Below are 56787 nucleotides of genomic sequence, written 5' to 3'. Positions count from 1 at the left end.
AATGTATCTTTGTTTAGATTTAGTAATTAGATAATTAAAAAAGTACATGTGAAATCTGATTAGATTTTTCGTCATATAATTGGACAATTGGTTGTATCTAGTGAGGTACAAGAAGTTGTAAAATTTGCTCATTTGAATTAAATGAGCAAAACTAGACTAATATGTCTTGCATGGACCCGGTTCACATTAACTTTATGTGGACCGAAGCCCATCACTCCATTTGTGACATTTACCCTAGACGAAAGAAAGAGTGGGAGATTTATTCTCTTTATCCACTGTTCTTCTACCCTCTCTCTCCTCTTTAACAGATTATCTTTCACTGTTTCACACGCATGGTCGTTCTTCCCTCTCCCTCTAAAATTGCTTTAAATCAATTTCAGGGATACTTTCTCTCTCATCTCAAATAATTTTGGGGATTTTTTTTTTCTAACCTGTCAATTGATATATATATATTTGATTTCAATTATTGTTCAACTTCGTTTTGAAAGAATTCTATGTAATCGAAAGCAATTACAAAGGTAAACATCAAATGGAATACTTGAAATTTGTTATAATCAGTTTTGATTTGGCATAATCGGTTTTGTATCAGTACAATCAGGTTTACAACACAATTAGTTTGATATGATATAATCACTTTTTTATTTCTTATAATCACATTTAGTTTGATATAATCACTTTTATTGAGATATTGTCGTATATTAGGAGATTTGATAGAATATTTCCTCATATTTATCTTTTATATTTTAGTTAATTCATAATATCTTTGTAACTCTATATATTCCCAATTATTTTCAATGAGAAGGCAAGCAATTCTACTCTAATTATTTTCTACTTCTCTCTAATTTGTCATGGTATCAAGAGCAGGTTAAAATTTTTTTCCTTCAAAATCACAACCATGGCCGGTGGTGAGACACCACCTTCGTCCCCTTTACCTATAATTGTGGGTAATGCAAAAATTCATGAAAATCATCTATATCGTCAATTTGATGATACTTGTTGGATTATAGATACCGGAGCTACTCATCATGTTACCCGCAATATATCTTGGTTATTTGACACTCGTTATATTGAATGTCCCGTTGGATTGCCGAATGGTGAAAGTGTTTTTGCAACTTTGGAAGGATTGGTCAAATTATCCGATCAAATAACTATCTCTGGAGTCCTTTTTGTGCCACATCTTAATTGCAATTTACTTTCGGTTAGTATATTAGGAGATTTGATTTGATAGAATATTTCCTCATATTTATCTTTTATATTTTAGTTAATTCCTGATATCTTTGTAACTCTATATATTCCCAATTATTTTCAATGAGAAGGCAAGCAATTCTACTCTAATTATTTTCTACTTCTCTCTAATTTGTCAACTTTTCATTTTTTAAAATCACATTTTGTTTAATATAATCACTTCTTATTTCTTATAATCACATTTAGGTTGGTATAATCACTTTTTATTTCTTATAATCACATTTGGTATAATATATTCACTTTTCATTTAGTTTAATATGATTGTAACACTCTTCGTTTACTCCAATTTGATGAATTTTCAACTCTAGTTTGATGAAATTTTAACTCTAGTTCTGACTGCCATTGTTGATTTTGATGAATTTTCTCCTCTCGTCTTTACGTTGTTAAAGTGTAATGCAGAGTACATCAAAGGAGGAGAGAGAAAAAAAGAAAGAAGAAAGAGAAAAAGTCTGTTAAAGAGGAGAGAGAAAATCAAAAGGAAGAGAAAGAAAAAGTGTGTGATTTAAGCTTCTTAAGTCTGATAAATCACTTGACTTTACTCGGTTCACATTAATAATAATGTACACCGGGACTATTATAGGGCCTGTTCTCATTGACTGAACTCAGCTGAACTGAACTGAACTGAACTAAACTGAACTCAGCTGAACTGAATTGAACTGAACTCAGCTGAACTAAACTGAAATGAATATTTTATAAGAGAAGGAAATTAGGAGCTGAACTGAACTGAACTGAACTGAGCTGAACTGAACTGAACTGAACTGAACTGAACTGAACTGAATTTCAACGTAAGAGAACAGGCCCATAGTCTTTATAAAACTAGACTCCATAAGAGTTACTTGTATATGTTATTGATTACAAATTTCATTTTACTCCTTTCCATTTATACTAGTAAAAATAATCTTTATTTGGATTGGAAGTATGGAATTATTATTGTTGATAAGTAATATTGAAGCATAATCAATAAATAAATAATACTAAAGCAAACATTCGGGTTTGACAAGTGTCAATTCCTTGTGCTAATTTTTCCCCCAAAAATCCCCCTATTCTTTTTTTTTTCCTTTTTTTTATTCTTTTATTTTTTTATTTTTTTATTAATATCATCTACTACTTATTGTAAAATTTGCACAAAATATTCAACATATCTTATAATTGTAATAATTTTAATTCATTTATTTTCCTTATTTATATTAAAATATTTTCCATATCTCTTACTTTGTACTCCCTCCGTTTTTAAATACTTGCTCCACTTTCCTTTTCCGGTTGTTTTTAAATACTTGCTCCATTTCTTTTTCTGGAAAACTTTTACAATATTTAATTCATTTCTCACACTTAGGGCCTGTTCTCATAGACTAAACTCAGCTAAACTGAACTGAGCTGAAGTGAACTGAACTGAAATGAAAATTTTATAAAAGAAGGAAATTAGGAGCTGAACTGAACTGAACTGAGCTGAACTGAACTGAACTGAACTGAACTAAGCTGAACTGAACAGAACTTAACTGAACTGAATTTCAACGTAAGAGAACAGGCCCTTAGTGTACCCAACATAATACTCTCTCTCCTCCTATAAAAGATAATATAGTTATAAGTGGTCTTGTTAGATTCGTCTCATTGTATATTTTATTAATATCATGTTTTTATAATTTTTACGTTTATGGAAATAAAGATATAGATTTTTTAATACGCGTCTTGGAGACCGCGCATAGTCAAATGGGACAAAAATAGGGACAGAGGGAGTATTTTATTATTTTCTCCAATTTCTCCTAAAACTCTGCGCATTGAGAAATGGAGCAAGTATTTAAAAATGGAGGGAGTACATTTTAAAATTTAAATTAGGGGTGCCAATTGTGTCGTGTCGTGTTCCTGTTCGAAATTAAACGGTTTGGGAGACCTCAACACTAACCCGACTCATATAATGACTGTGACGTGTCTTGTCGACCCGTTTAATTAAACGTGTCGAAATTCTCGACACAAACCCGCTTTTTTCGTGTCTTGTTCATGTCATATTGTCGTGTTAAATGAAAAAATACTCGCATCATTCAATAAATCTATAAAAATTTTCATGATTTATTAGGATTGTTTTCTTAGTTGGGTAGAGTCGTGTTAATACTTAATAAATATATTATAGTTGTATTTGGTCCATGATTTGTTTATTAAAAATATTATTACTTTTCTAATTAAAAGTAATGAAAATACCGTGCACAGCACGGGCCTTCATCTAGTTTTGTCTATTAATGGCTAGTAGTTAGAATAGAGAGGAAATAGGAAGAAAAATAGTGTGTCCAAGTTTGCACATCAATCAATCAATTACATACTACTAAAAGCAAATGTAAGGGGACACTTGGCTATGTATTATCGAAAAAATTCCCGCCAAAATTTCTTTATAAAAAAAAATCATTATTATATCAAAATAAGATTACATTTAGATTATGACTTTTATTTTATATAAAATCTAAAGTAAACTTTCTAAAATATCAACTAGCATATTATAACTATTACATCAATTACATACTACTAAAAGCAAATGTAAGGGGACACTTGGCAATGTATTATCGAAAAAATTCCCGCCAAAATCTATTAACTATTACTAAAACAAAACATTGATGATGTCATCAATTTCTTAAAGTGCTTACGTGTCAAACTCTCATAAAAAAATTTCCCTCCAATTTTCACCTATGATGTCATCATTTTTTTAAAAAAAAAATTTTGTGCCTTTTTAGCTAGAAACTAGGACCAATTAGGTGTGAAATTTGAATTTGACATCAATATTGTTATATACTTCACACTACTTTTGGATATTCATAACACAACAATATTAAATAGACATAGATATTGGTAGCTAATTATACACATTTTTTTGAACAAATTAATACACATTTTTTTAATTTTTTTTTAATAGTAAATACACATTTATTTAGCTTCCACTCTTAACGTATAAGCTTAATGAATTATACATTTATACAACATTAATATATTTAATCTAACCATCATTTTAGTATATTTTTAATAACATTGTAAATATTACATTATGATGCAGAATTTTATAACTATTTTTTTTAAGTACTTGTTTTTTTTTTTTTTTTTTTTTTTTTTTTTTTTTATATATATACTACTATATATTTATATAACAAATTTTTTTAAAAAAATTAACGAGCCAAATCATGTTAGAAAGTTATCAATAATAAAAGATAAAAAATTTATACAAAAAAATTACTAATCAACACCGTGCAACGCACGGGTACTAATCTAGTTACTTTATAAAAAAATCATTATTACATCAAATTAAGATTACATTTAGATTATGACTTTTATTTTATATAAAATCTAAAGTAAACTTTCTAAAATATCAACTAGCATATTATAACTATTACAGATTTAAATATTTTCTCTTACATGTTTTTATTGTTTTAATACATTTCACGCATTTTAATACCTGTTCAACTAGTTCATTTTTTTTATATATATACTGTAATATTTTAATTATAATTATTTAACATTCGTGCATTGCACAGGATTCAACATAGTCTACTCTATTGGCACTCAAATATCACATAAATTTCCTTCTGACCAATTTGTTTAGTTGACATTAAAAAAAATGGAGGAAGCCACATAACATGAGAATTATAATTTACCACAAAATATGGATTCACCCACTCTTTTGGTTATTCACAATTTTTAAGATTACAAATTTAACATAACAGCCAACACTGGTGTAATAAATATTTAGGAATTTTATGTAGGAAGTAATTTTTAATAAAATGGATATTTCTAAACCAAACAAGATATAAGAGAGCGAAAAAGAGAGAGAAAATGGTTTTCATTGCAATTATTCTCATTTATTAAAATATTTACCTGCTCCCAAAGAAACTATTTTTATTTACAAAAATAATTTTCCTGCTGTAATCGTAAATATCCCTATTTAATTTCCATCGTTGACTCAATGCCTTAATACTTGATATATGTGACTTCTAATCATTGCTTTTTATTTAACTTAATAATTGCATAAAATAGTTAACAATCTTGTAGGAATGAAGAGAGTGTTAAATTAATCACAAAAGCTCAATAATATTCACTGTATTTCTCATTGGTCTTCTCGGCCACAATACATGTATATATAATGCTAGGGTAACAAATACCCTAAAGCTCCACAATATTCTATCATATCTTTTACATAAGATATGCTCCCTAAATATATCGCAATAATATCATAATAATATTCTAGAATATCTAGAATATCTCCAATACCCCCCCCCCCCTCAAGTTGGAGCATATAGATCACATATGCCCAACTTGCAGGATAAAAATTCAAACTTGACTTTTCCCAAAGCCTTTGTGAAAATGTCAACTAATTGAAGCGTTGTAGGCACATATGAAGGTTTGATGAGGCCGTCTATAGTAGCATCTCTCACAAAATGACAATTAGCTTCAATACGTTTCGTCTGTTCATGAAAAATTGGGTTATGCGCAATGTATAATGCTGATAATTGATTGTCACAATATAGGTGCATGCCACTCTCATGTCGTACACCTAAATCTCCCAAAAGCCACTTTAGCCAATGCAACTCACAAGTCACTGTGGACATCGATTTATATTCTGCTTCGGCGGAGCTTTTAGCGATGTGGGTTGCTTTTTGGTCTTCCATGACACATGAGATAGACCAAGGAACACAAACCAACCTGTCAAGGAACGTCGGGATATTAGACAACTTGCCCAATCTGAATCACACCATCCTTCCAAACTGTAGAGCACTATCAGATCGCAACAATATTCCCTAACCTGGACTCTTCTTTAGATATCTCACAACCCACAAGGTTGCATCCCAATGCTCAACCCTCGGACTCTGCATAAATTGGGATAAAATATGCACATAGTAGGCCAATTCCGACCTAGACGCCTAGTGACAGACAAATAGATCAAATATCCTATAAGACCTCTATACCTCTCCACATCATGGAAAAATTCACTATCCGTCAGAGCTAGTCTGTGGTTTTGCTCCATGGGTAAATATGCGGGTCTTGCTTCAAGCATCCCTGTTTCTGTAATAATATCTAAGGCATACTTTCTGTGACACATGAAAATTCACTGCTTGTTTCGGGCTATCTCTAGCCCCGAAAAATATTTTAGAATTCCCAAGTCTTTTTTTCTTGAAACAGTTCCCTAAATATGCTTTGAATGACAACATGGCGGTTTATTATTCCCTGCAACAATTAAATCATCAACATAGACTAGCACATTAAGTTGAATTTTCCATCTCGTCAGAGTAAAAAGGGAATAATCATTTTATGACTTTTTAAAGCCATAATTTTTCAAAGTCGTTGCCAATTTTGCAAACCAACAACGAGGAGCTTGCTTCAAGCCATACAATGACTTCTTCATCCTACACACTTTCCTAGAATTATTTTTGTCAAAACCAGGGTGAATTTTCATGTGTACCTCTTCCTCCAAGTCACCATGTAAGAAGACATTATAAACGTCCATTTGATGAATTTCCCAATTCTTCACTGCTAGGTTAGTTCGGATCGTCACCATTTTAGCCACCGGAGCAAATGTTTCATTGTAGTCTAGACCCTCGACCTGATGATGGCCGAATATGACTAATCTAGCCTTCAATCTCTAAAGATTTCCATGCTCATCGTAAGCTTGGGTTTCATAGTGGCTAAGTGATCAATAATTTGCTTAATTTGAGCCGAAGTCACACCCGAAAGAGCTGCTCCATCAGTTGCGGTGGCTGCTCTACCTTGCATGGGCTGAAAGAGGACTGCCCCCTGTTTCATTTGCATGTATAGGGGTAGCAGCAGCACCTCTTCCCCCCGTATGACCTACTCTTGCTTAGAGCCGGAATCACCACCACGACCTCGACCTCGACCTCGACCTCCACGACCACGATTCCCCACCAAGGTGGATAGCCATGAATTTGGAAGCACCTTGATTCGTCATGGCTAACACGATTGCAATGATTGCAAAACTTGTCGGCATCGTCACTCGAACGTTGCGGTTTAGAGGTAGTATCATGTTGTAGTTTAAAGGCCATAGGACTATCCCGAGCCGCGGAACTAGTCATGGTTTCGCCTCCCCGCAAGCATTCCACTTGAATGAGTTGTTGATATGCCTTGTCAACAGTCGGTAGGGGATCTTAAGCCAGGAGTTGTCCCCTAATTAAAGCATATGCATCCTCCAAACCAGTCAAATAATGGTGCACGAAGTCTTCCTGCCGCAATTGTTCCACCTGTGCCATGATGTTGCACTTACACGCCCCACACTTACAAACAGGGAAGGTAATATAGGTTTTTAATTCATCCCATATTTCTGAAAGTCGACCAAAATAAGTAGCTATAGAATCTGAATTGCCTTGTTTGCAATCTCCCAAGGACAATTTTAATTGACAAATCCGTGTACCACTAACTACACAAAATCGTCTTTTAAGATTGTTCCACAACAATTGAGCATCATCATATTCACCAATGGTAGCCCGCACCGAAGGATCCAAGGTGTTTGTGATCTAAGCTACCAACATTGAATGAATCGCCACCCAATCTTCTAGTTTGGCTTCATCAATTGGTTTCTTGATGTAGGAGATTATAGGTACTAAATGCAGAAATAACATGAATCATATTCACATAGCACCAAACCAAGGATCTCATGCATAACACATAAAGAAGTAAGAATTATACCTTTGAAGCGTGATTCCACGGTGATCGAGCAAGAACAATGGGGAGATAAAGAACCTCAAACGTGATTCCTCTACTTGGTCCACGGGCACAGATTAAGACCTCCACTAATGCTAGTTAGTCGCGAAAGAAACCTTCTATCGACCTTCTACGGAGATGAACGAACGATCAACTAGCCAAGAACCACCGCGCAACACCACGTGGGCCACTAGGGATGGCCGGCCGTGGGTGAGAGGGGAGAGCGAGGGGCGTGCGTGTGAGAGAGAGAGGGTGAGGGCTTTTGGATGTTGGTTGCTTAGATTCACAATTTACTGTATGTTAATTGTGACTTGATTAATCAACCCTAGGCAAGACTATTATTTATAGATCGTATCTCTAAATAATAGTCCAAGTCCAAATCCAAGCCCAATTCCTAATCCCACTCAAATTACACTTAGCCCAATCATACTTATGACTAATTAATTGCTCATGAGGCCCATTAATGGGCCTCTAACTTGCTTAACCCATTACCCTTGTGTGTGACCAATATAGGATCCATTCTAAAGGGCTTTGGACCATTTGACTAGCCCAAAGATCATCTCTCATAGTCTAGCAACAGAGGATGACGCCCCAATAGAATGAACTTATTATCTCCATAATAGTGATCCTTGATATATCTAGTAATTGCACTTATCGAAGACACAATTCCTTCAATCTCCCACTTGTTTGAGACAAGTGCGCAATATCCAAATTCCTTAAGTCATTTTGTGTCGATTTGATAATATGATTGCATCTTATGTAATCAATATTAATCTACAAATCATTTCTTGAAAGCTGAGTTAGAATTACAAAACAAATGGTTACTATGTAACACATTTGAGCACGGCCATGCATTTTCTAAATTCTCCCTCTTCAAGAGGCCAAAACAAGACACATTCCTAATTAAATAGGAAGACTCTATCCAATCTTGTGGCAACCAAAGCTCCCACTCAACTTCTGAAATAACCAGGAAACACCCTTTATAATCTCCAGTTACGGGCAGACGTTTGAATGTACCACAGTTATATCATCCATTGAATGAGATCAATGTTCCACTCATGTCAAAGGAATCCACTAATATATCCGGAAGTTCTATACTTGAACTTCAAAGTAGGTCTATAGTTCGATCATGCATCATTCATGCATATCCATGTGATTGACCGAGCATCACTACGCTCCTATAGCCCATGAAACTGCGCTATCCAATCAATCTTAACATGCTAGTCCAAATTGAAATCATTTATGTCCACTTTAATGATTCCGAACTAGGAACTTAAATAATGTATGAATTTTGTTCACCTGTGGGGTTTCATTCAAAAGGTCATTAACCTAGTGAGCCCATCAATTCATAATTATTTTGGACATTTTATTTAATATTGAAACCACAATTAAATAAGAGAAATGATAATTTCTGATTAAACATAATTCTGCAAATGAATGTATTACATATGTAATTTATTTTCTCAAAACAAATAACAACTTCTAATTACACCATTCGCTTCAATCCAGTTGCACTAGTATGCTTCTCATGCATAGGCATTGGAAGGGGTTTATTAAGCGGATCAGCGATGTTCTCATCCGTGTGAATTTTGCTCATCTTGACATCTCCTCTGTCAACGATCTTTCGAATGAGGTGAAACTTCCTCTCTACATGTTTGGATTTGAAGTGTGACCTAGCTTCCTTCGATTGAGCAATGGCTCCATTATTGTCACAGTATACCTCGATTCCCTTTTGAGCACTTGGTACGATATCCAGCTCAGTTAGGAACTTCTTTATCCAAACAGCTTCCTTAGCTGCTTCAACAGTAGCCAAATACTCTGATTCTGTCGTAGAGTCTGCGACAGTGCTTTGCTTCGAACTCTTCCAGCTCACTGCTCCTCCATTCAGACAGAAAATGTATCCAGATTGAGATCTGAAGTCATCCCTGTCTGTTTGGAAACTCGCATCCGTATAACCTTTGACAACCAACTCATCTTCGCCACCATATACTAGAAACATTCCTTTCGTCCTTCTCAAGTACTTAAGGATGTTCTTGGCAGCTGTCCGGTGTGCTTCACCTGGATTTGCTTGAAACCTGCTGCACATGCTTAGAGCATATGCAACATCCGGCCTTGTACAAATCATGGCATACATAATCGATCCTATTGCAGAAGCATAAGGAATGATAGCCATACGTCTCATCTCATCTGGCATAACCGGGCATTGAGATTTACTGAGCGTAATGCCATGGGACATGGGGAGAAAACCTCTCTTGGAGTTTGTCATCTCAAACCTGTCAAGAACCTTATCAATATAAGTCTCTTGACTTAGTCCAATCATCCTTCGAGACCTGTCTCTATGGATCTTGATTCCCAAAATGTACTCGGCTTCACCTAAGTCTTTCATGGAAAAACAACTCTTCAACCATTCCTTGACTGACTCAAGCATTGGTATGTCATTTCCCATGAGAAGTATGTCATCCACATACAAGACTAAGAAAACTACGCTGCTCCCACTAGACTTCTTGTATACACAAGGTTCCTCTTCGCTCTTGACAAAATCAAACCTTTTGATCGCTTCATCAAAACGAAGATTCCAACTCCTGGATGCCTGCTTCAATCCATAAATGGATTTCTCAAGCTTGCATACCTTTCTAGGATTTTCTGGATCTTCAAAACCCTCAGGTTGTGTCATGTACACTTCCTCCGTCAAGAACCCATTCAAGAAGGCGGTTTTGACATCCATCTGCCAAATTTCGTAATCGAAAAATGCGGCAATCGCTAGAAGAATCCGAATGGACTTAAGCATTGCTACTGGGGAAAAAGTTTCATCATAGTCAATACCATGAATTTGTCTGTACCCTTTTGCAACCAGTCTTGCTTTATGGATGTAGGCATTTCCATCCTTGTCTGTTTTAATCTTGTAGACCCATTTGCAACCAATGGGTTTTACCCCATTAGGCAAGTCTACTAGGGTCCACACTTTATTTTCAGACATCGACTCCATTTCGGATTTCATGGCCTCAAGCCATTTATCTGAGTTGGGGCTCACCAAAGCTTGCTTGTAGGTTGTGGGTTCCTCATTCTCCAATAAGAAGATTTCAGAATCCTCAGTTAACAGAACCTCGACAAACTGTTTGTTTCTGATTCTGGTAGACCTACGTGGGGTAGGAGCAACAGTAGAAATTTTCTCTCCAACTCCTTGAAGATTTTCGCATGAATTAGATTCAAGTGGGACGATAGGAATCTCGCCAGTGGAATTAGCTTGCTCCGACGCATGATTAATCGTTTCATGCGCATTCGCCTCTGACGTGGTGTTATCCACATCCATTTGTTGCTCGTCTCGAATTTCTTCGAGAACCACTTTACTCCCACTTGGCTTTCTAGATAGAAATTCCTTTTCTAGAAAGACACCATCGCGAGCAACAAACACTTTGTTATCTTCGCGATTGTAGAAGTAATACCCTTTTGTTTCTTTGGGATAGCCCACAAAGAAACACTTGTCTGATTTAGGGTGTAGTTTATCGCCTTGTAAACGTTTTACATAGGCTTCACATCCCCAAATCTTGAGAAAAGACAACTTTGGAGCTCTTCCATTCCACATCTCATATGGAGTCTTTTCTACAGCTTTGGATGGGCTTCTGTTTAGTATTCTTGCAGCTGCTCCTAATGCATATCCCCAAAAAGATATGTGAAGATCAGTAAAGCTCATCATGGACCTAACCATATCTAGTAGAGTCCTATTTCTCCTTTCTGACACTCCATTTAATTGAGGTGTCCCTGGAGGGGTTAATTGTGAAAGTATTCCACAATTAATCAGATGTTCATCAAATTCTTGGGTTAAATATTCGCCACCACGATCAGATCGTAATGCCTTAATTGTTTTCCCAGGCTGGTTTTGTACTTCATTTTGGAATTCTTTGAACTTTTCAAAGGCTCCCGACTTGTTCTTCATTAAGTAAATGTAACCATATCTACTTAAATCATCAGTAAAAGTAATGAAGTAACTAAACCCACCCCTAGCTTTTGAACTCATTGGTCCACACACATCTGTATGTATGAGTCCCAAAAGGTCACTAGCTCTTTCACCTATACCCGTAAAGGGTGACTTAGTCATTTTCCCAAGCAAGCATGACTCACAGTTTTCAAATGATTCATAATCAAAAGAAGATAGGAGTCCATCCTTATGTAATTTCTGAACGCGCTTTTGGTTAATATGTCCAAGCCTACAATGCCATAGGTAAGTTGGGTTTGAACCATCTGTTTTCTACTTTTTATGATCTATGTTGTAGACATGAGTTGCATATTCTAAAACATACAAGCCATTGATTAACTTAGCATTAGCATATAACATACTTTCTTTCGAAATAAAACAACGTTTGTCTCTTATTTCAAATGAAAAACCTTCAGTATCTAAAACTGGAACTGAAATAATGTTTTTAGTAATGCTAGGTACGAAATAACAGTTATTAAGTACTAAAATAAGTCCAGAAGGAAGTCTTAAATGATAACTCCCAATAGCAAGTGCAGCAACTTTTGCTCCATTTCCTACTCGAAGTGTTACTTCTCCTGGATCTAGCTTCCTACTTCCTTTCAAGCCCTGCACGTCCTTAACGATATGAGCACCACAACCGGTATCGAATACCCAAGTGGAAGATGAAGTAAGATTAATCTCTACAACAAAAACATCAAGTAACACCTTACCTTCTGTTTTCACTGGTGTGTAATGGGGACACCCTGGTGTATGGGCTTGCCATCCACCACAAAAGAAGCACTGGAAATCTCTCCTTATCAGGTACTCCTCAGCATGGTTAAGTAAGATGTTGATCAAATTTGCTGATGACCCCTCATCATTATGAGAAAGTCTTACAATGTCAAAACCAGCATGGAGCGAGAACAAGATAATGTCACGCGCAGAATCATCATCGATCGGTTTCCCAAGGATATCCATTTGATTGATCATATCAACCAATTCATTGACATGGTTCCTTACTGACTGACCAGGTAAGAGTTTCTTTGCCATTATCTTACCATGAATCCTGTAAGTCTCATACCTTAAACTGTCAGCCCAGGAATAGTAAATCTGAGGGATCGAGTTAACGATCTCTCTTACATTTGGATCGTTGACACCTCCACTACCCAATGCCCCCATGCCACCTCTACATATAGCACGAAGACATTGATACAAGTTGGTCACTTCATACCGTCTGAACCTATTATACCAACAGTTTGGAATAGATTCCAGTATTAGGTACTTGACCCTTTGTGCATCCAAAACTAATTTTGCATGCATTTCAGGATCCTGACCAGGAGCACACTTGTTCTCAATGGGTACATACAGACGAGCTTCAAGCTTGTGGCTTGTGAGAACATTTCTCAATTCGCCCTCCCATTGCCTGTAGTTTCTGAGATTTAGCCTTAAATTGAGTTTCATTGGTAAATCTGTGTTGTCATATAAGTTATTCATCTACAAACAAAAACAAAACGAGGCAAAATTCAATAATTATGTTTAACGAATTTAAAGTACCACAAACAATATTAGTAATTATTGGTAACTTTAAAGCACTTTATTCAATTTTAAATGATCCCTATTGAATAAAATGATTCCAAGATCCTTTATTTGTGCAATAATTAACCGGACTGAGGCCCTTCCATTAACCATTACATTTTCAAGGTGAGTAAACTCTTTACTGATTACAACTCTTGTAATTCTTGGTTGAATAATTAACCATCACATGTTTAATTATTACCCTTAGCTTCAAGGTTCTAAACTGATCTTTAGGTAACCTTGTTGAATATAACCAATTAAAAGTGTAGAACGTGATCTACCCCCACTTCCCCAAGATATATTATGACGCTCTGCTGAGGCCGACCCATCACAAACGATCAAGGTTTTCGTCGGGTTTTTAATTGAAAAAGCTGCATCAATATTACTGGGATCTAGATTTATTATGTTGTGATTATATAGTGAACTCTAGCGCATCATCAAGCAACATAAATAAACCTAAACATGCATAATCTATTAATGCAATAAAACATGACATAGTATGACCCCTTAATCCTAAGAAAACTAATAAAGCAAAATGCTCCCACTTGAACCTTCATGGATCTCATCCATCTTGCTCCATTGGGCCTTCACTTCATTGGCTTTTGGATTAACTGCAACCTGTAATTTTATTCTACTCTATCTACTACTTAAATAAAATAAAATAAATTACAAAAATACTTAACGGTACGCAGACCGTATTTAGATTACAAAAATACATCACAATGCGCAGATCGTATTTAGAATCTATGGGCCATACTAGTCTATATATAGCAATAAACAATATCATATATTATAAAGTGCCATATAATAAATCACTCATCATACTTTCCTAAACTATAACATCAAATGATCATAATAAAGGAAACATGGCTATAAATATCTCATATTTTAATTAATTAATTACTGTAATTAGATAATATCATATATTATGCATGACCAACCATAAAATATCATATATTTTAATTTAGGTATGAGATAGAATCAAATCTTATTTGAATTATGGAAGATAAATCATATTTATTTTCCATGATTATCCTAACTAATTTAGGAAATTCTATCCTAATTACTAACCAATCACATATTTTAAATCAATTATTATCCATAAATAATTATGAGATAATCACATTATTTAATCAATTATTATCCAAATAGAATCTTTTGCTCCATAATTATCCAAACTTAAAAAAAATAACAACTTTAATTTTGTTAATTATCTTTTCAAAATTTAAACTTATCCTTTTTTAAAATTTGAAATCTGATTTTATCTAAAATAAAATAAATTTTTTTTTTTTTTTTTGGAAAACTGCGTCAGGCACCGTGGTGTGGCCAGCCGAAGACAGCCACGGTGGCCGCACACCTTGCGGTGTGCGCTGCCCTTGCAGTGACGCAGGAACAGCAGCAGCAGCACACGCAACGGGGTGGTGCACTGCTGCGCTGCCCCTTTGCTGCCTGATCCTAGCCCCGCCCCTCCCTCCTGGACCACCAGCAGCAGCACCACCGTGGCAGCGCCACCCAGCCGCGGTGGTTGCTGCTGTAATTTCACCCTTTTCCTTTTTTTTTTTTTTTATTTTAATTAATTAAAACAAAACAGATTTTTGTGAAAATAAATTAAACTTTATGTGGTCCAATTAATTCCAAAACTAAATCATATTCAATTTTGAAATTAGGGTTCTTGATGAAATTAATCTCCAATTTAATTTAACACTTAAATTAAATAATTTGATCATGAAAAATTCATAATTTTAACATGTAATCAAATAGATTTAATTCCTTAAACATATTACCATCGAAATAAATCAAAAATTAAACACAAAATTTCACAAATTAGGGCTAAGATTCGAAATTTTTCGAAAATTAGGGTTTAGGGGTTCGAATTTTTCGATTAATTTGGGGCAATATTCGAATCAAATTATGGCTAATATGGAGCAAATTAAACACCTTTAATGATTCTATATTGTTAAATCACATTTAAAATAACAATTGACCCATAATTAAATATTCTCCCTCCTAATTGAATTAAAATTGTGGATTATCAAAGAATTATTACTCAATATATGTAAATGCAAGAGGCTAACTGATACCACTGTAGGAGATTATAGGTACTAAATGCGGAAATAACATGAATCATATTCACATAGCACCAAACCAAGGATCTCATGCATAACACATAAAGAAGTAAGAATTATACCTTTGAAGCGTGATTCCACGGTGATCGAGCAAGAACAATGGGGAGATAAAGAACCTCAAACGTGATTCCTCTACTTGGTCCACGGGCACAGATTAAGACCTCCACTAATGCTAGTTAGTCGCGAAAGAACCCTTCTATCGACCTTCTACGGAGATGAACGAACGATCAACTAGCCAAGAACCACCGCGCAACACCACGTGGGCCACTAGGGGTGGCCGGCCGTGGGTGAGAGGGGAGAGCGAGGGGCGTGCGTGTGAGAGAGAGAGGGTGAGGGCTTTTGGATGTTGGTTGCTTAGATTCACAATTTACTGTATGTTAATTGTGACTTGATTAATCAACCCTAGGCAAGACTATTATTTATAGATCGTATCTCTAAATAATAGTCCAAGTCCAAATCCAAGCCCAATTCCTAATCCCACTCAAACTATACTTAGCCTAATCATACTTATGACTAATTAATTGCTCATGAGGCCCATTAATGGGCCTCTAACTTGCTTAACCCATTACCCTTGTGTGTGACCAATATAGGATCCATTCTAAAGGGCTTTGGACCATTTGACTAGCCCAAATATCATCTCTCATAGTCTAGCAACAGAGGATGACGCCCCAATAGAATGAACTTATTATCTCCATAATAGTGATCCTTGATATATCTAGTAATTGCACTTATCGAAGACACAATTCCTTCACTTGATTGAACCATAAATAAAGCCATAATTCCTCTTAGCCTTCAACGAGGTACGAATAGCCCTCGCCAACTCATTATAATTTTCTCCCCGAAGTTGGATTGGAGTTATTATAGTTCCAAGACTGTCACTCGACCCTAGATGATAGGTTATATCGACCTTGATTTTAACTCCATCACCACCTGAGCCGCCAACACCGGAACCTCTAGTAGTCTAGTCATCTCTCACAGCTCAATGAAGGAAAATAGGAATTGATCTCACAGACGTGCGCAAATTATGTAAATTTGACGAACGGATAAAAAAAAATTTAAATCTCAATTAGACTCTTAACACCATGTTAAATTAATCACAAAGGCTCAATAATATTCACTGTATTTCTCATTGATCTTCTCGGCCATAATACATATATATATATAATGTTAGGGTGACAATACTTTAAAGCTCCACAATATTCTATCATATCTTTAGATAAGATATGCTCCCTAAATATATCGCAATAATATCCTAGAATATCTAGAATATCTCCAATAGAGTATCTTATAAGGTATTAACAAATGTATGATAAAACAATACTAGGAGATAAATACTCTGTTTAATAAAATAAAAATAAGGGCCTGTTCATATTTACTGAACTAAGATGAACTGAACTGAACTGATTGGAGCTGAACTGAACTGATTGGAGCTGAACTGAACTGAGCTGAAATGAATATTTTATGAGAGAGGGAAATTAAGAGCTGAACTGAACTGAACTGAGCTGATTGGAGCTAAACTGAAGTGAACTGAACTGAAATTAAGTAAATATGAATAGGCCCTAAGTCCATAAAAAGATGTGATGTACTATAAATAAATGTTTGCCTTAAAAAAGTGATACATTTTAAAGAACAGAGAGAGATCACAATTTGTGGTCAAATTTGCTAATTTTGGTTTTGGGAAAAAACAAAATAGCGCCTGTAATGGGATGGAGGGAGCACAAAGCCACAAAAGGAGTAGCAGTGTTGCTCTGGGGAAAAAAAAAAAAAAAAAAAAAAAAGAAAGGGAGTTGCAGTGTTCTTCACCACGCTGACACCAATGGTTTTTTTTTTAAAAAAAAAAAACATTACATTATTACTTTATACTTCCAAGAAGCCTTATAGTTCTGAAATTTTTTTTTTAAAAAAATAGATAACTTGGTGTATAATGCTTATACAGTTATACTAGTATAAGAAACTATTGAGCTACTTTTCATGAGCTTAATTTAGTACTTTGGTAATTTGTATGTAATTTTTTTTTCTTTTTTTTTGAGAAATTAGTAAAAAAAAAAACATAAGCACAAACGACAGAAAAAGTGACCTCAAAAAAAGAAAAAAAAAAAAAAACCACAGAAAATGCAGCAACAGGAAACCATATCAAGGATCTCAGCTGGAGAGGCTAGAAATTTATTTTGGTGACTTAAAAGCCATAATTTAGACTACAGATTGGATCAACAAATGCACGGAGAGCAATATCCACCTTCATCCGCAAAACCTAGGCTCGAAAATACCTCTCAACGCCGGAACAGACCTCTAACCATAAAAAAGATGAGGTTCCCAGATTTCCCACAAATAAAAATCAGGATAAAAATACAAGAAATCACCTGCTGTAACATATTTTCCTTGGATGAATTAGCATTCCAAGATGTTCCCATTCCTACTACTAACAACTAGCTATATATACATGGTGTGGGTCTCAGCTGTTGTATAGGTATGTACAACGTGCCTATGATCCTATCTCTCCTCATGATTTGGCCAAAACTCCACTTATGCATCTCTCCCCTCCATACTTCAAGTTTCATGGAGGTTCGGTTACTATCCCCAACACGGAGTCCATATACTGCTCATTGATTCCAAGATTTCACGAATGGCTTTCCAGAAGGATCATGTAATGATGAAGGTTGATTCCCCAAGCTCATCCACCCAATGCTGGGATTCTTCAAGGTAGTGGACGCTTCACCACCACTCAAGTAGTCAAATGGAGATACTGTTTGAGGCAAAGTATTGCTTGTCATGGGTATTACCCCAGCCAGATCTTGTCCATAATTCGTTGGTGGGATCATCTGTTCGGTAGAGCTCACAGGATTGTATGGACCCCGAGAACGCATATTGCACTGTGAGAGTACACTGTAGAGGCTCTGGTCGCTACTGCTAACACTTCCAAGATTTGGGGTAGGGAGGGTTGGAAAAACTGCAACATCCGACGTGGACCAGCCACCATGAGCTCTGTTTTCAGTAGGAAACCAGTTATGATTCAATAATTCTCCAGAACTCAATTGAGGAGGCTGAATAGGGTTTGAAAGACGGGGATTATTCCAGTCTCTCACATTCAGGGATGAAAAGTTTTCTGGCGCTGGAATAGAATACCTACTATTGTCGGAGTAAATGTTATCCTGAATGTTCTCATGCATATATAGCTCACTCTGTGCTTTCTGTCTATGATGATCCAATGCAAATGGTGGCGGCAAATGCATATGGCTCGGGAACTGAACAGCAGGCTCCATGACAATATTAGTTGGACGAAACTCAGAGGCAGGCTTTTTTTGTTCCTGATGAAAATTCTCACGCTTAATTAGAGAATGCAGCAGCTCATTTCTATCCCTATTTTGATAAGGATTGAAGAAAGGCATATGACTTGTATGCCTGTTCAAGAGGTCCTTTGTTGTGTCATCTTCAGGCATTGCAGACTCCAGATCAATCAAATGGGTTTGCTGTCCTGCAACTACTTCTGGATGCCCAAGACAGAGTCCACCAGAACCAGCATGCAAAGTAGGGAGTCCACCAGAACTAGCACGCAAAGTAGGGAGTCCACCAGAACTAGCATGTAAAGTAGTGAGTCCGCCAGAACTAGCATGCAAAGTAGTGAGTCCGCCAGAACTAGCATGCAAAGTAGTCGGATGAGCATGATAAGATTCAGGCAATCCAATTGAAGACCAAATGTTCTTGAGTGATGAGTCAGGAATTTCCCTAGCATTTGTACCAGTAGTAGGATTGTTATGAGTGCCAAGGTGTGATATGGTAAAAGGTGTTTCAGATGTCTGAGCAACACACTGGTCAGGCATGGAGCGTGTGTCATTTGTTTCAGCAATAACAGGATTTTTTTCTGCATTCAAATCCATAGGAGTATAATCCTCATTGTTGTTATAAGAAGGATCCTCCAGTGAAGATTTGTTCTCTACCGAAGACAGATCTAAACACTCCTTGACTTTTGAAGTAGGATTCAGCGAAGATTGATTCTTCCCGCAGGATGGATCAAGGTCCTCATTGACATTTAAAGGCCGCTGATGCAAAGGTTTACTCTCCATAGAGGCAGATGGATCAAACTGTTTATTGACATTTAGAGGAGGATTCTGCAATGATTGAGCCTCCATGGAAGCAGATGGACCACACTGTTCATTAACATTTAGCGGAGGATACTGCAATGATTTAGTCTCCGCAGAAGATGGGTCAATCTCTTCTTTAACATTTAGAGGGGGATGCTGCATTGATTGAGTCTCCACAGAAGAGGCTGGATCAATCTCTTCTTTAAAGTTTAGAGGAGGATTCTGCAATGATTGAGAGTCCATGGAAGAGGATGGTTCAAGCTCTTCATTGACATTTGAAGGAGGATTATGCAATGGAGACCCATTCTTTATAGAGCATGGATTAGAGGCCTCGTTGTTATCATCTGACATAGAATCCTGAGTCGCTGACTCATCACGTTGGTGGTCCTCTGAAGTCTCTTGAAAAGTTTCCCCATCCTCATCTTGAGCAGGATCCTCATCGTAAGGATTAACCAAATTCTCATCCTGATTTGATAAAACACAGGCCAGATATTAAAAGGATGTGAAAGCCAAAAACCACAAATATAACAATCGGGAGCAGACAGTGCAAATTGGACCAAAGTAAATCCCAAATAAAGATGCAAAATTATGGAAACGAACCTTAGATTGTACCCCTAGTTTCTCTTTCATTTCTAGCCATAAAGAATCCATAATTTTCCGCTTCGCTAGTTGTCTATTTCTCCAGCTTTGTAAAGCAGTTGGAAGATCTTTATTTGCCAGATTTAACCTAGATAACAAAGATTGTCAGAATTTGGTTGGATTTTACTATAAAGCAGCAGAATAGGACAGATAACACAGCAACATACCAGTACTCATGGATTCGCTTCTGCTCTTCTTCCACAAACATCTCATATGGTTTTACATTGGAACTATCAAGACCACCTAGCAAACGGTTAAGAGCCTTGGATTGAATACTTGCACCAGACTGCCTCATACTCTTAACAAGTTCATGCTGCTTCTTGCTAATCTGAAAGACAAACAATGACAGTTGTTCAATAATGAAATACATATCTTAAGAGCCTAGGTGAATATGATGCTGTGGTCATACAGCAGATGCAAAAAGGATTACACCTACAGCTGACTTGACCAACTGCAAGAAAAATAAGCATCAAGGAACAAATTCTATCCAAAGAGAAAAAGGAGATCTTGTTAAGATATGAGGCACGGCCCAACAATTCGATAGAGAGAAGAGAAATAAGCAAGATAAAGAAAAGGCCATTCTCTTGTAAATTCCCTCACAAAAATAAATAAATATTTGACGTTATCCCCTAGCCATTTGCTATACGAGTTTACATGTTATTAGCACATAGTCTATAGCCCACAAGATGTAGAGGATGTTAACCTTAGTAGAAGTTTCCTGATCATGTTATTCATCACATAAGCCTGTTATATAATGCCTTAGCATTTATCAATGCTCACAGTACAAAAAGTTTCACCATATAGGGCAGAAAATTAATACAAAAGAGACCTGTTCAACTGCAATGAAGTCACATTCTAAGGCAGCATATGAAATTTGCAGAAATGACAGAGGTTTACCTTCACATAAGACATATATTTGGCACCATCATTGGGGATCAAGTTGGGCTTTTGCGATTTTTCTGCTTTCTTAGGTTTTGACAACACATTAGGATGCACCATCATCTTCTCATGTTTGTCCTTCATAAGGTCCTGATTGCGCATCCTGTAATACAAGCAATCTAATTATAACTCTGCAACAACAAAAAGAGGTAAAGTGGTAAACTAATGATGAGGTCATTGCAACAATGCGACAGGTTCATGTGAATGGACATAGACAAGGCAAAGACAGTAAAGAAAGAAGAGTGGAGAATGTCAACCCACTTTCATCCAATGCCATTCATGCAAAACAAAAGACAACCAATCTCCCTGACAAAATCCAACAAGACCTGACTAAAACATACAAATAACTTTTACCACAACTTCACAAGATTAGAAATGCTTCAAACAGAAAAATTATTATTTACTTAAATGGTACTCCGTAGCTCAAAGTTAGTATGATGATATACGTGTTCAGCGGTCCTTCTTTTTTCTATTTTATATAGAAAAAATACAGTACACAGAGATGCCTTTAGGAACTTTAGACATTTCCAGTACTAATTTTCTGTCGGTTCAGGAGAAAAAGCATCAAATTACAGGAAAAATATCGTTGTTTGTCACTTCAAGATACTCCCACAAAGCTGGGCATTTACAGCTTATGTAACTAATGTTTAATTGAAGAGACAATTTTTTTCATCTCCATACCTATGAGATCCTTAATGCTCTTTACACTTTGATTTTTGACACTATTCACATATTACACTTTTGACCATAGTTTGTAATTTATACGCAAGGACAAATTTTGGTATTCATGTGGGATCTTCTAGATTTGTCCAAATGTGTACTTTAGGAATATTAACTTCTTATAATTTTTACAAATACAAAACTAAAAATATTAATGGTTAACGATTTGCATTGACAAGCGTGAAAAGGTAAAGTGTTACAGACATTTAGGAATGAAGGTAGTAATATATAAGCAAGACACGTTACCTTTCACAAGAAGTTTTTTTAAAAATAAAAACGTGGGATGGAAACAGATATCATTATCTTAAAATGACTATGGCTGAAGGTAAAATTTGCAACATAGAGGTGGAAAGAAAGTTTTAACAAGTTCAATAAACATTTATCAAGACCAAGACCAAGACCAATAAGAATACTGAGGAAGCAATAAGAAACAATAGTACGTAACAGCATTAACAATTCACATATTGTAACTGATTACACCAGCACCAGAACCACTTACAGCATGACACATTACATAAGCCTCACAGATTTCTCAAGATTTTCCATACCCAGAGCATTTTTCTAAGTCTATCCAACCATTTGCTAATAAATCCTTTTAACAAAGTTTCAAATAGTTTGTTCTCCTTCTAATGCTATGCCCTTCTGTACTGTGAATTTCAACTATGTAATAAGTGGATTCCTCTAGATAAACACAATGAATCAAGTTAGATTCTCATATTTCTATTAAATTAATATTAATAAGTGTGGGGCCTATGGACACTACTAAACCACACAAACTATACAGAACAGAGGGGGTATGTTATTGCTCTATTTATTGCTCTTCACTACCTTCTGGCTCACTGCATGATCAACTAATATAACTGTCATGCACTAGCCTCAAAAAACCCCCACCAGCATGACCAACAACCTCTATCCACCATGCCTATTAATACCCCTAACAGAATTTAGAGCTACAATTTTCCACATTCAGATCTCCCTAAAATCAAGAAGTGAAAAAATGGTTCATATATGGTATGGTTTGAGTATTTTACGAAAAGATATCTTTCACATTGTACCTCTCTAAATACCGTTTTATAGTACCAGCATCCTATATTGCAAAAAGATGCTTAATGAGTTGATGATGAGCTTCTTACACAGATGAGTGGGGAAAACACACACACACACACACACACACACAAAAAAAAATGTAATATAAAACTAAGTGGGTAATCAGGGACATTATTCAGAGAACCACCCTTGACTGATATATTATTCAAAGGCTCAGAATGAGTCCTTGTCAAGACTCGACATATTACTTTAGGTATACTAGAACTTCATGGATACTGTCAAGAGATGAAAATTGAAAACTTAAGGTAAAAGCATACTAGGACATAACAGACTGTCAAGGTGTGACTCTTTAGATGTGGAAGGGTACTTTGGGATTAAAGTTAGTTATAAGTTAAAAGATCGTTGAGATAAAAGAGGTGCCATTCAAGGGTGGGTTCTGTTAAATTCCCAAACAGAAAGCATTGAACAGCTGTTAAATATACAAAAATAAGATCAAAAATGAATGCAAATAGCAAGAAGCATAACATTAACTATAGTCTAAGTGTCTATCACAATATAGATCATGGGATATCAGACTGATGATAAAGCAGAACTAAAAGCTTACCTCTTTTGCATTTCAGCGTCTCTAATAACAGACAACTTTTGGTTGTCACTATAATATATTTTCTCATCTGCAATTGAGGACCGAGATTCAGACATAGCAGCAACATTCTCATCAGCTTTGTGAAATTTGTGTCCGTTCAGATCAGGCAGCATGCCCTGCTCATATCTTTGTGGTCTGTTCAGGAAATAAAAATACATAACTCAGAAACCAACCAGTGATGACATAATAGGAGTTTGGGAAAGAAAATGAGTTCATTTGTTCACATAAGATAATTCTTATTCTTCATAAGCTGCACATATGGTTCGGTACTGTCTAAGGAGGAATAACAATTTGTTCAATTCAATTTATTTCAAGTACTTGATACTTTTTTTACAGAGCAAAACAAAGTAAAATACAGATCACATCAGATGAGATAACACCAAAGTTCATATCAAATGGCCTTACAAAATCACAGATTCATGTATCAACATTAGTACCATTGTTACTGTTTTTTTAGGGCATTCCATTGTTACTGATTCATTACTGTTACTATAAAGATTACTACTGTAATTGTTATGCACTTACAGCATTAGAAATTTGGTGATCAATAATACACAATGTATGTAAGCTAATATTTTCAATAGTTCACTTGTAATCTCTTTGTTCTCCATTGATCCTCCTATGATCCATTTATCCACATTGATTTCCTACTTTTGCTCTAATTCACATGTCTAAAAAAAACTCTTTCCTAACCAAAATGTGAAAATAAAAAAGGGACTCACTTACCACTAACCCCCTCCTTTCTTTGTCAACAGAGAACAGAGGGAGGTAGTAGTACTAAGGGGCCGTTTGGTTGGGGGGTATCATCAAAGGGAAAGGGAATGGACAGGCCCCATTCCCTTTGTTGTTGTTTGTTTGTCATCATCTATCATTCCCTTTACCCTTTTTTATTTTTGGGTTTACCCAAATATCTTTCACACTCATTCCCCACCCCCCCCCCCCCAAGACTTTTGCATTCCCATTCCCCTCCTCATTACCCATCACACTCTCTCTCCTCTCTTACCCTAAAATCCCTAGCAGCCATCACTCTCCACTGGAACTCCGGCCACCACGACGACCACTCGAGATTGTTCACCGACGACCACATCCGAGCAATTCCGGCAAGGTATGATCTCCGGCGACCGTAATATTCATGTTTTCGTTCTAGATCTACCTTAATCATGTCTTTTTTTTTTGATTTATTCATGAATTGTTGGGTAATGTATGATTTATTACTAATTCTTGAGAGATGCTTCACCTTATCAACCACCTTCATAGTGAATTAGTGATTGTTGGGGATTTTGTTGTTGGTGCTGCGTGTAGAAGGTTTAGTGACATTTTTTTTTTTATTTTTTTTTGGTTGGTTTACTGACATTTCCCACCTTCATAGATTACACTTCTGCGTGTAGAAGGTATACTTTTTTTTTTATTATTTTACAATACAATGTAATTTGTTGAATCTTTTATTTGTTTTTTCTCCTTGAATGTATGGTAATTTGATGTTGTTTGTTGGATGATAATGTTGGTGCCTGTGACACTATGAAGCCTTTGTAATTCCCAACTAGTAAAAAAAAAAAAAAAAAAAAAAAAAACAAGAATTTGATGTATATGTATATGTTTGTTTAGCTTGAGAATTGTATATATCTTGAGTGTAAATGATATGTAAACAAGTCAATGATATGTTGTTGTTGATGTTCTTTTGTACAGAAAATGGCTCGAATTGGTACTTTTTTGAAAAGGAAGAGAAATTGGGACTTTATTCGGTTCATAATTACTATGATTAATTGTGTTGTATTGCTACATTTGATGTGTTACTCAATGAGAAAAACTATATACAATTCCCATTATCTTAAGCTAGATAAAAAAACTAGAAGGAGAAGGAGATTGCACAACTTGAATAGAATGATAAGGGAAAGTGACACTTTGTGTAGGAACTATCTTCGTATAAATCGATACACATTTGGTGTACTTTTAGAAATGGTTAGAGATATTGGTGGATTAAATGAAACAAGAAACACTTGTTTGGAAGAGATGGTTGCGGGCTTCTTATACACATTAGCTCACCATAAGAAAAATAGAATGATTGGTGCACATGTTTATAGAAGTGGTGAAACTATTAGTAGACAATTTCATGCTTGTTTGTTAGCAATCTTAAAGTTACATACTATTCTTCTTAAGAAACCAACTCCAATACAAGAGGATTGCGACGATGAAAGGTGGAAATATTTCAAGGTAAATTAAAAAACCAACACTTTAATTTGAGATAAAATAGAGAGACTATTACATAATTTAAAGTGATATTGTTTGTTTTGTAGAACTCATTAGGTGCCCTTGATGGTACAATGATTCTAGTTAATGTTCCTTGTGAAGATCGATCCAAATATCGCACTAAAAAGGTACCCTTGCTATGAATGTACTAGGAGTATGCTCACCCGAAATGGAATTTATATATGTCTTACCTGGTTGGGAGGGATCGGCACATGATGGTCGGATTCTTCGAACTGCTATTTCTAGGCCTAATGGGTTGAAAGTTCCAAAAGGTAATTTGATTGACATAATAGCCTTTATTTGAAATTGACTTAGTAAGAGAGTAATTTTTTTTTAAAAAAAATTTGTCAAGGTTGTTATTATCTATGTGACGGAGGATATACTAATGGAGAAGGATTCCTTGCACCATATAGAGGGCATCTTTATCATCTTAGAGAATGGAATAATGGCCCCCGTCAACCTCAAACCGCCGAAGAATATTTCAACTTAAGGCATGCAAAAGCTAGAAATGTGATTGAGAGATGCTTTGGGTTACTCAAGGGAAGATGGGGAATTCTTAGAAGTCCTTCTTGGTTTAGTTTACAAACACATGGTCGAATTGTGCTTGCTTGTGCCTTATTACATAACTTGGTAAAAAGATACATGCTTGCAGAATTTGATGATGATGACTTGTTTGAGGAAAGTGATAGTGATGATGATGATGATGATGAAGGTGATGCTAGTGACGAAGATGATTTGGAGTACATAACCTCCATTGCTGTAACCGATCCATGGACCAATTTTCGAAATACAATGGCCCAAAATATGTTCAATGATTGGAGGGCTAGACACCGCAGACTTACTTTGTGATATTATTCTTGTTTGTATAACAACATTGTATTTGTTATTTGAACTTGAGACTTGTATCTTTATTTCAATTTCGTGTTTTTTTTTTCTTTGTTGTATTAAGTCATGGATGTTGTGTTGAACTTATAAAATGGTTCAAATCTTTTATGTACTTCAACTGAATATTTTGAATGTTAATTTCATTTTTATATATATGCAATGTTATTTTGACATGATAATGTGGTTCAAATGTTTTAGGATGGAAGAATCCGACCACATTTCATTTTTATATATACAAAGTAATTGTTGATGGCACGCACTGATGATCGTGAACAACGTGCGGATGAAAGAGAGCAAAAATTAGTTGAAAAGAAGGAGCAAGTACTAGAGGAACTACTCTCTTTCAATTTTGAAGGTGTCACAGAAGCCCAAGTTTTTGAGGTGGCTAACATTCTAACCGCAGAACCAAACAAGCTCATGATATTTTCAAAGTGTCCCGACACTTTGAAAAGTGCTTATGTTAAGAGTCTTCTACGAGGAAGTGGAAATGGTAATGCTTAAATCTTGTGTGGTGCTTTCATGTATGGTTTTGAATTAGGTGTTATTCACAAGCTACTACTTTTGGCATGAACTTTATCTAGATAGCACTATTAGCAAAGACTTGGGTTGAATGTTAATCCTATTAGAACACTTTTGGTATAAACTTTTATCTAGGAACAAGTACTTTGTATTGGTATTATTTTCACCAAGGGGTGATTATTTGGATTTGTAATTTATGGAACTAGAAAGATGTTATTTGGAGATATTTTATGTTTTTTTTTTTTTTACATATTACAGGAAAAGACGACGCGATACAGGTTGATGGTATTTAAAAAAATAAAAAATAAAATAAAAAAAACAGGTTCAAGTTTCATGAAGAAACAGGTTTTATTTTTGAGCAAAAATTTTTAATAATTTAAAAACTCAAAATTTGATTCCCTCGCTTGAACCAAACAGTCACAAAGGGAATCATTGAGCAGCTCATCTCATTCCGTTTCCCGGACAAAACCAAACAACAAGGAAAAATCAGGGGAATCCATTCCTTTCTCCTTCATTCCCTTTCTTCATTCCATTCCGATTCCCCTCTGCGAACCAAACGGCCCCTAAGTCCTTTTGCACTAACATATTAAGACATGCTAAAACTACTGGTACAAGTTATGTTGCTCAAATCCTTCCCGTAAAAAGCTAGACATCTCCATGTCAAACACCACATTCAAGCCTAAATACTGTTGACAAGTCCAATAAACATATTGTTATACTAATTTTCTTTGTTAATATATTTGTGGGTAGTAATAATAGTGGTGGTGGTGGTGGTGGTGGTGGTGGTGGTGATACTTAGTAGTGTTTTTACTAGGCACTAATTACAAATTCAATAATAACAACATCAAACAATGATAATATTAACAGTTATGATTATGAGATTATCATAATCTTCAAATTTCAGAGTAGATTTAGATCAGGCAGCTTGGATACAATATAACACATCAAATGATAACTCGCAAAAGCCTGTCAAGTTAATTTGTGCATATGCATTAACTGCACATTTTAACACAAGTTCCTAACAAGAACTCATAGCAGAACATAGTATGATAACACAACTTTTAAAAAATTCACTATACAATTGCAACAAATAAGCAGATTGCACAACTTGAGCACATACAGCAAGCTAGAATCTAGGAGCCACATAGAAGTATAAAGGCATCATTGCATAGAAAACAATCAGGAAAAAAATCCCGGGGTTTAAAATAAAAATAAATAAATAAACCATCACAAGAGAAAAACACGCAAAATTCATGAACCAAATTAGCCAATTTAACCACTTATAACAAAACATCACCACATCGATTCTTTCCTAGTTTCAATATATCAAGAATGGTTCCAGGCTATTAATTAAAGATCTCTAAACAAACACTTATATTTTATCACTTTAACTCATTCTCCATCATTTATTGACACAACTTTCACCTCATACGATCACATCCCACAAAATTCCAGGGCAATTGTAGATGCACAAGAATGACCAGTTGTCTCCACAGAATTACAACAAACCGTGACTATATATCCAACGATTCAGGTAGTATGAAATTGGAAAAGGATGAAAATATCAAGAAAACCCAATCCACTCCATATCAGATTAGCAACAGCAGAGCTCTAAGCAATAGCATCAAACATCATGCAGTTCCAATATAACTTTTTGCTCAATTTCCAACCAAATTAGCAAACTTTTGACTGACAAAAAATCCAAACTTAGCTGGACAAACCGAGTGTCAGCCCACTCAAGCACAGTAGACAATATATTCCAAGAAAAAAGAAACAATCAATGTTATGGCAGCTAATGTTTCATAGATTTAAAGCATCATGCATAATGGCCCTACTCTCACAAGGGATACCTAAGAGAGTAATTCCATCATAAGCCATTATCTTGGGTAAATCAGAAGTAGAGAGTATAATTCTAATAAAATCCACAACATCCATTCTACACCCGCGGTATAAGTCCATAAACACCATCAAATGAAGTACAAAATAAGCTTTCTCTAACTATATCGTCTATATGTTGTATCTAACAGTCTAACCTACTAATTCATCATAAACTTGTCACGAACCTAAAAAGATCACCGTATGATAAACCATGTTCTCTTTACTCAAATATTAACCCAATATGTCTAGAATAGTCAAATGGCTCACTCTGCAGCACATGATCATAGCACACCCTTACCACCTATGTTATTCAGGATCACTGCTCACATACTAATGTCAAACATAGATACAAGTCTAAGAATCGAAATTCATTATTTTATGAAACTTATCCCAGATTTTGGACCAAAATGAAATGTCAGGCATCCATACCCATGTCAAAGATCCACCACAAAACATAACGTTTAAGTAGCATAGCTTACAGTAACCCCTAGAAAGTAACTCCATATTATTAATGGAAGAAATAAGGGACATGGGAGAGCCAAGACTGCGTTATAATAGACAGCACAAACAGATAGAACAACCAACCTAGACACTATCTGTTGAATTTCAGCTTCAGGATCCTTTGAGCTTGCACATCTCTGCTTCATGTGTTGCAAATTTCTTATCATGCTGCAATAAATTGCAAAACAATCTATAAATCACAATCACTAACATGCAAAACTTTTAAAGGGAAATAAAAGAAGAAAGTAAATTAGGGAAATACTTGTCATGATATTGTTGCAGCTCGGAATAATATGCTTTTTTATTAGTCTTAAAGGACTTCTCATGTTGAAGAATTGTATCAGGGTGAAGATCACCAGAGCAAAGTGAGGTGCCCCTGCATATAATAAGTTGCATAAGTTCCTCTATAGCCAAATTATAATGCAAGTATTAACAATAATAACATAATAAAAACTTTTTAAAAAACTAAAAAACCTCAACAATGCAATTAGAAAAAGCAGCCCACTGAAGACCGCATGTAAACTATTTCAAAACAGACATAGTCCAACAATGAAAGGCAACCTATTCTTGAAAAACCTTGCATAAAGAGCTCACTTGTGATAGATGGAAACACAAGCAATTACTGCAAAGCACTTACTGCTACCGAAGCTTTACCCCTATCATATGATCTCACAGTCTGTTTGATTGAGGGGAGCATAGAATGAGAAATGCAATTTAAACCCCTCTTTAGTGAAAGCCTAGTTAGTCTAGTGAGTCTTTTATTCAATTTTCCTTTCCCCTTACCAATTGCCCATTTCAGGATTTCCTCCCCCCCCCCCCCCAAATTTTGTGACTTGGATAACTCAAAACCTAATCATGTCTGCATAACACCGCAGCTCACCACCGCCAGCTTGCCACTGCCTCACTCCCACCACAACAGGACCACCACCAACAACAACAACCTTTACCAGTTCCTACCTCTCTCAGAGATCAAAACACTGTACCCATTAGCTCCAAAACTCGTCATGTCACCACCTTCCTCACGACCACACCCAACCGCCACCAAAAATTGAAAATATGAAAAGATTGAAAACATGTCCATAACAAAGGCGATCTCGTGCAACATTGAGGTTTTGGATCTTAAAAGCCGACATTGAGCTTGTAATTGTCAGATTGAGCTCACGGTGCTTGGGATATCCTCATGCCAGCTAAATTGTTCCTGTGGTGTTTGGGAAGCTAGGGATATGGTCATGGCATGGCATGGCATGTGCTCAAGGAGGAAATGCAATGGTGAGAAGTTTTAAGGTAGAAGAAGACAGGTTGAGAAATGTTTTTATGTGCCCAAACAAATCAAGAACTTTGGAGCTTTGTTTACTTTCCTTTCATTTTTCTTGATCAATTCCATTCCTTACCCTAGTGACTAACCAAATAACCCTCATTTCCATCTAAATTTCTTTCCTAACACATTCATCTAAATTAATCTTTCAATGTCCTAAAAGATGAACTCAAATAGGCTCAAACAAGTTACACAAGGTGACCAATGATAGCTAATTGTGCAAGGCAAGGACAACAGCAACAAGCAAGCAACAACTATAATCTCACCATTTTTGAAATGGGTTCCCAAAACAGAAGTTGTCGCCAGAAAGCAAAGATTGCACAACTTTATCAGCTTCAACTCCGGGAGGAAGGAATTGCATAAGGAAATTTCTCTCCTTTTCTGTTAAAACAGATTGCCAAACCTGCAATTTCGACAATATAATCAACACACACCAAATACCACAAAGAACAACCTTTTACGACTCGAAACTCTCTATAAAAAAGAAAATAACAATCACCTCATAACAATAACCAAAAAAAACACAATCGGAGCGATTGTTTAGTGGGGATAGGGATTACTAATCCGAAAAGGACGTTTCCCTTACAGACCCTGGTAATCCCAATCTCCCTAAACAAACAGCTCAAAAGAACCAAACTTTAACACTCAGTAATAACAATCACCTCATAAGATAGAACTTCAGCCAAATCATTCAACTCAAACACATCCTTCGGAACGACAACGACATCGGCCAATTTAGTATTACTACAAGGCGCAGAAGGATTAAAAGGGCTCAAATGCCTACAAGAAATCCCAATTTGATCCTCTTTGGCAACAACCCTCTTCCCATTATCATCCCATTTAAGGGATACATGAGTATTAAAATTAAAATCATATTTAGGCGATCTCAAATCCCTCTTTTTTGCCCTATTATACTGTTCCTGAACCCCATAACCAAACGCAGTATTAGAAGAACTCAATCGTCTTTTCCGTTGATCAGCCGCCATTGCCAGTTTGCCACCAATTCTAAAACATTCCACAGTGTAGCATTTCACACCAAAATTTCGATTTTTGCTGTACAAAACTGAAAATCAAAAACCTAATTACAAAATTATAGAATACCCAGAAAAATTTAATCACAGAAAAACAATAATTTGTAAAAGAATTATGTGAAGAACTTACAGAGAAATCGAATTGAAATAGGTTAAGCCAATGATAATTGAAGATGAGATGAGATGAGTTGCGGAAGAGAGAGAAACGGAATTAGGGTTTGAGAAAGGGAGACATGGAGGAGGTGTTAAGGGAAAAGATGAGAGGATTGGACATTGAGTTGAGGTTCAGGATCGAGAGAAGCCACATCCACTGTAATTTTCACACACTTCTTTTTTTTTTTTTTTTTTTTTTTTATGGAAACTCAAATTTTAAGGGTTGTTTGACAATTTTTTTTTTTTTTTTTTTTTTTTTTTAGAAAAGGATTCAAGAAAATGGAGATTTTTTTTTTTTTTTTTTTGACTTTGGGAATAAGAAGTTCAACACGTGTTTTACCACATAAATTAAGATATATGAAGTAATCGACATTAAGAAATTCCAAGTTACTCCACCTTAGAAAATACTTCCTTTGTTTTTTTTTTTAGTGGACACCTTTCTATTATCACGCTTGCCAACGTATATTTTTAGTGCTTAATAACTTCAATTATCAACATTATAAAATTAAAAAAATGGATATTAATAAAATATACATATAGACGATTCAAATAAGATCCCACATGATTATATTTTATCGTATCTATAAATCACAAAAGCGAGTCAAAGTGTAGTGTGTGAATAGTGTAAAAATCAAACGGTGTCAACTAAAAATAAACAGAGGAAGTATGTTTTTAAGAGGGGGTATTTTAGTCTTTTTACGCATCCTGTTGGGGGATACAAACATCCTTTGCTTATGTTTGGCTTGGAAGACGTTAACCGAATGTTATATCTCTCTTCACCGATGAAGCTTGAATTCCTCGATGAAGAAAGACAAACACCTACCATTTGGGGTTAACCATGTGCTAAATTATATAGTTTTCTTAGGGCTTTTAGTTTTCGCCGTTGAAAATGGGGGTGTTGGGTTTGGTGTTTGTTGTGGTGTTGGTTGTGTTAGACATAGCGTTTGTTGTGGTTGTTTGCCATTGATGATAAGAGTAGAAGAAGGGAGGAGGTTGAAGAAGGCTGAATAAGATAGAATGATAAAAGAGGTTGATGCTGTAAAGCATTAAAAAAAAAAACTTAAAAAGTTGCTTAGAATTACAACATTGGTCATTTGAGATACATAATTCGTTTACTAAAGTTGAGTAACCGGGGCAGCCTCATTATCATTTCACCTTAAATTACTTGGTTGAAGAAGGCTGAATAAGATAGAATGATAAAAGAGGTTGATGTTGTAAAACATTAAAAAAATTTAAAAAGTTGCTTAGAATTACAACATTGGTCATTTGAGATACATAATTCGTTACTAAAGTTGAGTAACCGGGCAGCCTCATTATCATTTCACCTTAAATTACTTGAATAAGCTACTGAGAAAACTCGTTTAATTGGATGTAATCAGACCACCAAACACTCAATTAGCTTATTGTATTAGTCAATCAACTAAAAATTGATCAAATCGACTAATTTTGCCTCAAATGGCTAACCTCCAAACACCCTTTATCATTAATCATTATCACTAGGGGTGGCAATTCGGGTCGGTGGGTCGGGTTCGGGTCAGATTTCGGGTCGATTTCGGGTTATGTTTAGAAACAATAAAAAATAGTGTAAAACTTAATATTATTACGAAATATGAAATTTTGGTCAAATTGGGTCGAATTCGGGTTATTCGAGTTCGGATTTCTGTCTGTAACTTCGGGTCGGGTTCGTTCGGGTTATCGGGTCGGGTCAGGGATTGCCAGCCCTAATTATCACATCCTTAATGTTTATCTTCAATTTTTTTTTTTTTTTTTTTTTTTACAAAATCTTCAAGTATTACTCGTGTAGTTTTACAATATTGTATGGAAACTATGGAATATAGATTACTCCATAATAAATCCGTCATATAGAGTATTATAACTTTTTTTTTTTTTTTTTTTGACAGGAGAGTATTATAAGTTTACAAGGGCCATAATCTTACATTCTTACGGAGTATCTATTTCCCGCTAGATACCAAATAGAATGAAGTAGTACCACAAATCAATTTGATAAGCTTTACTCAATCATCATTATCATTATCATTATTAGTCTATTTCACACCTTTCCTTCTCACTCGTAAGTCAATACAACTATGTTTCACATTCAATCATTTATCAGTAGTCATATCATTCAATTGCAGAGCTTCGGCCACCATTGAAGCTTAGTTAAGTTAGTACTCTTCCCCTTTTCTTATTCTTTCAATTAATTAATATATACTCATGTAATGTAATATACAATTTTCGGTAATGGGTTTCATTTTTTTGGTTCAATTTTGTCATTAATTTATGATTTTATCTAGCAAATTATTGACTTGATTAATGGGTTTCAGTTCAAAGTAACGGGGTTTGAGAAACATGGGCGAGTGGTCAAGGGCCCACATTTGCCAATGTTTAAACCGCCTTCTAACACTCCGGCGTAATTCAACGGTGACAATTGCCGACGAACGGCGGAAGTCAGGCGAGCAGTTTGTAGAAAGTGTGTTGAGTCTTGCTCATAAGCTCTGCCAATTGGGTCTTTGCCGTGGTCACATTGTTGCCATTTGTGCTTTCAACAGGTTTCATTTCATTTCTATCAATTAGATTTTCATTCATGTTCCTCCCCCGTCCATTCATCATATCTTATCCATTTTGATGTGTACGTTTGTTGACATACGACTTAAAAACATAGTAATCCCAACATCATTTCTTGTTTATGTACCACCTTTGTTTTAAAAAATTTGCAACAATTTTTTTTTTATATAAATTAGGCGTCAGTATAAGAGGTCGTTTTCAATTCACCTAATTTTAACTTATTATATCTTATTAGGATTTATTATAGTTGCAATTTGAACTTGGATAATCATTATCTGAATGTATTGTTTTCCAAAATAAGTGAAAATTCGGGTGAACATAACAAGACATTGTTTTATTGTTTCACAATCAATCAAAGATAACTTGTGTATTACGGAGTAGTTTATTCATTTCCATGCCCTAAACATAACCTTTCTTAAAACTACATCAAAAATCTAGTGTTACAAGTATTTAGGAACAAAAGGTGTGTATAAGTTTGTGGTTAGTTCTCTAAATTATGTGGTGATGACCAAAATTTTATTCTTGTGACTAGTGATTGGTATCTGGAATGGCTGCTTGCTGTTGCATATATAGGGGGGATCATTGCTCCTCTAAATTATCGTTGGGTACGTATAATGTTTTAGTTTTGTCCTTTGATTAATTCTTCTTTCATAAGATGAATTGTGAATTGTTTTAACCAAATGGCTGACAGTTGTGCATTAGAGGTAGTAGGCTAGTAGCAATGTAGCATTGTTATCTTCAATTCAATTTTTCTTTCATGGCTATTTTAGTGCAATTAGATGACTGAACCAATTTGGAACAGAAGAAATTATTCTTGGGTTTCAAGGTGGTAGGGGCCATAAGGTTTTGGTTCCATTGTTAGCTTTGAATAGACCTGTATCTTCTTTAGCATTCTGTACCGCTAATGTCAGATATTACATCGTTAGAAGGCTAACAGTTTCTGTTACTTAGTTGTAGTTCTAAAAGTACAAACTAATTGCAAATTATGTGAGGATATGTTTTAACATATGCTTGTTTGTGTTCTATGAGTTTGGTGGTATAAGTGACGTTTACAATCTAAGGTCTGCGGAGTTTGGAATTCAGAAATTTGTGAAACTATATGCTGACTGATTGTTACAATTATTAGATGGCGTAAATGGCATATGACATAGTTGCATCTTCAACAATTTGAAGCAATATCTATTATACGGTCTATTTTGATAGAATCAATAATTTTTTAACCACCAGAGCTTGGAGGAGTCAAAAGTGGCGCTGGAAGTTATCCAACCAGCAATGATTGTCACCGATGATTGTTGCACATGGTCGTCGGAATTGCAAAATGGTACCATGTTTCGTCCAAGATGGCATGTTAATATTGGATTTCATTATTGGAGCTCAAATGGTATGAAAGCTGCCTCCAAATCCATACTTGACATTTATAGCTACATTGGGATTTATGTGTGAAGTGGCATCGTCAATTATCATACATGTCTGACAACGTTTATCCTTTATCCTGTAATACTCTGTCAGGTGTACAAAAATTTGAGAGGCTGCCCCTAAATCTTCAATCTATCATATATAGTTGGGCACCTGAAGATGTGGTTATCATATGTTTCACTTCAGGTACTAATATGATGTGCTCCAATTTTCTAATTTTCTGACATGAACTTGTAAACATAGGGGAATTAAGTTAGTTCCATGCTGAAGTTAATTTGCGTATATATTATTTATGATGCAAATGCAAAGTAGGAACAATCTTAGACTTGTAACTGCAGTATTCTCAGAAGTCAGAACTTCATGGAATAGTATTGACGTTGTGTATCTCCAATTCAAACCCCTCATTGTTGTAAAGCTCATCAATAGACTGATTACATTTGTCTGTATGATTTTTCTATATATGTATATGAAATAGAGATGAAAAAGATATTCATGCTTAGGCCCTACTCATGCTAATGCCTAAGCTATTCCATTTCCTCTATTAGAGTGCGCCTTCGTAAAGCTAAAAGGTATTTCAGTGAGGTACTGAGTTTCAGATTAATCACAGCAAGTTACGTGAGAGCCTTATGCTATCAGATAAGACCAAGTTACATACATGTATGACATAGAAATTCTGTAATACAAGTACTAGTTACGACCTTGCCAAAATCACAACCTCTTCCCACATCAAATTCCAATCCACCATTCACAAAACAACCTTTTCCCACATCAAGATCCCCCCACCTCTTATGAAAGGTATAACTAGTCCTTACACTATATCACATATTTTTAAAGGTGATTTTACATCGGCTATTACATTACTATATGAATTTACACAACCTACATTTTCTAATTTTAGATGGTAACAGCTCAACTTTTAGCATTCTGTTTACATTTGATTCTTTTTTTAGCATTCTAGATTAGTTTAAATACTTTCTTCTTTATAGGGTCTACTGGCAAACCAAAAGGAGTTACCATAAGCCATGGTTCATTAATAGTGCAATCCTTGGCAAAAATTGCTATTGTGGGTTACACAGAAGACGATGTAAGTCTCTTTCCATGGTCCCTCTATTTTGGTAATAAAATTTATTATGAGATAGCAAGAAATATGAAAGCAAAAAGTACTCTCCCCTCCTTGTGGCATAGAAAAGAGCAAGATATTTGTTGAAGAGTGCATGATTTGAATTATTGGTACCTTGAAATGAAATTGAAAAGAAAGAAAAACATTGATGATCTTTTTACATTTTGTTCTTCTTTTTCTTAGGTATATTTGCATACTGCCCCACTGTGCCACATAGGTGGGATATCCTCATGCTTGGCTATGCTAATGGTAGGAGGTTGTCATGTATTGTTACCCAAGTTTGAAGTTAAAATGGCAGTGAAAGCTATAGAGGAATATCATGTGACTTCATTCATAACTGTCCCAACAATGCTAGCTTCTCTGGTTTTTATGATAAGGTACTTTCAGATTACATGTAATTGACCTTTTTTTTCCTATAAAAAATTGAGTGAAGTAGGCAAAGAGTAAAACACGTGATCATCACTAATTGATTTCTAAAGTTGCTCCTCTCTTTGGTGATTGGTAAGGAGTGCAAGTTGATGCATAATCTTACTCCTGATTTCAGTGGTAGTAACTTGTGTGAAAAATCAATTTAGAAGTTTCTCACTTTCCATGGTACCCTTTTTTGGGGTGGGATTCATGGGAATCAATGAAAATGCAAGTAAAAGATACAATCTTGATTCCCACAATTAGCATAGTGTACGATTCATATGTTTTGAATATAAATGCTAAGGCTCCTTGGGAGTAGACGAGTAGTACATATCCTGACATGGAATCAACTATCAAGAAACACCCTTGTAATCAAACTCTACAGTTCTTGTTCTCTTCCATCTCTCTCTCTCTCTCTCTCTCTCTCTCTCTCTCTCTCTTTCTTTTCAAATGACACCTTTTCTTCCTCTTCTGACATGGCGTGGCAGATGGGGAAACCCCCTCACGCCATTACAATAACAAATGCCTATCACTCAACCTATTACAATAACAAATGCCTATCACTCAACCTGGAATGTCCTTTCAAAAAAAAAACCTGGAATGTACATCAAAGCCTTGGTTCTTTTTATTCAATTTTGACTTGGAAAAGGTAAGTATGCTACGGGAGTCACCGTCTTTTGCAACACTGCTAAGGTCTTAATGTTTTGAGTAAAATTACACATGTGCCCTTGAAAATGGATCATAAATTCATTTTGTCACCAAATTACACCGTTGTACCTTCAAATGTAACATGTTTAGGTGTCTGAAGGGCCTCACACAAATATGATAAGATACCTTTGACATGAACTTTATCAACAAGGTGATAGTATCTTGAAGACAACTTGACAAACATCATAATTAGTGTGCTAATTTTTTGATGAATTTGGTTGGGCTTCTCATTATTCATTTTGTGTATATACTAAACAACATTTGATGATAGGCTTTAGGTACAACCCCTAAGACTTTAAATAACTAAACTAGTTGGCATCTACTATGTTTTACTATTTGTGCTATCAATTTGTTTTACATAATTTCTTTTCTAGGCACAATGAATCAACGAAATTGGATCTAAGTGTAAAGAAAATTTTGAATGGTGGTGGGAGTCTTTCTATTCAACTTATTGAAGATGCTATAAGATGCTTTCCAACAGCCAAGCTTCTCTCTGCTTATGGTATTTACCGCTTGTCTTATTCTCAATGGTTCACTCGTATTTACTATAGATTTAATTCAAGCAATATTCTTGTCACCAAGAAAAAAAAACATGTTTGGCTTTTTTATTTTAGAAAAAAAAAATTTATTTAAATAACTGTCTTCTGGCATTATGCATCCCTCCTCAAAGTGGGCAAGTTTAGGTATCTACCACAATACTATTATGCAAGATTTGAAGCATATGTATTTGTGAGACTCTATTGCTATGCCCTCTATATATAATATGTTGGTGCACTAATTCGGTGGGTCACCATGTTATTGGCATAGAAATTTATGGGTTAGACTCAAGTGAATGCGGATTTTGGATTGATATTCCATTTACAAAATATTTGGTAGCATACCAACATTGTTTTCACGTCCAGCCATGTAGGTCATATATTGCCATGATCATCTGTATGCTATGTTGCAAAATGTAGTGTTATCTTGGTGTTAATACTTAGCATTGACTTGAATAGATGTGTGTTGATCAATATATGGGTTAGACATTCATACCATAATTTGTAGTCCTTTTAGGTGGGGTGGGGTTGGGGGTGGAGCCCTGGGGGATACTGTCCGTGGGTGACTGTTGTATTGATTCCGCTGCTTTTGTTCAGGTTAAATAACATTGTTCTTAGTTCATACCAAAAGACCAATTTCCATTAATAAGGTACATGAGCTGCCTTCCATTTATTCTATCAGTTTGTCCTACTCTGACCTCTTAAGCTTAGTTGAGCTTTTTAATCTTTAGCTTACTCCACCTTTTAAACTCGGCTTGCCCTTCATTGGGATCCAGGACTAAGAATTTCTTGGATATTCACTGAAACTTGAATAATAATGCCTGTCAATAATTAAAACCTGGAATGAAATTTGACCAATATTCGCCCATGAGGCCATGACAATATATTTGCACTTGATATTGGGAGAAAAATTGATAATTTGCCAAACTACAGAGAGCTGAATTCTTTCACAATAAGAATTAGTTCTATCTTTACACATCTATAGTTTTTGTACTCATGCAAATGAGTACAAAATTGATCTGCCCCACTTTTTACATTTGCTGTTTTGGTAAACCCTCTTCTAATTTCTGATATTTACTGCAGGCATGACAGAGACCTGCTCTTCTCTCACCTTCATCACCATCCATGATCCAACTATTAATTCAAACCAGCTCCCAAAGAAAACAAGTGGAATTATTTCCAACTCTGTGCACCCAGCAGGAGGTATCTGTGTTGGGAAGCCAGCACCTCATGTCGAGATACTGATAATAAAAGAGGAATCTACTCCTGTGGGGAGAATTATGACTCGGGGACCTCATGTTATGATGCGTTATTGGAGTCAAATTAGCGCTGCAGTAATTGACTCCGGAGCAAATTGGTTTGACACTGGTGATAGTGGACACGTTGATGCTCATGGAAACCTGTGGCTTGTTGGTCGTAGGAATTGTCGTATCAAAAGTGGCGGGGAGAATGTGTATCCTGAAGAGGTAAGGAAAACCAATAATCTCTATTATCCATTTTGCTTTTGCAGTGGAAAATCCAGGAATGAATTGTTTCTTTGCCGTGTTACAATTACAAACAGAAGGGTTGTATGACTTGTCCCACCCCCTCTTTCAGCTATTGTTGTTGGCCTTATATTGTTATTACGTTGGTGACACAGGTAGAGGTTGTGTTGTCACAACATCCTGCAATTACAACTGTAGCTGTCGTTGGACTCCCACATCCACACTTAGGTGAAATGGTTGTTGCTTGTATTCAAATTAGAGAAAGCTGGATATGGACTGACTTGAAGGTTGGTGAGTTGCCAAGCAATGTGGAATGCCACTTATCAACCAGCGCGCTCAAGGATTATTGTCGACAGAAAAGCTTAACCGGGTCTTTCTCTAATTCTTTGTTCCCCCCCTATCGTCTCCCCCTTTTTGAAACAAATTCATATAGCTTACAATTTTCCTCTCGCAAGGGATTATGTTTTTTTTTGTTGACTGACAATTTTCTGTAATAATATGCTTGTAGGTTTAAGATACCAAAAGCTTTTATGGTTTGGAGGAAGCCGTTCCCGCTTACAAGCACCGGAAAAATTAAAAGAGACCAAGTTGAGGCAGAGGCTAAATTGTGTTTACAACCTTTACTTTCTAATCTTTAACACAATTGTTACATACGACTTCAATTTTAACAACATTTTACATAACATTTTTTTCATTTGAGGTATAGTTATTTTATATTCTTTACCCTTTTTTTTTCTTTTTTTTCTGGTAGTCTTTATTGAGTACTGAAAAGTTGAATTTGTGCTCTTTACAGACCGCCAGATTCTCAATTTTTTATTTGGTAGAATGTTGAGTTTTTGTTAAATTAGTTTGATAAAGAGAAACAAACCATTAAAGGAAGAGATAATAACAATATTCTGAAAATAAAAAAACTAAACTATGCTCTTATACCCTTACAGGCTTACAGCAGATATTTATAAAGAAATTTTCTGTTTTATACTGTTATGTTTTACTTCCTCCTCTGATTTAAAGTCTCATGGTGAATAAAAAAATAAAGGGGCTTACTTGATTAAAAGTGGAAGAATTACCATGAAAATCTTAAGACTTGAAATTTATGTATTTCAAATGAGACAAACAAAAAGTACAGAGGTAGTTCCGTAGTTCTAATTACGTTTTTGAGACATCATATTATTCTCCGCATTGAACTTACTAAACTTTGTTTGTTTCCCAATGGGTATGCAACTACGCATGCATATCATATGCTTGTTTCAACATCTTTCGGTCCTTAAATATAATGAAAGAAAAAAGTTACCCGTCCTTATGAAATACCTACAATGATCAACAAAAAAAGCCAAGATTAGAGCTGTTTAAAGGTCATCTTCTTCTTGAAGCTTGAATTACCAAGTTGTACCAACTGTATGGTACATTACCTTTTATCCTTCATAAAATTAGATTATAGTCACTTTCTTTTTTGGTCACTAAAGCAAGTATATATGTTTGTTCCAATCTTACTCAAGACAAAAGCTAAAAAGGTGACCCAAACATCATAATAACACACACCATGTTAAATGTTATCTTCCTCTTTTTTCTTTTGTGGAATTCTTTCATCATATGCTCAAATGTTAGTGCATAGTTTCTAGTCCTACCAAACAAAATTCACAATGCCTAAAAGAACAAGCAAATCAAGCATATTTGCTCTTCTAAAGTGCATATCCACATGCCAAGATCACACCAATGGAGATTCGAGACAAGGCACAAGGGTATGGAACTTAAGTGATAGAACAGTAGAGTTGCAAATAAGGGTAGGATCAATACTCAGGAAGGTACACACATTGAAGCCGGGATCATCGAAGCGACTCAAGAGCAAGAGTATCTACAAAGCTTATATGCCTCAAGGTAATGATCAAAACAACGGCGATGATAATGGGAAAGGTAACATAGTTGTGAAGAGGTATGCATATTATTATGATGAAACATGTATGCCATATGTTTGGATACATGATGCAGGAGGAAGTTTTTCAAGGATGGTTAAACAACAGTATATTAGTCTTGAAGATCTAAGAGATTGTTCTGAAATCAAGATTTTTAGAGACCACCAAAAAGGGTGTATTGCTGTTAGAAAAAAATTCAGGGCTGATTTCTGCTGACCTGCTACCACTAGTTTTACAGAACAGGTCATATTTACTACTATAGTTGTAAAAAAAATTGGGATTGATTTTGTGTTTATGATTTTGTTTTTAGTATGTTTATATCAAATCTGTTGTATTTTGATGTATGTGGTTTGATAGATTGTTCAAGATTTGGATTTTTTTTTTGGTAGAAAAAAAAAAAAAAAAAAAGATATACAAAGTAATGTCTTTTCTCAAGATTGTAAGTTTAAGATTTGGAATCAACATGATATTTTTGATGCTTGTGTCGATTGGCTTTTGAGTGATTTTTATGGATATTATTAGTTATAAATTCCATGATTATGCCTTGTTATTTTTTTTTTTAATTTTTTTTTTTTTGTTTTTTTGTTTTTTTTTTTTTTGTTTTGTTTTGTTTTTTTTTTTTTTTTTTTTTAATATTCACTACATAAGGCATACCGTCCATGTCACCATAAAAATCGAACTATTTTCTTATAAAAAAAAGTAAACAAACAACGCTAGAGGGCCTGTTTGTGATTTTTTATTTTTGGTTTTACAAAAGTTTTTTTGTTTTCAGCTTTCTATTTTTTTAAAAACAAAAAAACCAAAAACAAGAAATTAGAAAAAGTTATTTCCATTTTTTTTTTGTTAGCTTTCAAAATTATCATAAATTTAATAAGTTTGACTAATTTTTTTTATTCATTATATGATATATAAGAGATTAATCCACTGAAAATAGTATAGTGCACCCGGCTTCACCACTCGGAAATAACATTAGACATATGTTAAAGAACATGGGCGAAAAAAAAGAACATACTAGTGTTTGAAAAAGAATATACCTGTGTTTGACAAAAGAACATATTTGCGTTTGACAAAGAACATGACATTACAAATAACATATAGTCTTTAATAAATAACATGTTCTTTTTCATGGTTACTCATGTGCTTGAATGTTTATGAAAAAGAACACTATATTTGACAAAAGAACATGTTTGCGTTTAACAAAGAACATAGCATTACAAAAAACATAAAGTTTTTACAAAAAGAATATTTCTTTTTCATGGTTACTCATATGGTAGAAAAAGAACTTTATGTTTGACAAAAGAGTATGTTTGTGTTTGACAAATAACATGGCATTACAAAGAACATAAAGTCTTAGAGGTGATTATTGGGCGGGTCAAGCCGGGTAGGAATTTTTGTGCCCAAACCCACCCAATATGGTCCGGCCGTGCGGGATTTTCAGGCCATTTCGGGTCGAGCCAAAAAAAATCAACTAAATATGTATAAAAAACACATTCCCAAACCATAAAGAAAAATGGACTCGGGATAGGCCCGACTCGATTTTGGGTCGAAAAAAAATCTGCCCAAAACCCACCCAAAAATCAACTAAACAGTGGCACCTCCATCTTCTTCGTCTCCACCGATACCAACTCCACTATTTCCGACGGTTTTGCCGCCATTTAAACGAAAACCCTAAGTAAAAGGGGAGAAATACATGGCATGGTAGCCCTTAAGGGTCGTAGGTGAGTTTAATTTCCTTCTACTTGTGAGCTTTCTCCATTACTGGTGAAGCAAGAACTTTGCCATCCATTTTCGCCATTACTTCAGCCAAACGGTAAGAAACGATAGGCAAATGTCGCTTTCATGCAAGTGGCTAAAAATAAATGTACAACAAGGAAATTAATTGTTAAAATAACAAACAATATTCAATTTATTTTACCAATTTGTCACTAGATTAACAAAATTCGTTGATATTGGTGATCATCTTGGATTTTCTCGTAAAAGTCTTCCTATAAAAATACTACCTCCGTTTATTATTATATGCAACTTTGAAGCATATAACGATTACCTAAGCAAAAGATGAGGGGCAAGGATTAGAAGGCTAATTGTCTAAGTAATTAAAGGAATTGGAGAGAGAAAGTAGCCTAGCCCCCCCCCCCCCCCCCGAATTTTTTTTTTAAAAGGAAGGTATTAAAAATTTTCACATTCATTTACGTTTGTCATTCATCATTTATGGGGGCTATAAATACCAGCCCCCCATATTCACAAAATCCATAAAAGGTTCATCAATCCTTACAACCATGACATTGTTCAAACCATGACATTGTTTTGTCAAATCCAAAAGGTTAGCACTAACTACAACAATTAGCCCATAATTACACAAAAAATTACCCATTAACTACAATTAGTGCTAAACATCTACCATCTTCATCATCCTTCAATACATTGCATGCTGTCTATCTACAAAAATAGCATAGGGCAGCTTCATCTCTTTAAAAACCTTCATCAGCCTACCTTATATCCTGTCAACAACAATCTGAAAAAAAAACGAACACAAGGCATGACAGATTTTGATGAAAATCTTTTTTTTGATATTGATCAACGATATTGATGAACTATTGAGAGGGGATGAAATAGCTGAACTTTATTTTGATGATGAAGAAGCAAGACAAGATGAAGATATAGAGGAATATGAATCTGAAAATGAAAACAGACAAGAAGAAGATGAAGGAGAAACTGAAACACAACAAGAACATCACAATGAAGACATGCCTAACAATACTCAACATGGCACTCAAATGACAAGCATAAAACAGCTAACATTGCATCAAAAGAGGGAGATTGTTGATGCAATGTTACTTAAGATGCAAGATGGGAACTTGCCAAGAGGTTACAAGATTCAATTAGCATTTCAATTCAATGTTCACAAGTCAACAATTACAAGAATATTCAATGACATCAAAAAACAGATGGCAAATGGGAATATGATTGATGTCAGGACCAAAAAGATAGGCAGAGTTGGTCCAAAGCCAAGGGTCCCCTACATCTAGGCAGATAGAGAGAAGCTATGCTGCTGCATTGAAGATTTCACATGTGGCACTTTATAATTTGAAGAAAAAAGGAAGGATTAGGACACACATAGCAAGTAACAAGCCTGCATTGAGCTCAGATCATAAAGTGGCAAGATTGAAATGGGTTTCGTCTCATATAAACCCAGTTGCACACAATGAGGACCCCACATTTGTTGACATGCACCAACACATACACATAGATGAGAAATGGTTTTACCTTGATAAGAGAAGATTTTATCTCCTCCCAAGTGAAGAAGACCCATACATGGCACAACAATCTAGAAGGTTCAAGCTAAAGGCAATGTTCATGGCAGTCATTGGGAAGCCACTGTATGACAGAAATGGAGGACTCTTACATGATGGAAAGTATGGAGCATTTCCGTTCACATACTAAGAAAGAGCTAAGAAGTCAAGCAAGAACAGAGAACCAGGCATATTGGAGACAAAGGCACTACAGTGCTACAGAATGTCAACAGAGAAGTCATCAGGGAAATGCTACTTAACAAGGTCATACCAACAATTGTATCAAAGTGGCCAGAAAGTCTGCCAAAATATGTGGTGATCCAGTGGGACAATGCAAGGCCTCATTAGATCCCAAGAGATGAGGAGTCACTACTAGAAAACAGGTTGATTGCGACGGAAATTTTTTGTCGGAAACACCTTGTTTTTCGTCGGAAAACCCATTTGCGACGGAATTCCGTCGTAACAAGTTGTCGGAAAAGTTGTTGTCGGAAAAACACCCTTTTCCGACGGAATTTCTGTCGTAAATGGGTTTTCCGACGGATTTCAGTCCGCCGAGAGCATTTTCAAGCACGGCAAAGTCCCTCGTAAAATTCCGACGGAATTGAATTCCGTCGTAAATGCCCGACGGAATTTCCGTCGGAAAATGCTTTAAAAAAAACAAAAAAAAGGCCACCACCACGCTGTACCACCGCAAGCCGTCAGCCCACACCACCTACCCCCACCTCACACAACCAGCAACTCACCAAGTCACCTAACCCACACCCAACCCCACCAACCGTATCACCACCCACACCAGAACCCTACCCACCAGCCACCTACACCAGATCCACCACCCCACTACCCACCTACAACCACCACCGCCACCTAACCATATTTACCACCCCACCACCCACCTAAAATCACCACCGCCACCACCAAAAATCATCACAACCCAGAAATTAACAAAAAAATAAAAAAAAATTAAAATCCGAACGCAACCCACAAACACGATCTTCATCCAACAGCCACCACCCACCACCACCATAAATTGTGAAAAAAAATTCCAATAAAACAACAAAATAAAATCAAAATTGAAAAAACGAAATACATACCTTAATTAGACCACACATAACCTCGAAATTGGGTTTAAGAGGCCAAATTCGACCATAAAAACTCTAGATCTAGAGTTTTTATGGTCGAATTTGACCCAAAAACCTTTGTTTTAAGCATGAAGAGAGAGAGAGTAAGGGCGAAAAAGATGAATATTATTGTTGATGTTGATGCCGGCGATGGTGTTGTTGATGTTGGTGTTGTTCGTTGTTGATGTCGGTGGTTAGTGTTGGTGACTATGGTGGGAGATTTGAGGGGAAAGTAGAGTAGAGGAGAGATAGAGAAAGAGAATGAGTGAGATTCAGAGATCGAAAGAAGGAGAACGAGTGAGAACGAATTTTAGAGATTAAGAACGAAAGAGAAGGGGAGTGAGACTCAGAGGAAAGATAAGGAGGAGAAGAGGCGGAAAAGAGAGGAGTGTTAGGGTTTCTAGGGTTGATTTTTTTTTTAAAAAAAAAAAATATTCCGACGGACTAAAAAGCCGTCGGAAAAAGTAATTTACTACGGAAATATCCGTCGGAAAGCCCATATATTACGACGGATTTTTATTCCGTCGGAAATTTCCGACGGATTTTTAGAATTCGTCGGAAATATCCGACGAAATTAAAATCCGTCGAAAAATTTGATATTTCCGACGGAATAATTGGTCTGTCGGAAGTAGTCCGTCGTTATTTCCCTGTTTTCTAGTAGTGAGTTCATTGCAGCCACACATGCAAATGGGTTCAATATTCAGTTTGTATTCCAACCACCACAGTCACCTGATTTGAATGTGTTTGATTTAGGTTTGTTTAGGTCAATTCAGTCTTTACAGTACTGATGAGTCTATTATATATATATATATATATATATATATATATATATATATATATATATATATATATATATATATATATATATATATATATTTATTCCCTGTCCCACGGTCATATTTGTGCTTATTTGAGCTCCGCGGAGCTATTTTTATTACTAATATACGTTTTCTAGTGTTTTTGTAGAATTGGTATTATTTTGTAGGAATTTGCAGATTTATGACAATTCCCGAGCTTATTGAGCCACTACAAAGATATTGGAGTTGGATCGTATTTTATGACCGGATATTTTAGCCCAAGGCCGAGTTAGAGGAATTTGGTTCGGTGATTAAGGGCTCGATTAAGTGAGTAGGCTACGAAGAAATTATAGCATGGACCAAGTAATGAGGAGAGGAAATTGGGCCAATTGGAATGAAGCCCGAAGTTACAATTTAATATACTGATGTCGTGCTGGGCGTGAAAAAGCGGGCCCGATCGGGCGGCTCATTGCCCGATCGGGCGAGTGTGTGTTTGATGTTTTAAGTCGGTTTGGGCTACAATGCTATAGGACCTACATATATATATTCCCAAATTTCTTGGACGAAGACGTCATTAATTGGCAGTAGCTTTAATTTTTAGCTTTTCATTAATTTTAGGGGGATTGCATGATTTATTAGTTTTTAAGTTGAATTTATTTACGGAACTTTTGCTTAGTGTTTCTTTAGTTTTATTTACTTCCCTTATTTTTAGTATTGTTATTGTTTTATGAAGCTTTCAATTATTTTCATTAATATTCTTGACTTTTAGTTACTCCCTCCGTCCCCAAATGATAGTCCCTTATGGCATATTTTTAGTCCCAAATTGATAGTCCCATTTGCTTTTTTCAAGTACCATTAATATCAATTTTTTTATCAAAATTCTCTCCAATTGCAACAATATTTGTGCAAATTTAACTTTTCAATGTAAATTTTGTTTTTCAATGTACTTTTATTACTTTCTCTCTCTACTATTTTACATACCCAATGTAAATTTATATTTCCAATGTAAGTTTACTAGTTTTATTAAAGTTTCTTAATTCCCGTGATTTTTGCCCATAAGGGACTATCATTTGGGGACGGAGGGAGTATTAGTTTTATGTTCTTATTCAAGCTTTCACTATTTTTGTTTTCGTATTAGTTTTATAATTATTGTTTCGTTTTATTACTATTGTTTTTAATTATGTTTACTTTAATTGTTTTGATTAGTTTAGTTTTAATTATGCACGAGTAGTTTATTTCTAGGGTTTGTGGGGATCCATTAATAATATGAAGGGGTAATTTATTGTTATTGATTGTCAATGCTAGATTAATTTCCTATCGATTGATTTAATGCTCTGCAACTAGATTAGCGCTGGTCTTTTATGTATGAGTTTAGCAATATTGATTCGAGATTCGAGATTCGAGAGATGAGAATTGATGTTTAGGCCTATTTTCAATAGGCAGCTTAATTTATAATTGGTTAAGTCGAGATTCGAGAGATGAGATTTAATACCGGTAGATTAATTCTGTGATTGTAATACGTAGCGAAAGCCCTTTATGATCTGGTTAATTGATGCATTGATTTTCATGTTTTACCCTGGAATATTGTTTATTGGTGAACCTAGGCCCTAGGCCTTTTATTATTTGATTTCTCCTACCTTTATTTTCCCTACTCATATTCTTCGTAGTATAGTCTTTAATTACAACAACATTGGTTACCCTGATAATTTAGATTATAATAATTAATTAGAAATAGAAAGACCAGTTTCCCTGTGGATTCCACCCTACTTCCCAACCTGCATTAGTTAGAGGACTTAGGTAATTACTTTTGATTAGGGGATAAGACTTTACTCTGTCAAGTACTAGTCATTCCCTAAAAACCTAGATGAGCTTGTTGCCAAAGTCATTGAGTCATATGACACATTCAAGCCAGAAGTGAACAAATACATTTGGGTTACTTTGCAAAGATGCATGATTAATATTTTGAGGGGCCAAGGAGGGAACAAGTACAAAATTCCACACATGAACAAAAAGAAGCTGGAAAATCTTGGAATTCTGCCAGATCCGGTTAAGGTTCACAGTGCAGTTGTGTTAGGGGTTGTTGATTACCTAAACACTATGTTTAGGCCAACAACTCAAGGAAATCATGAAGCAGAGGAAGACATGAAAGTAGATGCAGACTAAAGCACTTTGCAAGGGTAATCAGAACAACAACATTGACTGCCACACATAAGCACTTAGTTATCATTTTTTTTTTTTGGTTTCATCTTTCCTTTTGTTAATGTCTTAGGTGCAATGCATAGGTGGTTAGGTGTATTTTGAGTATTAGGATGCTTCTTACCTTAAAGGCAGTCATATGTGTATTTTGGTTAAGAATTGATGTTGTTCTTGTTGCAACTTTTTGAATGAAATGGAAACAAAATCTATGATTATTATAGTGTTTAAATCCATCAAAACAACATGTTTCTTGAATACGCCACCTCAACACAAGGTTACCTCAACAATGGGGTCCCTTCATCATTTGGATTAGGCAACATCCCTTTATTCAAATTCAACATGTTGGGGACTCAATATAAGGGAGGACAATCTATATCTGAAACAAAGGGACTTCTAAATGGACAAATTTAAAAAATGTATAGGGACTGACATTGTTCTCTACATAAATGATCATTGAGAACACTAGAGGGACCAAAAGATAATGTGCTTCAACATAGAGCATATTAGGTCTCATCATTCATCAATCAAATTCCAACATATTGCCATCAACCAAAGAACTAACAGCATACAGATGAGGAGGGACAACAATAAGGCTACATTAACCAACAACCCAATATAAACCAACAAACCAGTATCACCCAACAAAGCTATCATAAACCAACATGCCATCATAAAATCAACAACCAATCATAAACCAACAATAACCAATAGGTCAAGATAATCCAACCACCCATCATGAAACAACAACCCAACAATAAGCAACAGGTCAGCCACAACCAACAACACAACCAACATCAACACACAAATCAACAATAACCAATAAGGCAGGGCCAACCAACAAGGCAACAATAACCAATAAGGAAATTATAACCAACAAGCCAACAATAACCAACAAGGCAACAGTAACAATAATGAAACCAACAAACTCAGCCAACAATCAAACAGATTTAACCACCAAGACATTCAATACTCAACAGGATCAAACCAATTAACCACCTAACATGCTACTAAATCAAAGATAAAGGACTCAAAGCTGTAAAAAAAAGTTAGGGTTAGGGTTCGTTACGCTAGTAGTCACTCGGAGGGTCGAACCTTAGGGTTCATCCTTCTCACATAGTGCTTCAAAGGAGAGGCTTGAATTTCAGCAACTTTAGTTGGAGGGACAGCAGATGGAGCCTTCTTAGAAGAAGGTGATGAACTCCCCTTCTCACCCTCGTCGTCATAGGAAAGAATGATGAATTCCTGATCAGGCAAACCCCTCATACGACGAAGAGCAACCAGTGTTGCCTTCCTTTTAGCTCGGAACTTGGGTGGTGGCCTAGCCCTCTTAGATCTGGGCTTCTTGGTTGGTACAGAGCTGCCTTCACCTACCTCAGGGACCCCATCAACAGCCATCTCCTTGAAATCGAGCGATTTCTGTCCTTGGGACTCACCAACCCCTTCAGGCCTAGTAGCGCGTTCCTCCTCCTCCTCTAAACTTTCAAGCACCTTACCAAACGCCTTGTAAGTGGTGGAAGTACAGTAAGGACCAACCTCACCAGACTCATAAAATTGGTGAGGAAAAGGCGAGTGGGTCTCAATCGATTTAATGAGGGAGATGATCAAATTCTGCTCACCTTCGCCGTCAGTTGCCATAAAAGCATCTTCAAGTGGCTTTAGGTTAACCATGGTGCTCGATATGTGAAAGATCAGATGATTGGAGCTTAGATCTAGAGAGAGAAGATGAAGAGAAGTGGGTTTGAAGAAGAGAGAGAAAGATGAAATCGATGAACTAGGGTTCATTTAGATGTTTCTCCAGATAAAATAGAGAAACCTAACTGTAGGGAATATTTCAAGCATTACCCCAAACTTGAACCCCACTGTGATCATACACTTAAGTATGATTGGGTCTAAAGGGAAGGAACTGAGAGCAAAAGAGTCGCCAAAAAGTTTTAGGAACTTGTAAATCGTTCACAGGGTGAAGGTTACACCCCTTGACGATCCATAAGATCGTCAACTCCAATAGGTCTGGAACCATGACTGGTGTTCGGGGATGAGGGTACAATCCAATGTAAAAGAGAAAGGACCCGCCCTATAAAATAGGCCTCTACTTTATTCTACTCGTATTCATGTGCGCTTTCTGACTAACATGCAATTTTCATATTAACCCTAAACATGTTTAACTATGTTGGTTGAATATAAATGCACAAATAAATCTATTATTGGCGATCACTTGAATTAAAATCATATTAGCCTAAAACAAATTATTAATTATCTTATTAGGCGTGATTTCAAATACAAATTCCCTTTAAACATGCATAAAAGGCGTGATCAAGCAATAACAACAATATATATCAAGCAACATGATAATAATAATAATAACATCATAATAATAAGGCATAATAAAGCTTAATAACAATAGCAAGATCCTAGGCATGATATTAACAAGATTAATAACAAATCCTAGCATGTCACTAAACAACAAAGATCAAAGCTTTAAACCTAACATGATACTAACATGATATTAGAAAGCGATAAGAAGCACCCTAAACATGATACTAGAAAGCATTAAATAACATCCTAACATGATACTAGGAATTAATAAATAATAAACATGCTTTCTACAAGAATAGAGCAATAAGATTACATACTTTCATGCCTCGTACCTCTTTCTAATAACAAAATACACGCGTTAGTAAACTTCAATGAAATAATAAATCAAAGAATTAAATTAAATAATTGAAAGAAAGAATTAAAAAGTTTAGACTTGATTTGGGACCAAACTCCCAGAAATTATCAACCTTTCACGTTTAGGGCGAAGGCCACTTCGAACTTGGCTAGGTGTTTCTGGATCTACTGTATGCGGTATGGTGTTTTGAAAAGGGCTAGGCTTAGAAAAAGAATAGAGGAAGAAAGAAAGAATAAGCTATATTGCTTAAGAGAGAGAAGAGAAGAATTAGAAAATTCTGGGTGATTTGAAAACGGAGGTCAAGGACCCTATTTATAGGAAAATAGTCTGATAACGATAGAAAATACTTCGAGTTCAATGCGGAATAAAACTGCCATCTGTCACTAGACGATAGGACCGTCTCTAGGCGACGCACTGCGGCGCCCGACGCTGCATGGGAAAATACACGTTATGTACGCGGAATCCACTTCTCAATATAATTAAGTCGTAAAATCCGTGTTTAAAGGGTAAAATCGTATTTTCGTAAAAACACTTATTTTATTCCAAGTAAAACTCTTAAAACATAATTATCAATCCTAACTCTATTAGGATTTAAGAGAACCTTCTACATAATTCTAGAAGTCTATAATCAATCCTAATAGCTTTAGAAATGATAATTAATAATAGGTCATCTTCTAGATCATTGGGCCGTATATAAGAACCAAATCGGGCCCAGTTAAGTATTTTGACCATAACTTTATTCATCGGAATTGGGCTTATAATATATCGTTGGAAAATTGTTTTCGAGCCCCATCCAACTACATCATTATTGAACCCTTGTCATGGACTAAATTGAACTGCACAGGCTATTTTCATAAAATAGAGCAGGTTTTCGAAAACAGAAAGAAAGATTTTGATAAAAACTACCGCAACACTAGATTTTTCACAATTTCACTTCATTTGATTATGATTCGACGCGAAAGGTATTCATCACTAGGTTTGGTTTTGGGGAGACACAAATGGGTTTCTACACTAACCATCTCAATAAATGTTGGGTGGTTGGGAATTTGGGTAAATGGGAGTGGTTGGGGAGAAATGTGATAATAAATGGAGGGAGTAATTAGGTTAATGTAATTTGATTTGTTTTAGTTAATTGTAGTACAAAACACAATAAGGGTAAACTTAAGAAAATTCTGATTTTCAAAGTAAGAGTAAAAATGTAATTTATTAGTTTATGTGTACTAAAAATAAAAAGAATATAGAAAGTTGCAGATAATAGCAAGCGGACAAAAATAGTAAAAGTTGCACATAATAATAAACGGAGGTAGTATGATATTTAAGAGAGCCAGTGCCGAAGGCCACGATAATAAGAGAGCCAGTGAACACCCCATTATACTTAAATGAGAAATTGACGCTTGACAATCTACTCATAATGCGTTGAACCCAACTCATCCAAAACCCCATTTTAATCATCACTCTCCAAATAACAATATTCAACTTTATCATTTGCCTTGCTCATATCTAATTTCACCGCCATCATACCCTCTCTAACCCCACCCTATCTCTTCAAAACATGAAAATTTCAGAGCAACTACAATGTTATCCATAATAACTTAAAAAGGCAATTTGAGACAAAAGCACTCTATTCAATCGAAATAATCGATACTACAATACATAAACTTATAGGCCATAACTCAAACATTCTCTTCAGGCTATTACATTTTGGGATAAGAACAATACATGTAGAATTAAATCAATCAATGTCAGTCAAATCAACCTCACCATTTCATCACCCCTTAACAAAATGACATACATCCTTCCCAACCATACCCCAAATTTTTCGAAAAAATAGAGCATGCATTCCATCTGGCCATAGGCCTTATTCAGGTGCATTTGAAAAAGAGCAATACAGATACAAATTTCTTTATTGGGTTCAACATCAAACAAATGGTTCATATCCTCTAAAACTAGAGCCTCCACATCAATCAGCACCTCATTCATATTTTCGGGATTGCTTGTAGAGATACTGAACAAATGCCCGAAATAACTAGCAATGACATCATCTACTTCCTCCGACAACTCCTCTCAGTCCCTTTAGTGGTCAACTTGGTCGTTTTATTTTTGATGAAAGATCGGTGAAATGTCATATTATTTTTAATAATTTTTCCTACATAAAATAAACAAAAAAGTATAAATAAACGAAAAAGGGGAAATTATCAATGGTACCCTTGTGGTTTTGGCTTTTATCAATGGTACACTTCATTAAACTTTCATTATCAGTGGTACCCTTATACTTTACCCTTAATTACTACAGTAATCTCAACGTTAAACAAACGTTAAGTATGTTTAATTAGGAGGGTAAATGGGCTGGGGATAGCTAACTTGAACTGACAAAAATGCCCCCTAGTTATTAATACCCCCAAAGCCCAACCACTCCCATTTAATTCTTGAAATTTTTTTGATCGTTCAACTTCATTGCACCCCCTCCCCTGTTCTTCTTCCTCTGAGCAACCCTAAGTGACGCACGACTGAAGCAAGATCCCTGAAGAATTTAGCTTCTCTTTGCAATTGTAAAGGTTAGTTCTCACTTCTTTACTGATTTTTGGGAATTTTTGTTGAAATTTTTTAGGTTTTACATCATGTATACATGTTTGCGAAATGTGTTTGCTTTTGTGGAGAATTTGAAATTAGTGTAGGATTTAGGTCTGAATTATGCTCAATATACATATGATCCTGTTAGATTGCTAAATTTTAAATTTTTTGATATATTAAAGGTGTAATTGTGTGCATGTAACAGTAACTTATGGTGTATTTTGCAATTGTGTGCATGTAACAGTGTAACTTATGAATTATGCTCAGTGATTGCTTTAATTTCAGTCTTTTCACATATTTAAATTGGTGTTGAGTGTGTAATTCATGATGAGTTTCTAAAGAAAGTGATTTTATACTGAATTTGCAGAATGACTGAGCATGATAGGGTTGTGTTTCGATTTAAGTACAAGATGCATAGAATTGATATTGAGGTTGACCCTGATCAGTGTAACTTAATGGATTTAGTCATAGAATTTGAGGATAGGTTACAAAAAAAAGGAGTTGTTATACTTAAACCTATATTTGCATATGCTTATAGAGGTAAGCACTGGCCAATAAATGATGATGGTGGTATCCTAAGGTTTTTTAGGACATTTCCCCAAGCTAATGTGTATGAGATTTTAGTTGGGACTGTAGTAAATTCAACTTCCCTTAATGATCTAGTGTCTGAATTTAGGAGGAACAAACTAGTGGCTGAAAGAGCTATGCAAGCAATTGGACATGTACCTGCACCTATCCATAACCCACCTGCTGTCATTGAACCTCAACCTGAAAATCAACCAATTGAACATGAACTACCTGTCAATGAACCTTAACCTGACAATCAACCTGTTCTTGGTGATGCTGACCTTATTCTTGAACCTCCAGTTGAAGCCAACCCTCTTGAAGCTACTCCTTCTACTAGGAGCAAGCTGAAACCTAGGAGGAGATTGGTGCTTACATACCAATCAGAACCTCAACCAACAATCCCTGACTCTCCTGTTATCCCATCATTGGAAGACTCAGACCTTAGGATTATAAACTATGATCCAGATGCTACTTTCACTGAAATAGAAGACCTTTATGAGCAGAATAGTGCTAAGCAGACTGAGAAAGAGTACAGATTGGGTAGAAAGGAGTTTGAAAAGTACATGGATAAGGAAAAGGGTAAGGGTAAGTCTGTAGACATTGCTGAGGGAGAAGAAGTAGGTGGTTCTGATGGTGGTACAGCAAAGGGAAAGGGTAGAGGCAAGGGTAAGGGCAAGGCCAAGGCCAAGGGGAAGGGTAAGGGTAAGGCAAAAGCAAAGTTGTTGGTGTCTGGTGGTGAAAAGTTACCCCCATCTCCCATTTCCCCACACACTGTCTTTAAGACACTACCTGTTAGGAGAAGCCCTAGGTTTTCCCCTGTTGAAACTATTACCAAGCAACCCACCATTGTACTGTCTACTAGTCCAAACACAAGAGGTTCTAATCCTACAACTAATCCTACACTTTTTACTAGAAAAATGCCTAAGAGTACAGCTGTTAGGAAAGGGCTATGGGTTAAGGATAAGGGTAGAGAGTTGCATAAGCCAAATGAGAGTGGGGAAGGTAGTCAACAAACTGCTAGAAGACAAGTCATTTTTGATGGTGATGGTGATGGTGATGGTGGGGATGATCCTAGTGAGTCAAGTGAGTCAAGTGAGGATGCTGATGGTGGAGGCTTTGGGAATAAGCTTGATGATTCAGATGGTGAGGTGATCCTAGATGGTGATGTGCCAGCAGATGAGAGGGAAGACATAGGACAACTTCCCCACATTAAAGACAACTGGGAGCAGGGGTTCTGGTCTGGATTCATAGATGA

At 35.7% G+C, this 56787-nt stretch overlaps 3 protein-coding genes and 1 pseudogene across 7 annotated transcripts; 3 read left to right on the top strand and 1 right to left on the bottom strand.

Moving 5' to 3' along the window:
• Positions 1-17715: 17715 nt before the first annotated feature.
• LOC145607703 (uncharacterized) lies at positions 17716-32358 on the bottom strand. Of its 2 annotated transcripts, none has more exons than XM_081663296.1 (10): positions 32156-32358; positions 31657-32057; positions 31261-31397; positions 29942-30055; positions 29764-29847; positions 23611-23784; positions 21198-21342; positions 20468-20628; positions 20262-20388; positions 17716-20126 (listed from the first exon to the last, which is right to left on the bottom strand). In XM_081663296.1, the coding sequence occupies exons 2-10, from the start codon at positions 31978-31980 to the stop codon at positions 18183-18185; spliced, it is 3210 nt and encodes a 1069-aa protein (XP_081519422.1). In that variant the 5' UTR covers positions 31981-32057; positions 32156-32358; the 3' UTR covers positions 17716-18182. The 2 variants fall into 2 exon arrangements, with proteins under 2 accessions (XP_081519422.1, XP_081519423.1); XM_081663297.1 differs by having other exon boundaries at positions 31657-32047.
• On the top strand, positions 25339-26745 carry LOC145607704 (uncharacterized; annotated as a pseudogene).
• Positions 32359-34194: 1836 nt separating the features above from the next.
• LOC145608378 (2-succinylbenzoate--CoA ligase, chloroplastic/peroxisomal-like) lies at positions 34195-41133 on the top strand. Of its 4 annotated transcripts, XM_081663986.1 has the most exons (11): positions 34195-34342; positions 34503-34727; positions 35276-35348; positions 35971-36124; positions 36253-36345; positions 37146-37243; positions 37463-37656; positions 38770-38897; positions 40015-40397; positions 40571-40785; positions 40924-41133. In XM_081663986.1, the coding sequence occupies exons 2-11, from the start codon at positions 34528-34530 to the stop codon at positions 41051-41053; spliced, it is 1668 nt and encodes a 555-aa protein (XP_081520112.1). In that variant the 5' UTR covers positions 34195-34342; positions 34503-34527; the 3' UTR covers positions 41054-41133. The 4 variants fall into 4 exon arrangements, with proteins under 4 accessions (XP_081520112.1, XP_081520113.1, XP_081520115.1 ...); XM_081663987.1 differs by lacking the exons at positions 34195-34342; positions 35276-35348 and having other exon boundaries at positions 34600-34727; XM_081663989.1 differs by lacking the exons at positions 34195-34342; positions 35276-35348 and having other exon boundaries at positions 34643-34727; positions 35870-36124.
• An 803-nt stretch (positions 41134-41936) lies between these two features.
• LOC145608439 (uncharacterized) lies at positions 41937-42813 on the top strand. Its single transcript, XM_081664056.1, has one exon. It carries the CDS (start codon positions 42056-42058, stop codon positions 42539-42541), a length of 486 nt encoding a protein of 161 aa, XP_081520182.1. The 5' UTR covers positions 41937-42055; the 3' UTR covers positions 42542-42813.
• Positions 42814-56787: the final 13974 nt, after the last annotated feature.

This window comes from Chenopodium album, chromosome 23, assembly GCF_948465745.1.
Source record: "Chenopodium album chromosome 23, dcCheAlbu1.1, whole genome shotgun sequence".
Classification (NCBI taxonomy): Eukaryota; Viridiplantae; Streptophyta; class Magnoliopsida; order Caryophyllales; family Amaranthaceae; genus Chenopodium; species Chenopodium album.
This window is presented reverse-complemented; position numbering and strand designations above follow the sequence as displayed.

Bases quoted from the DNA above. Each gene is read 5' to 3' on its own strand.
- LOC145607703 (XM_081663296.1), bottom strand. From the start codon at position 31,980: ATGGCGGCTGATCAACGGAAAAGACGATTGAGTTCTTCTAATACTGCG. The intron at 29,848-29,941 runs GTATTTCCCTAA...AATTTATTGCAG, and splicing joins CTGCAACAATATCATGACAA to CATGATAAGAAATTTGCAAC. The intron at 20,389-20,467 runs GTATGTTGCTGT...TTTGTTATCTAG, and splicing joins AAGCGAATCCATGAGTACTG to GTTAAATCTGGCAAATAAAG.
- LOC145608439 (XM_081664056.1), top strand. From the start codon at position 42,056: ATGCCTAAAAGAACAAGCAAATCAAGCATATTTGCTCTTCTAAAGTGC.
- LOC145608378 (XM_081663986.1), top strand. From the start codon at position 34,528: ATGGGCGAGTGGTCAAGGGCCCACATTTGCCAATGTTTAAACCGCCTT. The intron at 36,125-36,252 runs GTATGAAAGCTG...ATACTCTGTCAG, and splicing joins TCATTATTGGAGCTCAAATG to GTGTACAAAAATTTGAGAGG. The intron at 40,786-40,923 runs GTCTTTCTCTAA...ATATGCTTGTAG, and splicing joins CGACAGAAAAGCTTAACCGG to GTTTAAGATACCAAAAGCTT.